Here is a 66379-nt window from a genome sequence, read left to right on the forward strand (position 1 = left end):
TTTTGGTGTATGAATTTTGGAGGTTATGTAGTCAGAGCATGTGTAACACTGGACACATTAGTGCCGAGCTTCTTATGACCTCTCACATGGATTCCTTACCTTTGAGCCACTTTTCTGTCCAGTCTAACCTCCATGTTCACCCCTTGCCTCCCTTCTGGTCTATGCCCCATCCTCAAGAGGAATGGAAGGACTGGCTCTGGGTACAGCTGCTCACCTGACCTCCCTAGTGTTTGGTGACCTGCCTTGGTATCCAGCTGAGGCAGTCAGGTGTATTCCCTGACACTGGCTCTTCCTTTCCCCTCAGATACAGTGGGTGACATGGCTGTGCAGAGCAGGGCCGCCTTCCTGAGTTTCCTTACAATAGAGGTACCGTGCGGCTTAGTGCTGGCCAGTAGTGTGTGTGCAGACATGGTGGACTGACTGCCCTCCTCTCCCTTTCCCCTTCCTGTTAAATGGGATAGAGCTGGTGGAACCACCTGGCAGGGTGAGCTAGAATGGGAAGTGGGGGCCATGACAACAAGGAGCAGATTGAAGGAAGCCTGGGTCCTTGACCCCAGTGCTGCTCTTAAAACACTGCCAGGGTTTGAAGATGGTTAGTCCTGCAAAGTTCATGCTGGCCAGGGTTTAACTCCCATTGTGTTCTAGGTAGAGCCTTTGAGAGATAGTTGGAATTTGAGTTACCAGGGTAGGGCCACCATGATCAACCCTTGATGGCTTTATAGGAAGAAACATGTATGCTTTGTTTCTGGTCACGATGTTTCGGGAGTCTGCCAGAATGACAGCCACCACAAAGTGGCTGTGGGACCTTGATCTTCCAAAACCATGAGCTAAAATAAATGTTAGCTGTATGGCCACAGAAGTGGATGATTACATCTTCTTACTCTCTACTTTCTTATTTATTTGGTTTTTCAAAATAAGGTTCCTGTCCAGATCTATCTACCATCCACCATGAAAATAAACCCTTTTGGAACCAAGGCCTTTTTCATGTCATTGGGGCCTGCCGTCAAAGCCTCCAGCCTTTGGAACTCCAAACCTTTCTCCTGTTTGTGGGACCTGCCGCATGGAATGCCTCTGGGACTCCTCCGCCACAGCTTTTTCCCACACACCACTATGCCTGGCCTTTCTATTTTACAATTAGACTTGAATTATTCATTTCCTGTGTGTCTGTACAGGTGAAATGAGAACTTATATGCCACAGTATGCACGTGGCAACTGGAGGACAACTTGGGGGAGCTGTTACTCCAACCACCACATGGTTCCTGGGAATCAAACTCAGTCACCAGGCTTAACACCAGGTGCTTTACCCACAGAACAACCTCACCAGCTGGTGTTTAATTGCTTTAGAGCTCACATAGGAAAAAGGACAAGCCATTTGTTAGCTACAACTCTCCAATATTCTGCTTGGATTTGGGGCACAGAGATCAGAGAAGGGGTCCTAAGACACCAGAGAAAGCACACAAGTCTCTTTCACCACATGCAGGCTGCTGCCCCAACAGTTGTGTGCAGCAGGGTATAAGCCTCTCCAATTCATACTGATACCCTGGCTCCCTGCTGCTCTGGAGGAGATCCCCTCTCCTAAGTCCTCTTCTGAGCTGGCGGCCTGGGCGAGTCCTGGATTTGGATAGGTTTTCAGGCAGGCTCCCCACACACCTGTGCAGGAGAGAGATGACCCACGAGGATGCATGTGCGTGTGTTTGGTGAGGTAAGGAGCACCAGCCTGGACTTAGATGATGTCACATCTGCTCCAGGATTGTCCCTGCTTTGCACCTGCACACCGCAGAGGCCAGAGCTCTTCTAGTGGTGAGGATCTGTAAGAAGCAAAGGGAGACGGGTGGACTCATGTTTGTGCTTTCTGAGTCCCTGATCCTGTTGTATCATGACAAAAGATCCTGTCAGATGTGGTTCCAGGGACTTAGGATCCCAAGCCTAGGCAGAAGAAGCAGCAGAAGCAGCTCATGGCCAGCCTGGGCTATAGACCCTTTCTCAGAACAAAACAAACAGAATATCTGAGCCTGATAACAAGGACAGGCAGGCCTGGGGTCCACCATCTTGGTATTAGATTTAGGGTCACAGTTCTGGACGCTTTTTTTCTGGGTTGTCTATGTAGCTGCTGTGTCCTGCCCCACACCTTACAAGCCCTTCCCCTCTGTCTCAGGGTCATCCTAATTTCCTGGATTTTCCTCCTGGGAATGCACTGCTCAATCTCTGTTATGCTTGCTTCTGGCCCCAGCCTCTCCAGTAGGACTGGCTCAAGCGAAGGGCTTCAGCCCATCATTTGAGTCTTGTGGGCTTGCCTTCCTGAAACTGCTTGCTGTCCCTCTGGGCCCCTCTCACCTGTGCTCATGTCTTTGGGGAGCTGCCCAGTCTCCAGGAAGAGCCAGAGATTGCTGCATTTCTCACACTCCATTCTTGTTACTCTGTAGCTGGCCACAGAACCTACAACTGGAGTACAGGAAGCAGGAAGGGGTGGGGTGGGGAGGGGACCTCAGCCTCTGAACTTTTCAGAAGGGGACCTGGCACAAGCTACTTCTGGGCAGATAGAGTGGGTAGGCTCCAGCCAAAACAGGCTAGATCACAGTCTGGTATTTAATGGAAACACACCAACACTGTAGAGTCACTGGCAACGGATGCACTATAGGGCCTAGGCACCCACCGTGGAGCACTCACCGGCAGACACCAGGAAGCTCCACTGCACAGGGTGTGGAAACTTCCTCCTAATGAACATCTGCAGGCCAAAAGTCACACCAGTGCCTGCCAAGAGCCAAACAAAGTGCTAGTCAGGGTACCTGCTGCACCTGCAGGCAAGATGATTTGGCGCCGCCTGCTGGATTGACAGGGTGAGACAAGAGGTTACATTTTTACCCTTTAAGATGTTCTTTTGTTACCCAAGACCCCTGGAACTAACTTACCTGTGACAAAAGTGAAAACGCCCTTCATGAAGGCGTTCGACTGGCAGGAAGCATATTCTTCGAGTCCCTGGGATTGGGGGGCGGGGGAGGTGTTCATGGGTCAGTTTTCTTTCCTCCTTCCCTCCTGCTTCTCCTTTCAGTATGACCTGGCCTTGGCAAGGGAGACTGGGGACTGGATATATTCTACCCTCCCCTAAACCCGTTTAGCGTGCCCTATTCCTAAGGCAAGAGGGTTTCCCCACTCAGCCATTCCCTGACGGGGCTTCCCCTGCCTCTACTCTGCCTCAGATCAGCTTCTAGGGCCAGCACCCCAGACCAGCCTTCTCACCGGGTGCTTGGCGGCCACGGCGTCATCCACATGGGACAGGCCCAGATTCACCATGGTTGGTCAGGTTCCACCAAGGAGGCAGGGCGGGGCCTAAGACTCGGGCCTGCGCAGAAGGTAGCAAAGAAGGTCAGGCGCTGATTGCCCGGCCTAGGGGGCGGGACCTATAACCGAGAGCTTCTGGTGGGCGGGGTGAAGTGGGGTTGTATCTTAGTTTTTGTGACATTGAATCAGGCCTGGCTTTCTCTACCCCTCATTTTCTTATTCAGAGAACGCAGTCATTGTTCTTACTACATGACATGGGACTTTCTTGTTTTAAGACTCCAGTGACTACAGTTAAGGGTTCTCTCTCTGAAAGCTACAACAGAGTAGAGACTGGAATTCCAGAAGTTCAGTTGAGCCCGTTTTTTTGGTGTCAGGGCATGGGATCCTATGGAAGAGTTGATAGAGTTAGACGTTGGTTGCCCACAGTAGGTCCGAAGGTATTGGCTGGACAGGGAGAAGTCAGGACATGGGACATCCAAAAGGCTCTCAGAGGGGAACAGGTGGGCTGAGCATTCTGTAAAGTTATGAGCCAGGGTGAAAGAGGATTGGATGGTGTGTGAAAGAGAACCCTGTGGCTTGTTTCAGAGCTGGGGACGGGCAAGGACTTTGCTATGAGAAGCAGAACACAAGGATTCAGGTGAGTGGAGTACCTGATACCAACTTTACCAACCAAGCTAGGAGAGGAGTTAGAGACAGAGAGGGCAGCAAATATGTCCCAGGGAATGCAATGGGTTGTGTGACTCACCACAAAGTGTCTCTGCAGTCCTGTTGGTAGCATAGTCTGATTGTCTGTGTCAGGATTCAGCTGTATAGCTTGGGCTCAGACTGTGGATAGCAGGTTTGGATACAGGGAGGGGTTGCCAGGTGACTATACTTGGATGAAAAGTGTGTTGGGGATCTGGCTGGAATGGCACCCTAGTTATCCTAGTACCGGGGAGGTGATGGCAGGGTGATGTTGAGTCAGACAGGGCTAAAGTTGAGGCTCTGTTTCCGATGGGGGTAGGAGAGTAGGGAGGAGTGGAGATTGAACTCTGGTCTTCATGGTTGTGTGGAAAGAACTTTAAAGGCAGAGCCATCTCCCCTATGTTTTCTTTTTTAGTCATGTGTGTCTGTGTGTGGTTAGGAGCACATGTAGGTGCCTGTAGAGGCCAGAAGAGGGTAATGGATCCCCTGGATTTGAGTTACAGAAATCTATGACAGAGGCCTGATATGGGTGCTGGGAGCTGAACTCCAGCCTTCTATAAGACTAGTAAGTACTCTTATCTGCTGATCCATCTCTCCAGAATGCCTCACTCACTCACTCACTCACTCACTCACTCTTTCTTTCTCTTCTTCCCCCCTCCCCTCTCTTTCTTCAAGACAAGGGTTCTCTGTGTAGCCTGGCTGTCCAGAACTTGCTCTGTAGGTTAGGCTGGCTTCAGACTCATTGATCTGCCTTCCTTTGCCTCCCAAGTGCTGGGCCTAAAGGCATGTGACACTGCACCAACTACACCTTTTCTTTCCTCTTTGTTTCTTTCTTTGTTCCTTTCGTGTTTGTTTGTTTGTTTGTTTCAAGATTGATAATTGGGTGCTTTGAAAGATGGCTTGGCAGTTAGGAGCACTGGTTGCTCTTGGCAGTTAGGAATACTGGCTGCGAGCCCTGGGGTATCTAGGAAGAAGGCCCCTGAGTGGGGACCTGTCTGTCTTCAGATCCCCACTCCAGACTCTGCTGTCTCCCTTCTCCCATCCAGCTTCTGAGCCTTTCCCTTGTTCTTCCTGCCTCTCTATGGAGGACAACAAATTGGGTTTGTGTTCTTGGTCCAGGCTCTAAGATACCGGATTCCCTAACATAGGAACAGTGGCTGTCCCTGGTATCCCCAGATTTGCCCCAGAGAGTTACTTCAGTTGCCCATAGCCTATGTGTCCACATGGATGGAAGTACCATTTGTGTCCTGCTAACATTGGCACGGTCCCACCCCTCCCTGTCAGCTTGGATATTTGGTGCTTCTCTCTCTCAGGGCCCTGGCCAGCAGGTCTCATCCAAGTTGCTGCCTCTACCTCCTGTACTTGCTGCCCACTTTTCTCTGCCAGATGGCCTTCAAGATCCTGAACGGTTGGCAAGGCTGGCTGTGTGGTCATGGAGCTCCTGGCCTGCCTACTCACATGCAGCATCTTTCCCATGGTGGGTCCTGGCTCTGTACTCCTGGGCCTCAGCCTGGACACAGCACTGCTCTGTTATTATGGGTCTGCACTGTAGGCCTCCTCCTCTGAATCTTCCAGGAGAGAGAAACTTGTTTCTGGAGAATGAGCCAAGGATGACTCTCAGCAACACTCAGTCCTTTAGGCCTCAGTTTGCTCTTAGGGTGTTACCATCTGCCCAGTGTGACCACCTTCCCAGGGGCCTCTGGGCTCCTGGTTGAGCCTCAGGCTCCTTAAGGCTTCCCTGTGTCTGTCAGAAGGACCCCTGTTCAGCCCACTGTCCTCCCAGAGTTCCTGAGGTCACCATCCTCCATCTATCTGTCTTTTGTTTTCTGGGGCTAGACTATACTCAGCACTGGACACTTCAATCTATGTCCCCTGTGTCCAGAGAGGCCATGGAGTTGCTGTGGTAGAAGAGACTGTGGGAAGGAACTCCAGGCCCCATGAAACCCTTGCTGCACTTCTCAGTTCAGGGCCACAGCAGGGACCAAGTTGGTGTCAAGTTGGCCTTTCCACTCACTAATGGGTTTGTTCCTGGAAGCGGGTCTTGGAAGGCTGTGCTGACTCCTCCCTGGTGCTGCTATATTGGTGAGGGTGAGATGCTGTCTGTGTCTCAGCCTCAAGGCCACCATGGATGTGTGGGGGCCTCCCTTGCCTGCTGCCCTTCGATACTGGCAACCCTCTCAGTGACCAGGCTTCTACCTCTGCTTCTCTGACCTTTATTGGTGCATACTGGTCAGTGCTGGACAGTGTCCAGAGGGAGTGTAGAGAGCACACAACAGACAGCACACAGACTTCTCTTTTCCTGATCCTTTCCTTCAGTCTCCACATGGCCTGTGGGTGGAGGCTGGGTACCTTATGATGCCCGGAGTTTCATCTCAGCAACCTTGTAGGAGTAGCGGTGGCCTTGGCCAGTTAGCCAGTTGATGCCATCTGCATAACTCTCATGGGAGCCAGACAAGTAGCGTCCATTGAGGTTGGACTGGTGACAGTCATGGTACCACCAGGCTCCATGGAACAATACTGCACAGTTCTTCATTCTGTTTGTGTCATTATCGTGGTCACGGGTTGTGAATGACATGTTGTTGTGCTTTGTCAGGGAGTCTCCTGCAAAGACTCATACGTGTCAGCCCTCAGGGCCAAGGCAGAGCCCATCCCAGATGGGCAGGGGATGCTGGCAGGCCCCTTTCCACATCCTCACCAACAGCCTTAAGCTTTCTGTGATTTACCTGCAGTGCCCTCCAGAAACTGCCCCAAGGTCAGCTTGTATTTCTCCTGTTCTTCAGACACCCGGAATGAGCTGTACTTGGCATAGGAGGTTTTACCTTGGAAATCTCTTAAGTCGACCCGGAGCTCTTGGTTCCCTGGCAGAATGGGTGGAAGAAGGGAAAAAGGTCAGGCCGAGTAGTGGAAGGCAGGGGATGGCCGAGAGGCTGCCTCCTCACCAGTGGCTGTGAGCAGGTTCAGGTAGTCATTACCCAGCCAGAACTCCGTGCCCAGGTTGCCAAAGCCTCTTTTATAGGAGTCCCAGTCTCGGAAGAAATCGATGGACCCATCCACTCGTCGTTGAAAAACCTGTGGGGTGGGTAGGGCAGAGTGTGGGTGTCAGGCTCCTAAGAGCAGAAACCTGAGGGATATGTCCAGGTCTTGGGCTTTGTTTGTTTGTTTGTTTTGTTGTTTTGTTTTTCCCAGTCCTATAAAGAACTGAATGAGGGCCAGGCAGTGGTGGCGCATGCCTTTAATCCCAGCACTTGGGAGGCAGAGGCAGGCGGATTTCTGAGTTTGAGGCCAGCCTGGTCTACAAAGTGAGTTCCAGGACAGCCAGGGCTACACAGAGAAACCCTGTCTCGAAAAACCAAACCAACCAAACAAACAAACAAACAAGCAAAAAAAGAACTGAATGAGGACGAGGTTTCGGGGGCAGGGCGTACAGGGGGTTGAAAAGGTGACTGGTAGATGCTAGTGGCCCAGGGCTGACAGATGTTTTGATGCATCTGCTCTGACTGGGGTCCTGTCGCCAACTTAACTCACTTCACAGAGTTCTAGATCTGGTCCCTCAGTGCTTAGGGTCTCCTTGGAGGGGAAGGCACCACATTTTTATTTTTTATTTTTCTGGTTACTCTGCCGTCTCCCTGTCTTTGGCTCTCCAGAGTATGGCTGCTGTGTGTAAACTTCTTATGCCCCACACAGAGCCTCCTTACTCACGGTCCAGCCCCCACCATCCACATCCATGTCACAGAGCACAGTCAGTGGCCGGCCGTCAGGAAGATGGATGGTGTACCAGCCAGTTAGGAAGATGCCCCGTGTCAGCAAGTCTTTGCAGCTCCCGGGCCCTGTACCATGGAGAAGTGGGCAGGATTGGCCTGTACCTGGGGTATGCTCCGAGGTTAGATATCCAAGCAAGAGGATCCAGTAACGTGGGTGGGGACTTTCTGTATTGATAGCAGGAAGTAGGAGGGGCCAGCAGGGAGGTCACTTACCTCTCTGGCATAGGGTGTCTCCCAGCTCCTTCTCACCTGGGCAGGGACTTGAGCGTTGTTTTCTTCCTTAGCCCCTTTCCAGCACATATAACTCCCTAGACCCCATACTCTACTTGGCATAGATGGTGCTGCACCCTCCCACTAATGCGCCCAGCACACCCATCCTGGCTGGCCCCTGCTGGCTCAGGCTCCTTTGTGTGTTTGGCTGCCATGTATGTGTTGTCCTGTCTGTGACTGTATCCAGAGTTGGGATAGGTCCGAGTGCTGGCTGGGAAGCTGGCTGGGCCCACAGATGTTTCATGCTACTTCAGACTCTGAAGCTCACTCCTCTGTACTCACAAACAGACAGTAAAGATGCTGGAAACCTTGAAGAGACTTTGGGATGTACTTACCCAGCGATGGTGCAGCTCCTGTATCGCCTTTCTCCCCTGGAGGAATACGGCATACCAACCTTGTCCCAGAGCTGGAATCCTCCCACATCCTCTCCTGTACCTCTCCCAGCTTCCAGCCTCTCCTCTGGTCTGTGAGCCCCCAACATTCTGATATGCATAATGAGCCAGGGAGACTTTGGGGATTGCTGAAGTAGTGCTTCTGGGAACATCCACCTTTCTTTGTATTCAAGGCTCCCCTTAAAGCTAACAAGACCCCAATCCCATATTGCTCCACGTGAAGCTGGCCTTCCTGGTCCCTTCCTGAGAAGCCTTGGTTACTGAGCTCACCTTTGACTCCTGGGGGCCCCATGGTTCCTGGCTCTCCTGTAGATAGAAGGGGCATTCTTACCGTGCTGACCTCAACCAGGGAGGAGGTTCTTCTTCGTGTGTGTGTGTGTGTGTGTGTGTATGTGTGTGCATGTGTGTGTAAACGCCTATGTGTCCATGTAAGCAGAACTTGTAGGAGGGAGACCTGAATACCCAGCCTGTTGGAAGTGGGCAGGCATGCATCTGGACATAGGGGAGGATGGTGTGGGCTCAGGTTCTACTGTCACCGGTCCTAAGACCTGTCTGGATCTTAGGCAGATAAACCCATGGGAGAGTTCCCTCTTACCTTTGCTGCCGGTGGGCCCCATCTTCCCTGGGCTGCCTTGAAAGCCCCGTTCTCCTGTAAATACAAGGACTAAACTGGATCCCATCTTCTAGGTAGGACTGGAGGAGGACTGGCCAAGGGGAGATGAAGGGGAATCCCTGTCCCATCCAGATTGCTACCTCTCACACCAGGGCTTCCAGGCTCCCCTTTGGGCCCAGGTGGGCCAGGAAAGCCAGGGCAACTTTGGATGACAGCCACCTTGTCCTGGGCCCCCAGACCTATGATCTTAACATCTGCATAAAAAAAAAAAGAGTGGTGGCTTTGGAGTAGCATCAAAAATCACAGCTTTCTGTACCCACTAATACTCAAGCAACCTGTTATTAGATGTGTTCTCAGGTTGCTCTTCTAAAATGTCCCATTTTCTGCTGCAACATGTGCAGGCATATACAAGTATGTATGTGGCCACATCCCTGAGCAGATTCCTCTCACCTGGACAGGCACCTCTCTCCTGACCCAGGGCCTGGGAAGGACAGAGACCGAGCAGGACTGAAAAGGCCCACAGTGTAGGCCACTGCATTGCTCTGGTACAGCAGCCACTCCTTGACTCCCTGGCTGAGGCTGGGGCACTGGTGAACAATGTATGAAGTGAAGACTCACTGCCTGGATTCCTCACAGCTCAGCTTTTCTCCTAAGAGAGAGCCCAGAGTAAAGCCAGGCACACTTCCTGTGTGTCACCAGACGGCCAGCACCACACCCATTAGTTCCCTATAGCCCATGAGTACAGTACTCGCAAAGTCAGCACACTTTCCCAGGCAGCACTGGGGACTTGGGGACATGAGGACACCACTTCCTTCTCTTCCCTCTTTACCTTCCTTTTCTGCTTCTCACCAAAGAAGACTCCCAAAGAACTAGCTCATCAGGGCAAGGCTGAACAGAAGCTCCTTGTAGGCTCATCTACTGAGCCCCCCAGAGCCCAATGCTGAACTCCTCAGCCTTCCATCTGTGTGCACAACAGACAGGAGTAGCCTTGCTGACAGAGTGTGAGGCGTTCGTTGGCCACTGGCCCATGAACGAGCTGGCCCTCCAGGCCAGCAGAACGCTCGTTTTGACTGCCTTGCCTACCTTACTTTTTTTTTAGATTTACTTATTTTATGTATATGAGTGCTCTATCTGCATTACACCTGGACACCAGCAGAGGGCATCGGATCCCATTACAGATGGTTGTGAGCCACCATGTGGTTGCTGGAGATTGAACTCAGGACCTCTGGAAGAGCAGACAGTGCTCCTAACCTCTGAGCCATCTCTCCAGCCCTGCCCTGTATATCTTAATACCCACCTACTGCAAAGTCTGGCACTGGCATGGCTAGGGTTCAGTAGTGAGCAGTGTATCCGTGGAGACCTGAGTGGCATGGTCAAGGAACTGGTGACAGGAGAAGAAGGATGTAGACAGGTGATGGATACAGCTGGGGTGTAGAGTACAGGCTGAGGCTGCTTTGGATGTGGTACTGTGCTCCGACTGGCAAAGCCCTCTCCGCCAGGATCGGCCTGGCTCCAGGGCCTGGCTTCACGGGCCAGGTACCCCAGCCCATTGACCCTTTGGTAACTGTTGCATCTGAAGCTCCCTAGGAGGCCCTGTATTTACATCAGGTGAGTCTCAGAATGTCTCTTCCTGTCTCTGGCTTTGTGTCCCAGCCACCAGAGGAGTTTGTTTGCCATTATCAACCCAGGAAGGAGCCAGAAGATTACACTACCAATCCCCTCAGTCATTGGATCCAGCCAGGCCTGGTCTTCTCCTCTGGTGGCCCCTTACTTGCTATGTGATGTCCAGGAAGTGTCTTTGGCTCTCTGTGTCTTAGTTCTCCATCTACTAAAGAAAGCAATAGGAATTACTTGTTAGTATTCTGTTAAACTCCACCTCCACAGTCACCTGGCAATAGCCAGGTACGCTCCTCCCCACAGTTACCTGGCAACAGCAGGTAACCCTGCCCACTCTATAAAAGAGTGCCCTCTATATGAAAGGGGCTGCTTGCCACCTCCTCTCTCTCTTGTTCCCCTTGACCCAGCACCTGCAGGTTGCTGTCTCCCTTCCCCGCTTCCCTTCCCCTTCTCTCCATGTGGTCATGGCTGGCCTCCACTCCTCTACCCCCCTCTCTTAATAAACCTCTCTTCCTCTTCTCTTAGCTTCCTCCACCATCTCCCCGCTCCTCTCTTCCCCCTCTCCCTAAATAAACCCCTTCCCGTGGAACCGGGTCAGCCTTGTGTTGTCTGTTTAAACCGTGCCCAGATTCTTACATTACTAACCCCAATCTCATGGCTCAGCCGTCAAAGGCTAGGCTCACCAAAAATATAAGCAGTTATTGCCCTGTCCTCAGCACTTGTCTGTCTATTACACCTGTGCCCATCTGTGGAGCGACCCAGAGTCCTGGGCAAAGTTCCCATAACCAACGCTGTCCCTTTATAAAAGAACTTATTTTCTTCAGGAGCAAGGCATACTGGTGTGGATGACTTAGAAGATGCATCAACACGCAGAGGCTGCTCTTGACTACAGAGAAAGATGTGGGGCTCTGAGTCTCTTTTTTGCCTAGGGGCCCTTTCTTTTCCTTTCCTTGAAAGCGAGCATCTTGCAGCTTCCCTGGGTCTTCCTGCCTGTGGAGCAGACTAGGCAAGCTGTGCTCTGCGCCATTCCTTCCCTGGCGTGCCTCAAGGCCATCAGGTCTTCTCTGTCCTCACTGGCACCAATTCATGCAGAGTGTGCTCTTTCCTGCCCCAGGCCTGACCCCTGAGGTTCATCAGAAAAGCCAGCTCTCTAACAGAGCAGTAGCTTCCCCCATCTCCAACTGCAGCAAGCGAGGCTCGGGCTGAGCACAGCCCAGTCCATGGATCTTTTAAAAATAAAAAGTCTAGGGATGTAAATAAGTAAAGTTAATTTAAAAAATGTTAAACCTAAAAAAGTCTAATGTGGGAAACATTTTTTAGCATCACCTCCTTTCAGCCAATTTTACGCCTGGATTATTTTTTAGATTTTATTTTTATTTCTGTTTAAGGATTATTATTTTCTGCATATGGATGTTTTGCCTGCATGTATATCTGTGTACCACATGCATGCCTAGTGTCCAGGGAGGCCAGAAGAGGGCGTTGCGTCCCCTAGAACTGGAGTTACAGACGCTTGTGAGCCTTCATGTGGGGCTGGCAATTGAACCCTGGTCCTCTGGAGGAGCAGCCAGTGTTCAACTGCTAAGCCATCGTTCCTGCCTCTTGATTTTATTTTTGTTTTTAATTGTGTGTATGTGTGTGTGCATGTGCATGAGTAAGAAGGTGCCCAAGGAGGCTAGAATAGAGTGGCTCCCTGGAGCTGGGATTTCAGGGAGTCCTGAGCCACCTGACTTGAGCACTGGGACCTCTGCAAAGCAGTATTCAGGAGCTGTCTTTTCAACCCTGCCAATCACTTTCCTGTTTTCTTTCTCTCTTCTTTCTTTCTTTCTTTCTTTCTTTCTTTCTTTCTTTCTTTCTTCCTTCCTTCCTTCCTTCCTTCCTTCCTTTCTTTCTTCTTTTCTTTTCTTTTCTTTTTTTTGTTTTGTTTTTGGAGACAGGGTTTTTCTGTGTAGCCTTGGCTGTCCTGGAACTCAGAGAGCACTCCTGAGTGCTGAGGTTAAAGGTGTGCACTCCCACCACCCAGCTGCTAATCACTTCCTACACTATGCAGTTGAAGTTTAGTGTTTTTCTTCCTTAATTTTAAAAATTGGACAGGAATGGTGCCATATGCCTCTAATCCTGAAACTGGGGAAGCAGAGGTAGGAAGATCTATATAGTTTTAAAGCTAGCCTGGTAGACATGGTGAGCTTCAAGTCAGTCAGGGCTAAATAGTAAGACTCCATCTTAATTTTTTTTTTTTAAATTGGGCATGGGATGTAGCTCAGTGGTAGAATATTCACTCAGGTATGTGAGGTACTGGCTTTGTTCCCCACTATTTCTAAAATAAGACAAAAACAAAATAAAAACTTCACTGGAAACTTGTGAGAAGAAATTTCTTCCCACTTGAGTTCTATCTATTCCATTTAATGTTGGATGCTTATAAGATCACTGTGGCATATTTTTCTGTAGTTGATAATTCTGTGTGTGCACATGTGTGTCAAGGACAGAGGTCAACCTTGGGCATTGTTCTTTCCACATTATCACTTGCCACAGTGACCTTATAACCATCCAACATTAAATGGACTAAAGAGAACTCAAGTGGGAAGGATCATGTCTGCTGAAGTGACTGGGTTTTGGTTTTTTTGTTTTTGTTTTTTTATTTTTTTGCTTTTTGTTTTTGTTTTGGAGAGAGGTGAGTGGTGGGGTAGAGGGCTCTAGAGCCTGCCAAGTAGGCTAGACTGGTTGGCCATTGAGTCCAGGGATCTACCTGTCTCTGCTCCTCTAGTGCCGGGGTTACAAGCATGCATTACTTTTCTGTTTGTGAGTGTGTAGCCCTGAGCCTGACACCCATGTCTTCAGTTGTCTACTATCTTATTTGGGGGGGGGTTCTTATATGTTTTCCTCAACATGTATATTAATATCTTAGGATATAAACCTATTGGTATGCAAGAATACTTATCTTACCTTATATTTTGAGACAGGTTCTCTCAGCAAATCTGAAGATTTGGCTACAGACCCAGGCCTGCCTGCCATGTCAAGGCCCAGGGCAGTGGGTGCCACTACAAAGAACAAATATGTGATGGAGAGGTGGGTGTTGAGGCACCCCTCCCCAGCATAGCTGTAGCCATTTTGTTCCATGCCCCCAGCTATTTCGTGTTGCTGTAATTTGTCTGCCAGTCATCGACACAGGAAAAACAACTTGAGTCAGAGCAGGTCATGCTGACTGATATGTTTATAAAAAGATAAAGAGGCCGGGCGGTGGTGGCGCACACCTTTAATCCCAGCACTTGGGAGGCAGAGGCTGGCGGATTTCTGAGTTTGAGGCCAGCCTGGTCTACAGAGTGAGTTCCAGGACAGCCAGGGCTACACAGAGAAACCCTGTCTTGAAAAACAAACAAAAGCCAATCAAACAAAAAAAAAACCCCAAAAAACAAAACAACAAACAAACAAAAAGATAAAGAGATAAAGAGAGTATGCTGTGGGTGTGGAGAGGTGTGGGGGAAGGGGATGTCTCAGCCGGCCCATGCAGAGGCATCTCTTCCCCGTGAGAGACCAGCCACACACTGGTACAGCATAGAATAGAGGTTATTCAGGGAATGGGGAGGGGAGCTAGAAGGGTAGTAGAGGCAGAGAGAGAGAGAGAGAGAGAGAGAGAGAGAGAGAGAGAGAGAGAGAGAGAGAGAGAGAGAAAGCAGAGAAACAGAGGAGTAGAGGCCAGCCATGACCACATGGAGAGTGGGGGAAGGGAAGGGGACAGGGGTGAGGGGACAGAGAGAAGCCAGAGTCAAGAGCTCAAGAAATTAAGAGAGAGAGGAGGTGGCAAGCAGCCCCCCCTACAGTGGGCTAGGCCCACCCGGCTGTTGCCAGGTAACTGTGGAGGTGGAGTTTAGACAGAATAGTAATAGACTGACCACATACCCTGATATGTTCTGTATGCTCTGAGGTTTGTTAATCTTAAGAAATTCCAGAACCACAAGCTTCACTTAGGACCCATCAAATTAAAAGTCATTATGAGTTTTATGTCTAAAATGACCTGAGCCAGGGCCGACTACTGGGCAGCACTTCCAGTACCTGTGTATGAGTTCATTGTGGTTTTGCAGTCTTAGCCTTTATAAGCTGGCCCTGAGAAGTGTCCAGTGCACAGCTTTCAGCTCCAGCCTGAGCTGTTGCCCTGCTCATCAGTCTTGGGGTGTGCATTCAATAAACCAACCCTGTTTAACTGAGAGTGGTGTTCCTGTGGGTTGTGGGGAGACCCCTGGACCTCAACAGTGAGAAGAGAAAAACAGAGCAGAGCCTGCACTACAGAGAAAGGAGGGACTGGAGACATGATGGTGGTGATGGGGTGAGATGGGGGATGGTAACAGAGAGATGGTGACAGAGAGAGAGATGGTGACAGAGAGAGAGATGGAGAGAGAGAGAGAGAGAGAGAGAGAGAGAGAGAGAGAGAGAGAGAGAGAGAGAGAGAGGCAGCTGGCATGCACTCATTGCCCAGCAGGGACAGTGGGATGTACTGCAATAGCTTATGAAGATGCCTTCAGGAGAACAGGCCACGTCGCCATGGGAGTACCCTGGCAATGGTCCACCACTGTGGTCCAGAAGGCCATGTTGGCATCTTGGTCCCTCTCCTCCATGGGGACATATTTAGCTTCTGCCACTGACTGATGCCTTCCTGATGTCCTTGGGCTTGGCTCCAGTGAGACTATGGATAACATAAAATGGACTTTTTTCCTTTTCCTCCTTTTTTTTCTTATCAGAGAAGGAAGGGCAAACTTGGGAGAACTGAGAGGTGAGTGGGATAGGGTACATGATGTGAGATTCCCAAATAACAACACAAAACAAAGCAAAACACCCCAAACCAATAAACCTCAAAGCTTTGCCAACAGCACTCACCTCTGAAAGCATTCCACAAGCAAAGTGGAGCACAAAAAGCACATAAGATTAGTACAACAAAGAGGAAAAAGTAAATATTTGGCTGCAATGGCTGTGGGGCAAGTGCCTAGGACCCTCCCCCTGGCCTTTTAGGTGGGTACTGGGGATGTGAACTCGGGTCCACAGACTTGCCAGCAAGCCCATGGAGCCACCTCCCTAATTCCATGCTTGGCTTTTGTTATGTGGGCTCTGGGGATTGGTTCTCATGCTTGCAAGCCCTTTACTGACTGAGCTGTATCCCAGCCCTGTAGCTGGTAGTCTTAGCAAGTTAGGTCTTCTTTCATCTGTTAATTTTTTTAAATTTATATTTGCTTATTTTTTTTTTCTGAGACAGGGTTTCTCTGAGTAGCCCTGGCTGTCTTAGAACTTGATCAGTAAAGAGGCTGGCCTAGAACTCAGATATCTGTCTGCCTCTGCCTCCCCAGTGATGGGATTAAAGATATGAACCTCCTGGTTTTCATTTTCTTTTTAAAATCTGTTTTTGTAGTAATGTGGGGTTGAACCCAGGGCCTTGTGCAGGCCACACAAACTTTGCACCATGAGGCTACAACCTCAACTCTCTTTTTACCTTTTATTGTGAGACATGGTCTCACCAAGTTGCTCAGGCTGTCCTTGAACATCCTGTGCATCCTAGGCTGGCTTTGGAGGATCCTTGCAGTCTTCCTTGGGAGACCACAGTGAAATCTGGCTGTTAGGCACCTTCGGCAGCAGTTCTTTGTGGTTCTAGAGGAGGCAGGAAAAAGCTCACTGGTTGCCTGGGTTGGTTTCTCGAGCTGACCACCTCCCGGTGTGTCCTCACGTGGCCTTTCTTGGTGGAGCTTACCCTGTGCCTGTCTGTCGTGGACTCCAGGTCTGCTGGCCATTCTCCAGCTCATCTTGTGATGCTCAGCCCTCTGCAGACCATCCCCACGTGCAGGCAGGGCGCCAAGGCCTTGTCCAAGGACCCAGGAGAGCACAGTTTGTAATAGTATCTTTCAGCCAGCCTGGCTCTGGCCCTGGGCAGAGAGGCCTTGGTGGTAGATGGTACTGTCCAGCAGTGCTGTGAGTGGCAAGAGCTGCCTGTGAGTCAAGCTGGCCAAGGCCTGGACAGGGAGAAGGATGGTAGTACTTTGTTTTCGTGATACCTGGCTACCAATAAAGTGGTGGCCAGACACTTTTTGACCTGGTCTTGGGGGATCTTCCCCCATTGAGAGGTGATCACAGGACACTCCAGGAGAAGTATATAGACCTACCTCTAGGGCAGGCCTTCCTCACAGATTTTCCACTATGGCTCAAATACCCACAGTTATGGCATGTCCCAAAGGCCCAAGGCACACAGTTCATATTGAATTTTTCCTTCCCAGGAGCAGTGGGTAATGGGAGGCAGGGAGAGTTTGGAGGTGGGAGGAATAGTGATCCCAGAAAGAGGAAGGCCAGAGAGCTAGAGGCCTGTAGCAGGCGCTGCCTTTCCCCTCCATGCCAGAAGAGGGCGCTGGTGGCTAGAGGAGCAAAGTGTCCTTTAGGTTGAGTAGTTTTCCCTGGCTCCTGTGCAAGAGTCTTTGGTCTGGCCCTGGCTGGCTGCAGGTAGTGTTCTGGCGCTTGTTGTACCTCACGACGTGTCTGCCATACTGCATGGCTCACAGAGGCCCGTGGCGCGTGGTACTCCATCCAGTCTGTTCCCTGTACTCAGCTTCCCTGTCAGCGGGACTCCACAGGAATGCCCGTGCCAACAAAATCTGGGGAGGTCTTTCTGCGTCCCCCGGATAGGGAGGTTGGGTAGTTGGCAGATGTCCTCCTCTTTCACTACAACCACAGTGTCAATATTGTTTCAGTTCAACATTTTCCTTGCTGAGAAGGAAGTTCTTATAGCTCAGGTTACTGCCCACTGCCGCGTGGACCCCTTCCCAGCTTCCCATCTGGGGGGCAGGACTTTGTGCACCCCTAAAATCACCATCAATCTGTTGTTTACACCTATGTACACACCTATATACACAAAGGTTGGCCCTTTGCTGCCAACCCAGGGGCTATTTTACAGAAGTGTCTCCACCCTTTGGTGCTGAGCCCTGCCCGCCGACCTTCTGAGGAGAATACTGGCTTGTACTACTCTTTACTGTGGCCATAGGATATATTGGAGGTCCTGTCTATACCTTGTGACCTGTGCTGGACACCAAGGAGAGGGTGTAGGGGGTCTGACTGGCAGGGCTAGTGGCTGGGGTCTGGAACATCATCTGCTTTGAAGGACAAGGAAGATGCTACTGCCACATATGTCCTGTCTGCAAGTGCTACTGTCCTACAGAGACCCTAGCCTTCAGCAACAGCAGGCAACATATCTATCTATCATCTATCTACCTGTCTGTCTGTCTGTCTGTCTATCTATCATCTATCATCTATCTATCTATCTATCTATCTATCTATCTATCATCTATGTATTTATCTATCTATCATCTATGTATCTATGTATGTATCTATCTATCTATCTATCTATCGTTCATGTTCTTCACATGTCAGATCATCTGTTAGGGACTGGTGTCATGAAAATTCATTTCCAGGTCTGTGGTGTTTGTGTCTGGAGAGAGAGAGAGGGAGAGAGAGAGAAACAGAGAGAGAGAGAAAAAGAGAGAGAGAGAGAGAGAGAGAGAGAGAGAGAGAGAATGAATACAGAGTGCATCTAGAGTGAATTTATCGCTCAACTTCCAGATGCTTTAAGCTCCTGAAGCCCTGACTCACGTGACTTCCCCACCATGATAGATCTGACCCTCACACTGTGAGTCAAATAAGCTCCTTCTTCTTCCTTATGTAGCTTTTGTCAGGTTGTAGCTGCGGGGAAACCTCCAGGGTGAAATGGCACATAAGGAAATGATTTCACTTGCTTTACAAACACTGAGACAATTTACAGACAGTAGGATTTGCCTACCTGGGTCCATAGTCCAGAGATACAGACATGGAAGTACTGCTCTTAGGCTCCCAACAGCGCCCCCACCTGGCTCTCAGGCTCCCAACAGCCACCCTCCTCCCCACCTCCCAAGAGCTTCCTCACACTTCTCTCCAACCCTCATGATCAGCAAGCCATGTCCTGTCCCTGGGGCTTGGCCCATTATAGAATGCCATATAAAAGGAGAAAGGCAATTGCAGACTTCTCAAAGTGGCTTCTTTCCCTCAGCAGAATCGTTTGAGATGGAGTACTGGCCGGGTTCTGTGTGTTAACTTGACACAAACTGGAGGTATCACAGAGACAGAAGGAAAGGCCTCCACGAGATCCAGCTGTAAGGCATTTTCTCAATTAGTGATCAAAGGTGGGAGGGCCCATTGTGGGTGGTGCCAAACCTGGGCTGGTAGTCCTGGGTTCTATAAGAAAGCAAGCTGAGCATGCCGGGGAAACAAGCCAGTAAGTAATATCCCTCCATGGCCTCTGTATCAGCTCCTGCTTCCTGACCTGGTTGAGTTCCAGTCCTGACTTCCTTTGATGATGAACAGCAATGTGGAAGTGTAAGCTGAATAAACCCTTTCCTTCCCAACTTGCTTCTTGGTCATGATGTTTGTGCAGGAATAGAAACCCTGACCAAGACAGATGGCTATGCTGCCATGTTGCAGAGGCTCACAACATTTGTTCTCGAGCAGCTTCTGCCACAGTGTGGTCACTGTGGAGGGCATCCAGCTGTTCTAGTTTTAGTGATAGTTAATAGTCAGTGTGTGCTGATTTGTTGTAAACACAAATTGTTTCTTTTGGTAAATTGCTGGGATTGCTGTGTCTGGGCCTAGGGGTTCTCACGGCTTGTTTTCTCAATGTGACCATCTTGCTTTCCTTGGCAGCATGGGAGGGGTCCCCTTGTTCCTCATCTTCACCAGCACTGGGCATGTCTCCGAAAACTCTAACCATTCTGACTGATGTGTGCATCTGGATCTACACCGTGTCCACTTCCATGTCTCTGATGATTGACAATGGACATCTTGTCATTTGATCATGTTCTGTCTGGATGTCTTCCTCAGTGGAAGGTCTTTTCAAATCTTTGGCACATATGCATGTGAATGTATTGTGTATACATTATATATGTGTACATATTTATGTACATATGCATTTGTATGTGTGTGCATGCAGAGACTAAAAGTCTCCCCACCTTGTTTTTTGAGGTAGGGTCTCTCGTTGAATCTGGAACTTACTAATATGCCTTGGTTGGCTAACCAGGGAGTCCCAGGACCCGCCTGCTTCTGCCTCTCTGGTGCTAGGACTGTAGACCCTCATTGCTGCTTTCAGTTCTCCATGTAGACCCTGGGGATCCACATCAGGTCCTCGTGCTTGTGTGGCAAGTACTTTACTGTCTGAGCCATCTCCCCAGCCCGCAAACCTTTTACCTTTTTTGGTGATGTGCTTTGGCTAGCTTTTTATTATAGAATCTCCAGAAGTGGTCATAGTGTCTGACTTCAGTCCCTTGGTTATCCTTTCCCGGAAGGCTTTATCTGCTCTATCCTGTGACATTGATGACTGTAGCAGAATGGTTTCCTGCTGCTGCTACATCGTATGGGAGGAGCTGATGTGGGAGGAGCGAAGAAAGGAAGGAGAAGGAAGAGGAGGAGCTAGGAGGGAGAGGACCAGAGGAGAGAGGGGAAGATGGCAACAGATGTGCGTGTGTCTCTAGCAGTCTAAGGTAGTTGTAATATCTAGGTTAGGTATTGGGTAATACCTCTAATTGTGTGGGCTTCTTGTTAATTGAGCGTTTCTAAATATATAAAGACTTTGGTTAATCTTTAAACATTAGAGTCTCATTTCTACTGGGTACCGTGTGGATGACGGGATGGTCTGGGCTCAACCAAATATTGTGGAGACAGCGTGGTAGATTGGCAGAGCCATCTTCTACACTGGCATCTGGTGGGTGCAGGGTCAGTGTTTCTGGCTGGCCTTTTCTAGCTGTGGCTCATGCATGGCCTCTGGCCACAGAACATGGTGGCAGAGCTAAACAGAGCCACCGCTACTTAGTCAGCCCATGAAAATGCCATTCTAAATTTTAACTTTAACAGATGACTTCATGAAATGTCTCAGAAGTGTCAAGCCCTTGGCCCTGTCCCTCCATCTCTTAGGGTCACTGAGGGTCTTTCTCTGACCCAATGCTTTGTCTGCAGTGCCCTGGATGACTTATGGCTCTGGTCTCTCTAATGGACCCTGAATCCTAATTAGAGGGTTCTGGGTAGTTTGCTTGGAGGCCAGGTTCCATAGGTAGTCTGTGGTGACAAAGGTCACTTAGAGAGACCTTTCCTGGGTCTGACCTTCACCAGCCTGGTGCCTCCCTGATGTCCGTTTCCATACACACTTCTGAGACTAGTGATAAGGTAGCCATTGATACCATAGTCCACTTTAAGTGCTGCCCAGCCCCTCCTGCTTGTAGAAGGCCCAGCTGGAGGTATCTGGAAGGAGGACGCCCAGGGCTGTCTCATGGCTGTGCTGGTACAAGCTGTGCCCCAGGATGAAGCTCAGAAACAAACTCAGAAGTGACCCCAGCCCAGAGTTGGATATGAGAGAGAGGCAGGGAGGATCAGATGGTACTTAACATCCTAGTAGCAAGCATGGGAGTACTGCCAGGGTAAATCCAAGTCTGCCTGTTTCCCAGCGGTATCCTGTATCTAAACAGGCTAGAGGATACACAGAGGCGTGTGGAATATAAGTCCTGACAATGTGAGAGAGCCTTTGCCTTCTCTGTGACTTGGGTTTCCAAGGTGCCTTTTGCTCATTCCCCAAACCTAAACCCAGGGTTTTGCTGATCTATTAAGTCGGTGCTACTGGGGTTGGGTGACTTGGGTGTCAGGGCTAGAGAGCAGGTGTAGGGATGGGGCTAGTCCTGCTGAGCTGGATACCTTTGCTTTTTTGAGGCTCAAGCTGTGGCTTCCTGCAACCTAAAAGGTAATAGGCCTCCAGCTGTGCCCAGGTTGGGAGGGACCCAGCTTCAGCTGAAACTAGTCAAGGAAAGCTTTAGACCTGGACAAAGGCCTCTGTGGGCCATTCAACAGTGAGAAATAGAGGCTCAAGGTGATCAGTGGTACCATCCTGGCAGAGACTCTCACTGTGCAACCTCACGCAGGCCCCTGCTTCTCTGGTCTTTGGTTTGTCCCTCGGGTTTGGGCAAAGAGGTTGACATGCCCGTAGTCACAGAACCGTCCTGAAATCCTCAGGTCTCTGGCATGTCATTGCCATGGTACCCTACTGCACTGTCTTACTAGACACCAAGGACTATGTGCTGATGTTCACCAGAGCTGTCAGTGCCTCTGTGGAGGATGACCTCAATATTCTCATGGGGTTTCTAGCCTGTGGGCTGGCAGGCTGGGAAGGGGCCAGGTACTCAAGCAGGAAGTGATGGCTCTGTCCCTCCAGGGTAATGACTGTAACTAGGTTGATGGTTAATTCCTGAGGATAGGGACCCAGGGGTACTTCTGAGTTCCAGATAAATCTTGTTAGGGATCAGGAAGCCTTCTGGGAGTGTAGTAGGTTGGCCTAACACTGTTTGTATTCTGATGCTAAGTGCTGGCCACCAAGATTTGGAGTCAGCATGTAGCTTCAGGGAACCTGCCCCCAGTTCTGATTGGTAAATAAAGATGCCAGCAGCCACTAGCTGGAGAGGTGGGACATAGGTGGGGTTTAGGGTTCCCGGGCTTGGGACCAGGAGGAGGAGGAAGGAGGGAGACTCAGAGGTTGCCATGGAAGGGTAATAAGGTGTAGGAGGGAGAAGCAGGGCCATCATGTAAAAGGCCAAAAGAACGTGACTCAGAGGGCTGCTCAACCGGGCCAAGAGCGGCCCAGATGGAACATAAAGTTAGTAAGTAGTAACTTGGATTTATCAGTGAGAGGTAAATTCTAACAACATGGAGGTTAGGCAGCTGTCTAGCTCATGTGCTGCTTAAGGTGTATTAAAATATAAGGGCTGTGTGTGTCTTTCATTTGGGAACATAAACCATTGAGGTGCGTAGTAACCCGGTACTGGGCTTTATTGAAATTATTAATACCACATGGGAACATCTGACGGTCTTATATCAGGGACCTCTGAGGAGCACCCTACTTCCATACGTTCATCCCCTCCCCAGGGTCTCACTTGTGTGGTACAGCAGGGGTGGAGCCAACGCCTGTCCATGTTTTAGCCACCTCTGCCACTTCCTGTGCAGCCCTGGACTACCTGGATGTCTGCGTCTCTGATGCTGACTAAAGCTCCACCGCAGTGGTCTGTGTCAACAAGGAGCTGGAAGGCTCACTTAGCACCATGGTCCAGCTCTACAGTGAGAGGATGCCTGGATGCCTGGTTCCACTTCACCTCTCTGTGTCCCCAGATTCCCCTTCCCCGCTGGCTCTATCCTGCTTCTCACTCCTTCCTTGCCCCCGTTTAGGTCATGCTTGGGATTGTCCCACATCTCACCCCTTAGGACTTTCCCCCATCTCATCCATCTGGGACAGGCTGGCTAGGACAGGCATGGTGGATGGTAGGTGGAGGTGGGTGGTAGAGAGTGGCAAGGGACCAGGAAGAGCTTGCTGGCAGGGGTCCCTAAGGACCAGCTACACAGATAGCTCTTTAGGGTGGGAATCCTTCCTTCCTTCCTTCCCCAAGTCTGAGGTTGATTCTGCTTTAACTTTCCTCACCTTCCAAAATGGAGAGATGAGAGCCAGAGGCTGGGGGTATAGGGAAGCTTCAGGGAAAGATATTTGAGGAGACAGGGCTTAGTGTAAAGTGAGCACCCTGGCCTCCATGAGGACCTGTGCAAAATAAGAGGCTGTGTAACGTGTGTGTGTGTCTGTGTGTGTGTGTATGTGTGTGTGTGTGTATGTATGCATGCATGTGCTTGTTGACATAAAGCCTAGCCCTGGATAGGTTTTGTAGAGGGACAGTACACAGCCAACAGCCTTGCTATCAGGGCCCTAGGAAGTGGTATGAGCCTTGAAGACTTTTTTCCCCTTCATTTCTTTATTCACTTTACATCCTGATCATCCCCCCATCCCTCCTTTCAGCCCAGCCTCACCCTTACAAGTCCTTCCCACGTTATCTCCTCCCCGTCTCCTCAGAGAAGGATATGTCTCCTTAGGTTCTACCCCCATCCCCACTCCCCACCCCGGGACATCCAGTTGCAGCACGGCTAAATGCATCTTCTCCCACTGAGGTCCAGCCAGACAGTCCAGCTAGAGTAAGGGGATCCAGTGGCAGGCAACAGAGCCAGAGACTGCCTCTGCTCCAATTGTTAGGGGACCCACATGAAGACCAAGCTGCACATCTGCTACAAATGTGTAGGGGGCCTAGGTCCAGCCCCTGCGTGCTCCCGGGCTGGTGGCTCAGTCTCTGTGAGCCCCCATGGGCTCAGGTCAGTTGACTGTAGGTATGCCTGTGGTGTTCTTGACCCCCCTGGCTCGCTCAATTCTACCCCCAAGTCTTCCACAGACTCCCCTAGTTCTGACTGATATTTGGCTGTGGGTCTCTGCATCTATTTCTGTCCACTGCTGGATGAAGCCTCTCAGGAGACTCTTATGCTAGGTTCCTGTCTGCAAGCATAGCAGAGTATCATGAATTGTGTCAGGGGTTGGCTCTCTCACATGGGATGGGTCTTAAGTTGGGGCAGTCATTGGCTGGCCAGTCCCTCACTCTCTGTTCCGTCTTTATCATTGCACATCTGGTAGGCAGGACAAATTTTGGTTTGAAGGTGGGTTGATGTCCTCCTCCCTCCACTGGAAGTCCCTCCTTGCTACAGGAGGTGGCCACTTCAGTCTCTATATGCCCTGCTGGTAGGAGTCTCAGCTAGGGTCCCCCCCCTATAGACTCCCTGGAGCCTCCCCCTTGGCACCAGTTCCAGGTCTCCTGCTTATTCTAGAAATGCACCTCTCATTGATTTCCATTCTTAGTCCCAGCCCTCTCCCGCCCGCCTCTCCCCACACCTGCTACCCATCCCCATCCCCCTCCTCTCCTCTTCTCCCGCCCAGTTCCCTCTTTCCATCCACCTCCAATGAATATTTTGTTTTTCCTTCTGAGTGAGATTCACACATCTTCCCTTGGCCCTCCTTGTTACCCAGTTTCTTTGGGTCTGTGGATTGCAGCATGGTTATCCTTCATTTTATGGCTGTCCACTTATAAGTGAGTACATGTTATACATGTCTTTCTGGCTCTAGGTTTCCTCACTCAGGGTGATATTATCAAGTTCTATCCATTTGCCTCCAAAATTCATGATTTCCTTGCTTTTAATGGTCTTGTAGTGTCCTATTGTATAGATGTACCACATTTAAAAAAATCCATTCTTCAGTTGAGGGACATCTAGCATGTTTCCAGTTTCTGGCTATTACAAATAAACATAGTTTATATTATATTACAAATAATATATTATGAATGAACATAGTTGAGCCAGCGTCCTTGTGGGATGGTGGAGCATCTTTTGGGTATATGCCCAGAAGTGGTGTAGCTGGGTCTTGGGGTAGAACTATTTCCAATTTTTTGAGAAACTGCCACATTGATTTTCAAAGTGGCTGTACCAGTTTTGACTCCCACCAGCAGTGGAGGAGAGCTGCTTTGCTCCACATCCTGCCACTTGAGGTGGTTTTGTTTATTTGGTATATATATTTTTTTAAGATTTTATTTATGTAAATACATGGTCACTGTCCTCAGACACACCAGAAGAGGGCATCAGATCTCATTGCAGATGGTTGTGAGCCATCATATGGTTGCTGGGAATTGAACTCGGGACCTCTGGAAGAGCAGTCAGTGCTCTTAACCTCTGAGCCATCTCTGCAGCCCATCACTTGAGTTTTTGATCTTAGCCATTCTGACTGGTGTAAGGTGGAATCTCAGAGTCCTTTTGATTTGCATTTTCCTGATGACTAAGGATGTTGAACATTCTTTAAGGGCTTCTCAGCCATTCCAGATTCCTCTGTTTAGCTCTGAACCCATGGCTAGGAGACTCTTTAGTCACCCCTCTCTTGCCTCTCTTGCCTCTGGCACAGCCACTGTGAGGGGTGCACATATAATCACTTCTCTGCAGCAGGCAGGTCCTAAGACCCCAGTCCCCAGGCCCTGAAGTCCTTTTGAGACTTCTACCCAACAATGGGGCTCCTGGGTAACATGATGGTAATGCCACCCAAATCAGGTACTAGTTGAGCTAGCCCACCAGACCATGTGCCTGGGTCATCCCTTCAGTTCTGGAGAGTGTAGGTCTACATTGCCTAGGCCCCTTCTATCTCCAGCACAGCTAAGGAGCTCCTGAGAGTGATGATCCTTAAACCAGCTCTGGGAGGACTGTAGGGGTGAGCAGGGCCCAAGCACCCAGGGATGTAGCTGACGGGAAGAAGGAAAATCAATGATCTTCCCATGTGTGCTCCCCTGGGCTAGGAGGTGCTCAGGCATTGCGAGTGACCAGTGCCAACATTTTCAGGTGAATTTCAGGGTGAGTTTTCTTCTGAGCTTGGGATGGCACGATCCTTGGTGCCTTTATCCTATTCCTGAAATCTGCTGTCCCTCCTACCTGTCAAGCCTCATGCTTATGGCTTTAGCTTAGACATGTCTGGTAGAAGAAGCCACACTGGTTTCTTGGGGCCATCATAATACGCCAGGGCAAAGAGACAGAAAGAATTCTCTTCTAGTCCAGGAGGCTGGAAGAGGGCTCTTGCCAACCCTACTGCCATCCTCCAGCTTCTGCTGTGTCTTCTGTTCTGGGCAGCCTTAGTCTTGACAGCATCACTAATATCTGTCTCTTTCTTCTGCCCATCTTTGTCTGAATTCTTCCATCCATAAGGATGGGAATAGGGTGGGTTTGGGTTAGGGCCACCTGAACCTAACGATCATCTGAGATTCTTTTTTTTTTTTTTTCTTCAAGACAGGGTTTCTCTGTGTAGCCCTGGCTGCCCTGGAACTCACTCTGTAGACCAGGCTGGCCTCGAACTCAGAAATCCGCCTGCCTCTGCCTCCTAAGTGCTGGGATTAAAGGCGTTGTGCCACCACCACCCAGCTCATCTGAGATTCTTAACCAAGGTTAAGAAACTTCCAGTAAGATATTGTTTGAAGATTCTGGGTAGGAGATATTGTTCAATCCAGTGTACCCCATGTTTTCCTAGCCTTTGGGCCCCCCTCCCAGGGCTTGTACCATATCTTTAATTGTATCATCCTGTTCCCAAGGACCCCAAGAGGGCAGAACTGCTTTTCAACTGCAGGGTTGGGGTGGAAGTCTTTGGGATCTTGATAGAGGCAGGTTTGTGGGGAGACCCATCGAACCAAACCATGGCGGGAAGCTGCCCAGTTCCTACCCAAGCTCATTGCTGACAACTTTGGCACTCACAAAGCCATAGTAGTAGATGATATGTGAATGTATGAAAGTCACCTGGATAGAGGGGGTAGGGGTGACACCCTATGGCTTATCCTGGGATAGGGAGAGTTTGTGGTGTTTCTTCAAATCTGTAGCCCTCTTGTTCTTTTTCCAGCATCCTAGTTCTCTGTATGTTGGTACTTTGCTGGTCATGATAGGCCTCTTGTTATTCTCTCCTCCTGCCTGCTTACCCTGAATGCCTGCTGTTTTGACTGTGCATGGATCTAAACACCTGTGCTAAGCTCATGTATTCTCTATCGTCAGGTAGTTTTGAAAACATAAGACGATAGACTCAATGCCAAGTCACCCTGTCATTTTTCCTGTTACTACAGTCTCAGTCTCTCTGCCCAGTCTCCTGTAAGAATTAGGGATTCAGAAGTGCAGCAGGTCTCTATGGTGTCCGGGAAGGTGCCTTGCAGAGGCATCTCTAGTCTGGGGTCAGGGGCAGTGTGGGAGGTTTTTACTGGTTTCTAGAAGCTTTGGTGACAGAATTATCTTCCCTTGTCTTTGTGGGTTGGCAGCCTTGGGAGAGGTGCCTAGCTTGTGGGGTGTATGGAGGATGTTTGACAGTGGAGTGGTGATGGAGTGATGTGCTCTTTTAGGGTAGGATGAACTCGGAGATGCCAACCTCAAGAGTGTCGATCTCACTGTGACCTTTAGGGACTGAGAGACCCTCTTGGGCACCACAACCTTCCTTCCTGTGTCCCTACTGTTGTACTTCTCCTTCTACCCAATAAACAGATTCAGCATCTGCATGGCTCCTTGGCTCTTTGGAGATGTACTTGGGCAGGGCATAGTGGACCCTTTCTTCATCCCAGCCCCCTGGCCACTTAGGGTTCTCTTGGGAGAGTAGGCAGAGTGTTTCATTCAAATTTGATGAAGGGAAGTTGCTGCACCCATGGGGAAAATTAAGTACAGCATATGTGGCATCCATGGGTCACAGTGTCTTTGGAGAAACCGAGGTGCCTTGTGAGGATAGGCTGTAGGCTCCCTTGGGTCTCACTGGTTGGATATAGGAGCTGGAACAACAGGAAGGCCATAATGCTGACCTTGTCTGGGTTTCTAATCCCATCCCTCCCATATTATCAGGCAAATGTTTTGGACCTCTGGGAGCCTGAGAAATAGATCAGGGCAGTGGTCACTGTGCTCAGAGACCTTTCTAGGCTGGCTGCCATGTGATTTCCATGACAGACCTCCTGGATACATAACTCACTCCGTCCATTCTATTTTTTTTTTTTCAGATTGAGACACTGAGGCACAGAGGCTGGGCAGGTTACTCAAGGTCACATGATGGGCAAATTCAGGAGTGGCATGGTGTAGTCTCTGCACTTCTCTTGAACAAGGTGTGTGTGGAATACAGGGGTCCCTCCCCAGGATTATCACTGCTCTTGTCTTCATGTCACAGAACTCTTTTAATGGGTCTACTTCAAAGGCCAGGCGTGGGGATCAGGAAGGGGCTGGTTCTGCTCCATTACTTACCTGTCTGTGGTCTTTAGACAACAAGAACTGGAAGCAGTTAGCCCTCACAGCTGCTGCCCTCGTCCTGACCCAGTCACCCAGAGAACCAAGTGCCTCCCACACCACTTCCCTTCCCTACTCCAGCCAAACCCATCTCTGTATCCCCAAGGGCCCTGGCTTGTCAGCCTGTTGTTGGGTCCAGTGGGTTCTTGGCTTCTCTCCTGATGCCCTAAGGTCTTTGGATGGTTCCTTCTGGCGCCCAGTGTGCTTCCTCTCCTAACTCATTCCTCACACCTTTCTCACAGCCCACCATCATTCTTCTGTAGCCTGGCTCCCTCTGGAGGGTGGCCTTCAGTGGTTACAACTTTCCTGTGAGCTATCCAAGGCTTGAGCAGCTCCAGTGGGTCCAAAAGATTGGAGACCATTCCTGCAGGATGAGGGCTGCTGACCTGGGTAGAGCTGTTTTGGGGTACCCTGGGGCCCTCTTCCAGGCACACAGAACCTGCATCTCTGCTGCACAAGCTGGGAGTTAGAGATTTGAACTGCAAGTGACTAAGTCCTTTTGGGAGGGCTTTGCATCCAGGGTGCTTTGTGGTTCCAGTTTATCCTGTTTCTTTCCTTTTTATTGGAAGGAAATAGACAATCATGAGAAAAATTAGTATTTTTAGGTTCTTTTCATAGAGAGTGAGAGACTTTGTTTTAGTATCAATCACAAATAAAGTTGATTTTAAAGATAAAAGTTATCTACCTTAGGCAGATTTCTGAGTTCGAGGCCAGCCTGGTCTACAGAGTGAGTTCCAGGACAGCCCGGGCTATACAGAGAAACCCTATCTCGAAAAACAAAAAAACAGAAAACAAAAAACAAAACAAAAACAAAAAAAAAGTTATCTGCCTTAAAAAAATTCTCTGTGGCCGGGCGGTGGTGGCGCACGCCTTTAATCCCAGCACTTGGGAGGCAGAGGCAGGCAGATTTCTGAGTTCGAGTGTTCGAGGCTAGCCTGGTCTTCAGAGTGAGTTCCAGGACAGCCAGGACTATACAGAGAAACCCTGTCTTGAAAAACAAACAAACAAAAAATTCTCTGTGGTCTGAGAGGTATTTATTTCATATACTGAAAAACCATGTCACTGGGGCTGGGAAGATGGCTCAGTTGGTAAAGTGGTTTCTTCAGAACCCATGTAAAAAGCCAGGCATGGTGGTGTGTATTTGAAATCACATGGTGCAGTGCTCGTCAGACAGAGATGGGGATCTCTGGGGCTCACTGGCTAGGCAGCCTATTCAGCACGCTCCAGGTTAGTAAGAGACTCTGTCTTAAAAAAAATAAGTAACCAGTCAACCAACCAACCAATCAATGAACTAACTAACTAACTAGCCAGCTAGCTAGCTAGCTAACTAACTAACTAACTAACTAACTAACTAACTAATGAAGCAAAACAAATGAAAACACAAAGTGACTTGTACTGGAGGAGCACCTGAGGTAGAGCTCTGGCTTCCACATCCATGTAAATATATGTACACCTTCCCCCAACGCGCGCGCGCGCGCGCACACGCACACACACACACACACACACACACACACACACACACACACACACAGAGTGGAGAGTGGTCCTGGAAGTACAGGATGCTGTAAGATGAGAGGTCCCTGGTAGGTGACCCAGGCCTCCTTGTCCACCTCACTATTTTGTTATTGTTTTAAATTTATTGTTACAAATGGAGAAAGTGAGATGAGTAGTACCTTGCGGGGGGGGGGTCACAGCTCAGAGGGTGGGGCTGGACTTGGTCGGTGTAGTCTTACTGTATGGTTCATCACTGTCCACATGCTAGGATGAGGCACCTTAATTGCCATCTTAGCTTGATCCAACCCCTCTCTGGATGTGGGTTGATACATTTGAGCAGAATCTCTGCCTTGTCCAGTGACATTCTCTGAGTGGTTGCACATGCTTGCACACTCCCCAAATATAAGCTCCCGCCTTCCATACACAGAAGTCACAAGCCAGGCCCTGAGATGGAAGCCAGGCTGCTGAGCAATGTCTTCGGACTCTTCCTGGTGTTCCTGCTACAGGCAGAGTCTACCGGGGTGGAGCTAGTACCAGAGAAGGTGCCTCTTTCCTCTTGGCTTGGAGGCACTACTGGGGCTTAATGGGAAGTTGGACAGGGAGGGAACAGAGTATACAGCCGTTGGAAGTCTCTCTCCCTTCCATCTAACTCCCAGTTGGTTGCAACCTAGCTGGCAGGGGCTGGACCCACTCTTGGGACCTCCATCCCTAAAACAGCAGGCAGTGTGAATCCCTCGTGAAGCTCTGAGCTCTGTGGACTCCTCCCCTCCCGAGTCCTCTCATGTGGTACCTGTCTTGAGGCAGAGTTGCTGTCCTCAGGCTGGTCCTTGGTGATTTACAGATTTGGGGTTCCTTTCTGCTTCCTGGTTCATAGGGTTCCTAAAACCCTATCTCTGTGCACTGTGGGGCCAGAAGAGGACTTCTCCAGAGCAGACAGCTTGTTGTTTGAATTCTTCCTTCTATACCCCAACTCCCCATCCTTCCTGAAATTTCCAGACTCACACTGTAAATTCAGAGGGGCCAGGCTTTGGGGAACACAGATTCTTTTCTCTTGTAACAGTACTGAGTTTCTAAAAGTTTCAGGTGATGTCCTGTGCTCTGAGAACATTGCCACTCTAGGGGGTCATGATCCCAGGAGACTGAGATGGGTAGAACCGTGCTTCATCAGTGTGAGAGCTGTAGGCCTGGATGCTTGCTCCCCAGACACCAGGAGTAAACCTTGTCAGTATCTTCTAGAAGGGACATTTCTGTCTGGTGTCCTGAAAGGTCCCCTGGGAAGGAAAACTTGGCTGAGGACAAGTAGCTTCCAGTCTCATGACTATGCGTTGCTCCTCAAACCTACTGTTGCCTGAGTGTCCCTGAAACACCCTCTACAGCACATGTGCTGGAGACCCATTTTGGCTTGGCTGTGCAGAGCCAGGAATACCTCTACTTCTGTTCTCTAGATTGCAGGATTCTGGAAGGAAGTGGCTGTGGCTTCTGACCAAAACCTGGTGCTGAAGGCTCAAAGGAGGGTAGAGGGCTTGTTCCTCACCTTCAGTGGGAGGAACATCACTGTGAAAGCCGTATACAACAGGTAAGAGGCTTGGGTCATTTGGGGATGTGGCCTGCTGGGAAGGAAGAGCCATATATGTAGTTGAATACAGACAAAGCTATACCTCTTCTAGTGGTGAGCTCATCAGTATCTGGGCTCGTCTTTCCCATGCCTATCTGCTTGGGTCCTCTAACCCCAGAGAAAGCTAGATTTCAGACTCCTAGATCTGCCTTTCTGTCAAAATATAAGCAAGGACTTTAGATAAAGCCCTATTGCTTTATTAAGAGAATGTGGGTAGTAATAGCTGCCTGGATCTCTTAGAGGCTGGGGCAGCATTGCCCCGTGCATGGCCCATTCCGCATGGACCCTACATTACAGCATGGTCATGAGCTTGACAGCATCCTTTCTGAAGGAATGCCCCACTTAAGAATGTGCCCCACTTAAGCAGGTGGAATGCAGGCTGGGAGGTTCTTAACGAACACTATGTTGCTTTTCAGCTCAGGAAGTTGTGTTACAGAAAGATCAGCTGGTTCAGAAACAGACACTGTAGGGGAATTTACTTTTCCTGGTAAGTACTGTTGCTTTGTTGCCAAAGTTGCAGCTGTCTGAGCCTGGGCATCTCCCCTTGGCCTTGCTCTCTGTGTCCTTCCTTGGATTCTCAGGCCCTAGATCCCAAGCCCCTCATCTATACTAGAGTACTGGGCTGACCTTCAGAAGTTGTTGTCTCAGATGTCACAGGCAGAGCCCAGCACTAGGCAGAAACAGAAAGGAGTTAGATTCTGCAGACCCAGCCTTCAAAGTCAGCTCCCTGGAGTGTTCAGGTCTGAGCAAGCCTCCTTAACCCTGTCACTGACATTCCTGAAGGCAACAGAGAGATTCGTGTACTGGACACAGACTATGAACGCTACACCATCCTGAAGCTGACCCTGCTCTGGCAGGGTAGAAAATTTCATGTGCTCAAGTACTTCAGTAAGTTCAGCCTGGGCTGGGGCTCTGCCCTGCAACTTCCTTCCTTCAGACTGCCAGCCCAATTCTACTGTGCCCCACAGCTCGGAGCCTTGAGAATGAGGATGAGCCAGGCTTCTGGAGGTTCCGGGAAATGACAACAGATCAAGGCCTTTACATGCTGGCCCGACATGGTGAGTACAGCATCTTGGGGAGGATGCTGTATCAGGGCCCTGTGATGGGATCTGATGCCCTCCTGACTGAACCAATGCTGTCCCATCTGGCAGGGAGGTGTGCTGAGCTCTTGAAAGAGGTGAGTTCACTACCGGCTCCCATGAAGCCCCTGCTGGTACTACTAGATCCTGATCCTGGAGAGGAGAGGTCGTCCATCCCTCCTCTGATCAAGACAACCAACAGCTCCAACTAGCAGCTTCAGATGCATCTGTTTTTTAGTCTTTGGAAAGAGCAGTCTGCAATGTGACCCAAGCTGTCATGCTAGACTCTTGGGTGTGGACAGAACTAGGTTGGGGAAGAGAGGTCCCTTGTTTGTATTATTCTGCGCAGCAAGGCTGTGCAGGGTTCTGGGCCAACTAACTCTGTCCCTTCATGTCCTGACAGTGGGATGGGGTATTCAGCTCTGTTAGATATCTTGGGGTTTCCTGTGTCAAGTGTCGTGCTAACCCATGACCTATACAACCTCATAGCCTGTGCCCTAGAGGTTGACACTGTAACCCATTTTGCAGATAGAGATTCCAAGGCCCAGAGAACCAGTGCTTTGCCAAGTCAGGCAGCTGGGGTAGCAGGTACCTGGCTTGTGACCCTTGACCAGTGCCTCAGTGTCCCTGAAGGCCATGCATGGCCCTGAGCTCTGCTGTTCTGCCTGCAGGGACTGGTCTGAGTAGCTCCTACCCAGGTCTGTGGCTGGAGCCCCACCTACCCGGCCCCTCCTGCTCCTGCCTGAAGAACCTCTGCACCTGCTCCAAATAAATCCTGCTGCCAAATGCTGCCCAGAATTTTTCCTGGGGGTGGGGAAAGGGGCAACAGAATGGTTCTCTGGCCCAGGTGGAGGGAACAAGCCTGCATATTTTGGGAATGCTTGTGAATGTGCCTCACATACAGGGCAGCCAGTCCTGGACACCCAGGTGGAAAGGTTCTGCTCCACCCTGCCCTGCCCTGCCCTATCCATGCTGCCATGGGCAGTGGGTCCCAGTATCGCCTTCTCATTTTGTGATAGTGTCCCTCCTACTCATAAATGCCAGTGGCACCCCAGGATGTTACAAACAAAAGTGAGAGCAGTCTGGAGCTTTGTGTGCAGCTGTGCAGAGGAGTAGCAGAGAGATGCTTTTTTTTTTTTTTTTTTTTTGGTTTTTCGAGACAGGGTTTCTCTGTGTAGCTCTGGCTGTCCTGGAACTCACAGGGTAGTCCAGGCTGGCCTCAAACTCAGAACAGAGAGATGCTTTTAAAGAAGGTTGCCTCGTGGTCAAGACCTAGAAGCGTGGCCTTCAGGAAATACATGTGGAACTGTGTGGCTCTGGCTGCCATGGAGCCTCTGACCTTCCCATTGCCCACCTTGCTGGCTGCACCTCTGCACCTATCTTTACTTGACACATCCTTCTGACGTGTCTTGTCCCCACTGGACAGCTGGGAAGCTGCCATTCAAAGGACAGAATAGACTCCATGCCAGGGCCCCTTTCCTGAAATCAGTACCCAGTATCTGGCATTGCATTCTGGAGACAGGAAAGGTGTTGCCGGGTTTGTTTATTTGATCAAAAAACAGGAGGCTTCTTTTGTTTGTTTGTTTGCACAGAGACTTTCTAAGAATACAGATCCTTACTGCTGGTTATACGGCCCCCTGCAAAACTCCTGGTGTCAAAGGTTCCAGAGCTACTTCATTGGCCTTCAGGGATCACTTCCAAATCACAAATTCTAGCATGAGATTGCCAGCATCTGGACAGCTCAGCTCTGAATAAACCCGACACTCTTGAGGTTTTCAGGGAGGATTGGAGGCTTGGCTGCTAACCTGGGGCTGGCTGAGACGAGGAACCTAGGCATAGCCCCGGTGGTTGCCTGACTTGATCTGGGCTTCCTCTGAATAGCTGGGTGACTGGTTTCAAGAGCTGGGGATACTGACTTCTGTCAGGAAGAAAGAGTGTGCATCAGTCCACTAGCTGGACTACCAGAAGATCCAACGGGCCATCCCTCTGTCTGCATTAGCGTCCCTTTCTACATTCTCATAGTCCTTAACTGCTCTCCATGCCTCTCCCTGGCTCATACTCCTCTCTCCTTGTCTGTGCCCTGAAGGATCAGGGCCCGAGCTATCCCTAGGGGATGGTATCACAAGAGGCTGTCTCTTTGCTGTGGAGCCTGCACCAGTGGCCTGGCCCTAGCTGCTCAGCTCTTCACCTGGAGGCTGGAGATTGTGGTCTCTGCCCATAAAGACAAATTTGTGGGTAAAGGTAATGGCAGGCCAGCAGCTGGCATGTTGGCTGCTCAGTTGGCCCTTGGCGGACTGCCATGGCTTCTTCAAAGTCCTCAGAAAGACAGGCATAGAGTTAAAGGATTATGATGTTCTAGCCCACTCCTTAAGTGTCTCAGTCTGCTGGACATAAAGCTGCACAGATTCAACCACGCATGGCTCCAGTGCCCCCAGTCCTGCCCCCGCCAACTCCATGCCTCTGATGCCTGGGTCACCTGCTACAGTTGGCAGAGTTGTGCCCCTAGCAGGTCTTTAGCTGCTCTGTGCCTATGACCAAAGCCTGCCAAGGGGCTTTGGTGGAACCTGCTCTGTCACCCACACATATCTGTAAAGAATCAGCTCAATTACTGAGTGGATGGATAGATGCATACATGAGTGGACACCCAGAGGCAAGATCTGTGTCCCCTGGAGGTGGTCCCCCAAGGCCCCACTATCTAGCAGATGGATGATCCACTTGGCTGGTTTGCAGTGTGCTTCCAACCCACCTAATGAGAACCTTCTATGCCTATTCAAAGCACCCACAGGGAAGGATATAAAGTCCAGAGACTCTGAGCCAAAGGCTGTGGCTTCTGGTTGGGGAGCTGAACCCATGTGCTCAGTTGCTAGGCATATGGAGAGCATCATGCTCTTTACCTTGCTGGGACTGTGTGTGGGGCTGGCAGTTGGCACAGAGGGTGCAGTGGTGAAGGACTTCGACATAAGCAAGGTAGTCACAGTTACAGTGGACCAGGTTTAGTGCTTTCTATGGGGGTTGGCCCTGCCTAGAGTCAATCTTCAATACTCTACCATGGAACCCTTTACTCCTAAACCTTTCTAGACTGTTGCATTCCTTAGAAAGGAAGGGAAGAGAATTGCCCCCAGGGTCCCAGGTCCTGGATGATGGTACACCTGGGTAGTTCCTTTTTCTACTCCCTATCTCCCAGTTTTTAGGCTTCTGGTATGAGATTGCCCTTGCCTCCAAGATGGATGCTCAAGGCTCAGCACACAAGGAAGAGAAGATGGGAGCCATGATAGTTGAGCTGAAAGAGAACCTTCTGTCTCTGACCACCACCTATTACAAGTGAGTTAAGGCTTTGTCTATGACCATAGAGGGAAGTTGGGGCAGTCTGTACAGTGCTCTAGGCTTTCCCCAGAGATACCACTGCCCACGCCTGTGCTGCAGCTTCGGCTCTAGAGGGGGATGAAGAGGCAACTATTTCAGATGAGACCAGACATCTTTGGCATCGTGAGTATACCATTGTCTACAAGTCAGTTTAGGGGCTGACTTTCAACTGTGTGATCATGTTAAGAGTTTGACCTCCAGACTGTCACCCTGGACTCTGAGCGAAGCAAGTAACTGACCAGACAGCCTTAAGGTCCAGTTTCCTAGCTCTAGGGTCATGAGACATGCCAGCTTCTGATGGACAGATGTCAAGGCCTGAGAAGTGAGGCAAGGTTGACCTGTGTCATTTCCTCATCTTGGTACTCAATCTAGCAGTATCAAAGTTCGCATGTATCGATTGGCCGGGAGACACTTTTGAGTTCCACAAGTTGAAGCCAGATCCTTCTACAAAGACATGTGTACATCCCTGTTCTCAGATTGTCCCTTTAAACTTTCTACTTTCATCCCAGAGTGGCCCTTGGATGTATGAACTTGTCTCCCTCAGTCACGCATATCCCTGATCCCCAGGGAATGTGTCCTCAGATGTATGTAACCATGGTTCTCAGAGCGTGTGCCTTCAGATGTGTATCCTGTCACCTTAATGTGTGTCCCACAAGATGACTGCCTGTATCAGAGTATGTCCCTGGCTCTCGGAATATGTGTCCTTCAGACCCAAGCATGTCTCTATGCCTCAATATTGTGTTCTTCAGCTGTGTGTGACTCTGTTACTCAGAGACTATGGACCTCACATATGTGTCTTTGCTTCTCATTATGCTCCTAATATGTATGTCGCTCTACCACCAAGTGTGTTCCTCAGTAACTCTCCCCCGAATGTGTGTCTCTTCACTTCAGGAAGTTTGTCCCTTGAGTGTATGTTTCCAAGCTCCTGGATGGCTTATTCATATCAGCATGTCCCTCAGTGGCACTGAGTGGCTCTCTTAGGTGTGTTTGTTCTTGTACCTCAGACTGTGTTCTTCAGACACAAGTGTGACACTGTTTCTCACACTGTGTCCCTCAGATGGGTGCACATCCTAATTCTCAGCACTAGCAAGTGGAGCCTCAGATGGAATCACAGGGGACATTTCTTCAGCCACTTCTTGTTACTCCAGCTCCATCTCCGTCTCCCTGTGTAGTCACTGGGTAGAGGCCCTGTTCTCTAGGGTCATAGGCTCAGAAGACATTAGGCCAGCTGTATGTGGATGGTCTCTGGACCCCTGTGTCACCCACCCTGCTCCCTCAGGACATGCGTTATAAGGCCTGGTAGGCAGATGGCTGGTGGTCTCTTATCTTCCTTCTCCTTCCTTTCATTCTTTCCTACACCTCTGTCTGTCTGTCTAGCCCAGGCTGCCCAGGGATGTACACACATCCAAGGGTTACAATCTCTGAGGAAAAGTGTAACACTTATGTCTGAAGAACACAGTCCGAGGTACAGGAACAGACATACCACTGCCACTGAGGGATACACTTTTTACCCTCTTTGTCTGTCTAGCCCAGGCTGCTTTGAGTTAGGTATATAGCCCAATTTGGCTTCAGACTGCAATCCTTTTGACTTAGTACCCTCACCTTCCAGTGTTGGGATTACAGGCCTTTGTCTTTGTAGTGAGGACCACTGTGTGCTGGAGAAGGTTACAGCCACTCAGATGGACGGTCCAGCGAAGTTCAAGGTTACCAGAATATCAGGCAAGAATGCTATCCCAGGATTGGTGGGTGCTGTGGCCTATCTGGGGCACTTTGGCTTACTCTTAGTATATACCTACCACTGTTTTGGGTGGGGATGGGTAAAGGACCCTGCCTCACTGTAGGTGTTGTCTGGTGTATCCTGACTGAACCTCTGAGTGCAAGGGTGTGTGCTCAGTGCCATGCTCAGATGTCAGGAGCCTGGGCAGGTGTCCCTGCAGCCACTGGCCTCAGTCTCTCCTGTCTTTGCCAGGGCTTTGTCAGCCTCCTCTCTGAAATCCTAGGTGTGATTCAGTATTCATTTATCTGGGTCCTTGGGGATCCCTGACCTCCTCTCTGACTCAGAAAGTCACTCAGACTGTCAAGGTCCATTCCAGGCTGTCCCAGTGTGTTGTAGGCACATGCTTGTGTGCAGAAGCACAGCCAGGAACAGAGAGCCCTGACCAAGCAAGTGAGACGGTGTCTAGAATTTTCCTCTGTTCCCAGGAAAGAAAGAAGTCGCTGTTGTAGCCACAGACTACATGACGTACGCCGTGATTGATGTCACCTCTCTGGTGTCTGGGACAGTCCACCGGGTCATAAAACTGTACAGTAAGCCCAGCCCAGACTCATCTGGGGTTGGGGTGAGGGTAGCCCCTCCTATGCCTCATCTCATTGTCTGGGGTGGGGATAGGAGAGAATCCCAGGGCTACATCAGAAAGGGAGAATGTCTGTGAGATAGAAGCCTTGTCCCATCTCACCTGCAGGCCGGAGCTTGGAGGACAATGAGGAAGCCCTGAATAATTTCCAGAAGATAGCCTTGAAGCATGGGTTTTTAGAAACAGACATATACATTCTCAAGCATGACTGTGAGTAGGCCTCACTGGGGTCGGGGCCTTCCAGGGATGGGCCAGACCTGAGCCCGTGCTGCCCCTTCACTTGGCTTTTGTCCACAGTAACCTGTGCGAATGCATTGCAGTCGGTGAGTCTCTGAACGAAGCTGGGCCTGTGCCGGACACCTAGGGTGGGCGGGGGCTCCATCACACGTCCTTTCTGTCAAATAGGGAAAGGTATTCACTTACACTGGTCTGGTATCTGTGGGTGTCTGGGTAGTGTGTCTGATCACATTTACTGGGATAAGCAGATCCAATTTCCAGAACCTAGGCTGCCAGAGGATCAGGAGGACTCAGTTGTCCCCTCTGGGCATAGCAACTAGGTGATGTCTCCATGGTGGGGTCTGGCACTCTCCTGCCTCTGTTTCATGTTGCCTTGCCCTGCAGGCTGGTGAATCAAGGCCCTGAAGCAGGTGAGCACACATCCTTCATTCAACACTGCAGCCTGTGTGTTCTGACACTAGATTCTGGCCCCGCTGGTGTGTATACCCCTCCTCTGGTCAGGACACCCAACAGCATTGCTTGACAGTTCCAGAGAGGCATCTGTTCTGTGGTTTGGAAAGAGATGCAACGTGTGACTAAGCTGTCAGGCTAAGTCCTAGGAGGGAAGTGGGTGGGTGGATAGGTGTGCTTGTGGATGTCGGGACAGAGAGCTGGGTGGCATGCCCCTTGTCCTCAGTTCTGCTCAGCATGAATAGCTGTTCAGGACTACTGCTTGACTCTGTCCCTTCAAGACTTCTGTGCCAAGGGCGGGGAGGGCATCAGAGGGAGAAATGGACCCTGTTGGATATCTTAGGGTTCTCTACATCCAGCACTGTGCTGAACAACCACCAACATGATCTCATTACTACCCCCTAGATATGACTCATTTTTCAGATAGAGAAATCAAGACTTTGCCAAAGCCAGGCAGCTGGACAACAGGACCCTAGTCTGTGACTCTGGCCAGTGAGCGCCTCAGGGTCCCTGGAGCCCACACATGGCTCTGAGCTCAGTTCTTCTGCCCGCAGGAACGGATCTGAGGAGGAAGCAATAGCTCTGCCTACCTGGCCTCTCCTGCCCCAACTCAAAGGGTCCCTGCACCTGTGCCAAATAAAGCTTGCTGCTACACCCTGCCCAGTGTCCTTCCTGAAGGCAGAGTAAATGAGGACAGATGGGTTGCAGGGGCAGAAGTGGGCTAAAGCATCACCATCCCTTCAACCCTATGCCTGTCTTTCTGAGCACTTTGACAAAGCCATGGCAGTCCGCCAAGGGCCACCAGATGAGCAGCCAACATGTCCAGGCTGAAGCCAGCACTGCTGGCCTGCCATTATCTTTACCCACAAATTTGTCTTTATGGGCAGAGACCACAATCTCCAGCCTCCAGGTGAAGAGCTGAGCAGCTAGGGCCAGGCCACCTGTGCAGGCTTCTCACATGTCCGCAGCGACCCTGCTGAATGTGAATGCATTACATTTTTCTGTGAATACTGTAATGGACACACCTCACATAGCTGGATCAGGGTCTGCCCACTGATGGACTGACTCTGGCCCTCAGCCTTGCCTTCATTCTGAAGCAGTCTCCTGTCTGTTGTGATCTGGAAGCAGCCCTCACAGGTCCCAAGCAGAGATGAGAGCAAGCCTCCTCTGGAGTCTCAGTAGCTCTCTCAAATGGAAGGGGGATGCTGCCTATATATTCCTAAGGCTCCCTACTGTGTAGCATTCAAATCCCGACCCATTGCTTCCTGGCCTTCCTGGATATGGCTGCCCTCTAGTCCCCTGTTCCACCTGTCCCATCCAGCTCTGTGACTTCTGCTGGTGTGTATACCCCTGAGTGCTCATCTGTTTCCCTCATGCCATGGCCTAAAGCCACTGTTGTCCACTTATCCTGGACTTCCACCATTGCTGCCGCAGCCAGAAGCCAGAAAGGAGAAGAATATGGGGTGATCTGAGCACCAGCTCCTCAGGGCACATGGGTTTTATTTGGAGAATAAGGCAACTAGAAGCTTCCTTAATGAGAGTAGTAGCCCCAAGATGGAAGCAGGCGAGTGATACCTGCCATGGAACAGTGTTGTGGGGTGATGGAGAGTCAGCCCAGCTAGAGTGGAGAGATGTTACTAACACCCAGGCATCTGAGTGGGACATCACAGTGGCCCACAAAAGGAAAACTCCACACCCATCACCCTCCTCTAACCCTGAACCAAGTGCTAGAGAAACCTCAGAGGAGGCATCCAGAGGTGAAGTTCTGACATGCCCAGGGTACTGGGGAGCACTGTGTGAGGGTACTGGGGAGCACTGTGATTTCCCTCAGAGCTTCTGGTCCACACCCTCACCAAGTCCCAGAGCTTAGCCTGTGACCGGACTTCCTGCTAGATTTATCCTGCTGACTCATAACAGGTGCCCTACTGTGGAGTTCAGCCACAGTGCAACATTGCACAGGCTAGCCCTACTGTGGACTCCAGCCACGGTGCATCATTGCACAGGGTTGGAGCTGGATCTCAAGTTCACAGTCAGGGGCCAGCAAGTTCATTTTCAGGGCTGGGGACGTGGCTCTGTCAGTAAAGTGCTAACTGTGCAAATATTCAGATCTGGATCTAATCCTCTTTAACACATGCTGGGAGGTAGACACAGAAGAATCCCTGGGCCTTGTTGGCCAACTGATGTAGTCAAGTTATTGGGCTTTCAGTTCAGTTAGAATCTTTGTATCAACAAATAAGGTGGAGACTGAGTGTGGAAGACACCTGCTGTTGACCTTTGGCCTCCATATGAATGAACGCACGCACATGTACACAATAACTCACACATACTTACACATGATCAGGAGAATGTCCATTGTAGGACGGTGAAAAGCTAGCTTGGATTCTGGTCGAGCATTGGCTAGAGATGGCCGGAGACCCAACAGGTACCCCTGCAAGGGACAGCATGCATTTCGCTATGCTCCCAGACTCCAGGCTCCGGATATGAGGCCGAAGACCTCCATTGATCTGTGCCTTTCAGTCATGTAGGGCAACACCCCTACCAGCCCCTCCACAGATAGAGGGCATGACTATAGGCCACAGAGCCTCAAGAGATCTCCATATTAATGAGATACCTAAAGGCCAGAGGGCATAGCCAATTAAGCATTCCTTACCAGACCCTCCTCCTACTCACAAAAGGTATTTAACCTCAGGCCTGTCCTGAAAACACAGGGTACAGCTTCATCCACTTTCCACCATGACAATAAACCTTTTAAAACCATGACTTCCTCTTGTCTTTTGGGCCCACCATGGAGAACTGTAGAGGGGGCCTTCAACCAATGAGCCAGGACCTAATCTCCCACTGGAGGACTTCTCTACCATCCAGCCATGGAGGCCTGTCAACTCAAGCAAACTAGCCAAGCCAGCCATGACCCAGCCAAGCAAGTTCCTCCACCAAGAGTCTCATCCACCCCACGGGGCACCGCCAGAGCTTTTCTCCCTTGCCCCTTTCGGCTGTGGGCCAGTCCGGCCTCTATGCCCCCCCCGACCCCCATCTCAGTCCTTCCGAGGTCTCCTAGTGGTGCCTGGGAGCCCAAGGGCTGAGACCAGCTGGTCTCCTGCCAGCCGCCTCAGCCCAGAGACCTTCAACCCAAGAGCTCTGCCCCCAGGGGATCTCAGACTGGGATCTCCCCATGGCCAGAGTGGAACTCAGTGGCTTCCCCTAGCCTGGCATCTGCTTGGCTCCGTGTGGAGTGAGCACAGTCAAATTCCTGCCCCTTGAGCCTTGGTTCCAGACGCCTGGTGCAGCAGACACATGGGACCCATGCTTATGTGCAGGCACCACAGCCCCACAGTCCACTTTTAGGTTAGGGCTCTCCTCCTGGCTGGTGGACATGGGAGTTGAGGAGAGAGTGCTCCCTACCATCAGTCTCCCTGTTCCCATGTTAGCTCCCGTGCCTAGAGTCCCAATGATTGGCTCCACAGGAGCCTCACTTCTCTAACACAATGACAGGAGGGTCAGAACTGGACGCCACCGTTGAACCCAGTTGGTAACAAAGTATGTCTTGCAGAGTGTCAGAATGCAGGGCTTTTTGTTATCTATTTGTTTCTAATAGGGCTTTTATTTATTTTTAAAGTATTTTTATGTGTACGGGTGTTTTGCCTGCATGTGTGTCTGTGCACCACGTGCATGCAGTGCCCCAGGAGGCCAGAAGAGGGCGTTGGATCCCCTTGAGCTGGAGTTACAGTTGGTTATAGGTTATGTGGGTATTGCAATTGAACCTGGGTTCTCAGGAAGAGCAGCTAATGCTGTTAACCACTGAGCCATCTCTCCAGTTGTTGAAATGCATTAGGTAGAGACATTGTAATGCATTATTAACTGTGCTTCATAGAACAGTTACAAATGGAAAAGTAGGACCCACGGGAGAAAAAAGGGGAATCACGGCTAAGTGGAAAGAAAGGATTCCTGAATAAATGAATAAATAACCAGTAAGCAGAGAAGAGGAACTGAGCACAACACAGGACTTGAACAAAGAGCTACAAGGAAATCTCAGAGTTGAATGGTCGCCAGATGGACTTGACAACAGATGGGATAGATGTTCCGGTCTGAGGGAGAGAGGAGAGAGGACTGAGGTTATTTCAGAGGTCCCCTGGGCAAGAGCTGGCCAAGTTCTTTAGACATATTGATGAGCTTCAGGTTCAATGAGCAACTGTGTCTCAAAAAACCAACCAACCAACCAAACAACCAACCAAACAACTAAACAACCAACCAACCAACCAACCAACTAACCAAACAACCAATCAACCAACAAACCAACCAAACAACCAAACAACCAAACAACTAAACAACTAAACAACCAACCAAATAACCAACCAACCAACCAACCAACCAACCAACCAAACAAACAAACAAAGTAGATGGTGATAGTGTCACCTGATGTCAACCTGTGACCTCTGCATGCATGCATGTTCAAAGCAGTAAAACAGAAGAGCAAGAAACATGTAGAAACATATTTGAATCAACAGTGTCTGAGTTAATTCTCTCTTACTGTGACCAAATACCTGGCCAAAACAAACAAACAAACAAACAAACAAAACAAAAAACCAACCAAACAAAAAACGATTTATGTTGACTCCTGACCTGAGAGGGCCCTGTCTGACATACAAGGGAAGGCATGGCAGGGTTCACTGCAGTGAGAGCATGTAGCTGGGACTCTGGGACTCTGAGAATCTTGAGGCAGAGACTGTGGATGCCAGCAATGGCTTCTTCCTTTCCTTCTGTGTATTCAGTCCATGAAACCCCAGCATGTGCAATGATGACCTACAGTTAAAGTAAGACTTTCCTCTTCAATTAAAGCTCTGTGGAACACCCCCCAGAGGTGTGCTTCACCAAGGTCCATGGCATTCATTAATCTAACTATGTTGACAAAGTTAGTCACCACAGTGTCCTAAAGTTTAAAATAATACCAAATTATAAAATTTATATAGATAAAAATATAAAAATATTTTATAAAGTTATAAAATATCGTTACACGTAAACTTGATGAAAACATCAATTTAATTCCCAACATTTAGAGAAAATGAGCAGAATAAAGAAACAAACACAAAAATCACATGCAGGTATCACATTCCGCACAGCAAAGCCAAGGCTTTGGAGGCAATAGCAAAACTCAAGAACATGTATCAAATGTGGATGCAGATGTCTTACCTCCTATGCAGGTAGGACAATCCAGGAGAGGACGGAGGACATAGTTGGAAAAAGAGGAAAAGGAAGAGGAGGAGGAGGAGGAGAAGGAAGAAGAATCTCAGATTCCATTTATCTCAAATTTCAATCTCTAGGGAAAGCACTCTTCCAAATAAAAGCAAAATATACATTTAGAGAGTAAAATCTGAATTTATCTTGAGTATATCATTAGCTCAATTAATAAATACTAGAATGTTCTTTGTGAACTGAGAATCTCTAATAAGTCATATTTGAATTCAAGAACTCGCAGACTTGCCCAGTAAGTTGGATCAGTGGGTAAAAGTGCTTGTTACAAAAGCTTAGTGACCTGAATTTGGTCTCTAGCAGTCCCAGTGGAAGATTTAGGGTACAACATTAGCTCAGGACATCCCAAGATCAAGTTCTTAGTACAAAGAAAATTTATTTGCCCTGAGGGACAAAGGGCTTGAATAAGAGACAAAGACGGGATGCAGAGGACTAGGATAAGGGAGAAGGGAAGGGAAGGCAGGGGCTGGGGAGATGGGGTTGGGGGGCAGGGTATTTGTTGGGGGAGGGGCAGCAACAAAGGACTGCCTCTGGATAGAGAGGAGACGAACACGGCCCATAGGCAAATGAGGGTTTATAAAGGTAAAATTGGTTTCCTGTCTTGCTTTGGGGATTACAGTTACACGATTGGATGAATCTCAGAAGAGACCTTGAACTTTGGACTTTTAACATTGTTGAGACTACAATAGACTATGGGGTCTTTGGAAGTTGAACTAAATGTATTTTTTTATTATGCTATGTTTAGGTCTGTTCCCCCATAGACTCAAATGTTTGAATAAACCTATGGGGGCCAGGGAGTGGAATGTGATGGTTTGTATATGCTTGGGCCAGGGAGTGGCACTATTAGAAGGTGTGGCCTTGTTGGAGTAGGTGTGTCACTGTGGGTGTGGGTTTTAAGACCCTCATTTTAGCTGCCTGGAAGACACTAGCAGCCTTCAGATGAAGATGTAGAATTCTCAGCTCCTCCTGTGCCATGCCTGCCTAGATGCTGCCAAGCTCCTGCCTTGATGATAATGGACTGAACCTCTGAACCTGTAAGCCAGCCCCAGTTAAATGTCCTTATACGAGTTGCCTTGGTCATGGTGTCTGTTCACAACAGTAAAACCCTAACTAAGACAGACATTGGTACCAGGGACTGGGGTATTGCTGTGATAGGCTGGACCATGTTTTTGTCTGGAAGAATGTGGATTTGAAAAGCCATGGAATGTTTTAAGTGAGACTTAATTGAGCCATACTAGTAGGAATATGGAAGAATTTGTTACGGTGAGTGACTTGAACTGTGCAGACCTGGCCCAAGAGGTTTCAGTGTAGAAGAACTTCAGGATGTGGCCTAGAGACTGTTTCTGTGGTATTTTGGTGAAGAATGAGGCTGCTTTTTGCTCTCCTCTAGAATCTGTCTGCCTGAGGCTGAGGTGAAGAGACTTGGATTAACTGCATTGACACAGGAAGGTTTAGAAACGCCCATCACAGACTTTGTTCTCTGGTTAAGTCTCCCGAATAGCATTTTGAATAAGCATAGCAAACTTAGAAAGGAAAATATAAAATATATGGTTTGAGTATTAAAGGGGTATCAGGAAGTGAAATGGAGCTGAATCCTATGTTCAAAGATATTACATTGAATTAAGGGAGTAGTGATCCTGGGGCCAGATCCCACCCAGGTAAGTTTAGGCCCAGGCATGATAGTACAAGCCTTTAATCCCAGGAGACAAAGCCAAGCAGATCTCTAAGTTCAAGTCCAGCTTGGGATGGAGCAAATTCTAGGAAAAGGAAAATTTAAATCCATGCTTGGTGGTACACACCTTTAATCCCAGTGCTCAAGAGAAATACATGCAGATTTCTGAGTTCAAGGTCAATCTACAGATCAAGATCCAGGACAACCTAGTTTAGGCAGTGAGGGAGTTGGAAAACAGAAAGCTGGTAATAGAATAAGGTTGGGGGAGGGGGGCTGGGAGGGAAGGTCATGTTCCGGCCCAGCAAGCAGCAGAGCACGGCTGCTTCAGCTGTGTGGTTCTGGCTTTAGAGTCCAGAAGAAGGAACTACTGGGACAACTGGTTAGCTGGAGCTAAGAAATTAGTGGTGATTAAGAAGAGACCAGCGTCACTAAAGGAAATCTTCTGGGAAGTATTTTCTGAGAGCACAAGGAAGCTATGTTCCAGAGATAGCCAAGGTTGTATCTCATGTTGCAGTTGTACTTGGTAATGTGTAAGAGTCACCCAGGTGATACTGGTTTTGAAGGCTTGAAGGGGTCATGCTGAGGAGCCGGGCGGTGGTGGCGCACACCTTTAATCCCAGTACTTGGGAGGCAGAGGCAGGCGGATTTCATAGGCCAGCCAGGTCTACAGAGTGAGTTCCAGGACAGCCAGGGCTATACAGAGAAACCCTATCTCGAAAAACCAAAAAAAAAAAGAAAAAAAGAAAAAGAAAAAGAAAAGCAGCTGAGGCTTTGTTAGTATTCTGTCTAAACTCATCTCCACAGTTATCTGGCAACAGCCAGGTAGGCCTGCCCGCTATAAAAGGGGCTGCTTGCCTCCTCCTCTCTCTCTTACTCTCTTGCCTCTAGCTTCTCCTTGCCCTTCCTCCCTTCCCTTCCCCCTCTCTCCACGTGGTCATGGCTGGCCTCCTCTTCTCTCCTCTCTCTCTCTCCTCTTTCTCCACCATCTTCTCCCATTTCTCTCCCTACCTTTGCCCTCTGCCCTGAATAAACCCCCTCCCCTTTGGAACCGTTTGGTCTGGTGTTGTCTTTTCCAAGCTGCGCCCCGAAGTCTAACAGGCTTGGCACTCTGAGAGGCCAGGGAAGGCCACTGATAAAGGTGCAGCCTCCATTGCAGTTGATGGCCCAGGACTGAAGGGGTCATACATACAAAGGAGTTGAGGCTTGGCACCGTGAAGAGAGCCTGTGAGAGGCTATTGGTGAAGCCCAGTTACAGCAGAAGATTCCAGTGTATTGGAGACGCCAGTACCATGAGATGACCACCAAGAACAGCAGCAGCAGTGGAGTGGATCATCTTGAGCTTAGAGTGCTACAGAGGGAGAGCTGGAGAAGTGATGCCAGCCCTTTGGAGGAGCCAGAAGATCACATGTGGATCCCAGACATTGGAACAAGAAACTGTAACATTAAAGTTGCCTTGGAGACCCCAAGATGTTGAGATACCAGAGCTATGGGATATCTCCTGAGGAAAGCTGCTAACAGGGAGTGGAAATAGCCCAGGAGAAAGAAGTTTGTTACAGTCAACAAAGATGAAAAAAGATTTGGAGATCTGAAGACAACTTTGCCATCAGCCATGGAGATGCAGAGTTTGGAGATTGCCCGACTGCTTCTGAGAGTCCTAAGGGTCTGGCCCTTAGGTAGTTTTGGCTCAGCCAGAGATGCATGGAGAATGGACAGATCCAGACATGGAAACAGAGTGAACAGGACAGTGGCTGCAGGGCTGCTGCTGGAGCCAGTGGAAGGACACAGGCCAGCAGATCACGAGGTTGTGTGGACTGGTGTGGGAGATGATAGAGGCTTCAAAAGTTAGAGGCAGCTTTTTATGTTTTTAATGATTGGGATTAAAGATGTCTGAGACAGCAGTTTCTGGACAGACCACGTGAGCTTGACCAACCAGGACTTGGACTTGACCTGCTTGGTCAAGGACAGAACTCTGGCCTGCTTGGCCTGCAGGTGAAGAACAGACTCAGCTGGGGAGAAGGCAGGGTGGCCAGCTTACTCCTGAACTTTCTTGGGAAGAAGGTGTGGACAGACATAAAATTGGCACTGTACTATTGATTAGAACAAGCTCCTTGAGCCTCTCGTCTCGGCCAACTGTCTGAGCTGGGCACCAAGGCCACCACAGCAGTACCCTCCTCCACCCTGAGTAATTTTGCTTTGAGAAAGATCGGGATGATATCCAGGCAGCTAGTGGCCACCCACACCAAGGCACTCAGAGATATAAATTGTTTCCTGGTTGGAGATGGTACATCCTGGCTGGTCGTGTAGTGTGCCTGCACCTCTGGGAGAATGAAGGTGATCCTTCTGACTGCTGCTCTTCTTGCTTTGGTGTCTGTGACCTGGTTGAAGGCAGTGTGGCTGGGAAGGCTGGACCCTAAGCAGGTAACGACTTTTCTGGGCAGCAGGTCCTAGGGGTCCGGCTCCACCTTTGAGACCACACAGCTTTCGGGTTCCCAAGAGTCAGTGTATAACAGTGTGGGTGGAGGGATTTGGAGTTGTGTGACAGAGGGAACTTTGAGGGAGGACAGCCAGATGTCTCAGCTGATGCCTTCTCTAGCTCCTCGGGCCCTGGTACATCCTGGCCATGGCCTCCCATGCAAAGGACTTCATGTTGGAGAAGGGCATGAAGAATGTGGAAGGTGTCGTGGTGACTCTTACTCCAGATAACAAATTGAGAGTTCAGTCTTCTCGGCATGGGTGAGTTGGCAGGGCCTCTTCCACCTATGGGCCTAGGAAGACATGGAGGAGCAGGGGCAGAGAGGCCTCAGTTAAGGTGCATCTTCCATGTAGCTTTTATGAACACCAGACCACATATCTGGCTAAGTTGCTCAACAGGGAATGAGTGAGTGGGTTCCTGTGAGGCCAGCAGAACAAAACACTCACAGGCATCTCGGCAGTCTTGGGCCCATGGAGGGCAGGATGGGTCTCAGGAGAGTCAAGGGATATCCTCTATTCTATTAATTCTCTCTTTGTTGTTCTTTGAAATGTATTGGGAAGTTAAAAACTGGAGTCTGTAAAGGCAGGCAGCTGAGTCTGTTTCTTCTACCTTGTTTTGGTCAGGCAGTTTTGGCCAGCCAGGGCTTTTGTTTTGTGATTCTTACTTTGTAAAGTACTTTGTCACCCTGTGTCATAGTGATCACTCTTGCCTCCTGCACCATCATCTTCCCAAATGGAAAGTTTGTCCCCAGGAGACAGCCTTCCATCACCATGGCAGAATATCCAAGATAAACAATTTATAAGGATAGAAGGTTTACGTAGGCCCATGAGTTCAAAGGTTCCAGTCCTTGCTTACCCACTGACCCTATTGCCTTGAGACTATGGTAACTTAGTATTACATCATGGTAGAAGATGCACTGAGGAGGCAGCTCACTTCATGGTGCTAGGAAGGAGAAGGAGGAAAAGGAAGAAGAGGAGGAAAAGGAGGAAGAAGAAGAGGAGGAGGAGGAGGAGGGGAAGGAAGAGAGTCATCTCAATTTCCCCTTGAAGGAAATGACCTCCAATGACCAAACTTCCTCCCACCAGGCTCTATCTGTTCCCTCCAGTACTGGCAGAGGTCAAGCTTACACATGGCCTATGGGGCATTCCATATTTATACTGTACCATCCAGTAACATTGGATCCCCATCTCCTCCCCAGCCAATGATACCTCCTCTGTGCTTCCTGTCTCCCACCCAAGGACTGGAGACCCCTGAGAAATCTCCCTACAGAGCCCGCCCTATTGTAGTTGGTGTGCCCATGCCTCCACCTCCCCATGCTAGGAGTGTAGGTGTTGATGGCTCACCACCCAACACATGTGCCTGTCCGTCATACTGAGACCCTCAAACATGTCTTCTATGCTTCCTTCCTGGTGAGCTCTCTTTAAATAGTCTGCTTATTTGTTTCTCTATAGTGTTTTTCACTTGTTTGTGAGAAAGGGGAATTTAAGCAATTTATTAGTCTGTGATAAAAACTAGTTATAAATATATTTCCCAGTTTGATTTTCTGATGTCGGGGGCTTTTTCAAAATATTTTATGTGTGTGAACGTTTTGCCTACATGCATGTCTGTGTACCATATGCGTGCCTAGTGCCCACAAGGGTCAGAAAAGGTCATAAGATCCCACGATACTGAAGTTACAAATGGTTGTGAGCCACCATGTGAGTATTAGGAACCGAAACTGTGTCCTCTGCAAAGACCAACGAGTGATTGCTCTTAACTGCTGAGCTATTTCTCCAGGCCTGAGGGGAACTTTTTTTTCTATTAAATGTTATTATTTTTGCCCTGGGTGTATGCCAGCCTCTGCTTCTGTGAGTTCTCTGTGCCATGAAGTAGCGAGGGGCTCCTCTTTCTTTCTGGTATTTCTAGAACTTGGCCTGGACTCTCGTTCTATATGAGGCAGGTTGCCGAGCAGCCCCAAACTGCTGAATTATGACCTTTGTCATGCATGTCTGGGTAAATTTTCTTTGTTTTTAGTTTTCTCTGTCCTTTGAATCTGTTTGCTTACCCGGATGGTGCTGGGGTTCTGGGTATGCCTCCGTGTCTGCTGGAGCAGCATGCACAGCTCTTCTCTCAGAACTTCCCCAGCATCTCCCACTGCAGGTGTCTTGTTCCCAGCAACCTTTGAAGCCACTTGTTTTGCCCAACAGGCCTTCTTGTATGTCTCTTGTGGTTTCTCACCTCAGAGGCTGACACCATGGAGGACTCTGGATAGTGGCTACTCAGTTGAACTGCAGGCTGACGTCTGTTGAGTCCTTAGCACCCAACAGTGTGGGTCCCTTGGGAAATAAAGGGAATGGCTAGTGCTTCTCAGGCCTCAGGGTGGGGTTTTTGGGTAACCCAGGCACCATGAAAGAGATGAGGCCTTTCCCATTGGTGGGCCAGGTGTGACTCTGAGAGGCCCTTCTCCCATTCTTCCTAGGCTAGATGGGTGTCATCAGAGCACGGTGGAGCTGCTGAAGCAAGATTCCCGATGGGTGTTTGAGAATCCCTGTGAGTATGACGGCCCTGGGTCCTGCTCATCAGATCGCCAGGGAGGCCAGCTCCTCTGTATTCTTGTGCTGCAGTTGGTGGGGCCAGGCCTGGCGGGAAGGAGGCCACTCTGCTCCAGAGCCCTTGGCACAGCTCTGTGGGCAGCTAAAGGATCCATCAGTCAGGACCCTGGGGTCAATCCTCAGTGGGAAAAAGGTCCCTGAACAGAGGTCTTAGTTCTCCATCCCTGTGTGCCCAGATGCCCGTGGGGGTCCTAGTCTCGAGCTCCTTTGTGGGTTCAGAAGGAAGGTTCAGTAGTGTTCTTCCTCTGATAGCATAGGACTGGGGGAGGGTGACCCCCTTGGTCTTTAGTCACCCCAGGCTGAGCTGGGACAAGCTTAGCTGTCCATATGTCGACTAGTAACCAACAGCTGCTTCTTGCTGGCACAATGTAGGGGCCTGGGGCCAGAACTTGAGACCTCTGGTGAGGCTGGATCAGGTCTTACCCTGATCTGTTCCCACCTTAGTGTCCAATCCCGGTTTCACGTCTGGTCGGCACGACAGCCCTGCTCCCCTTGCCACCCCTAGGTCTTTCGTTTGCTTTCTAGCTCTGGGTGTATTGGATTATCGGGTACTGGGCACTAACTTCAAAGACTACGCTGTCATCTTCACACAGCTGGAATTTGGGGATGAGGTCTTCAACACAGTGGAGTTGTACAGTAAGTGGGGTCTGGCAAGGTTGATCAGGGTCCCTGGCACTGCAGACCCAGGTGAGTGCTCTGTGTCCTCAGCCCCTAGTGAGGAACATACAGGGTCAATCCCCTACCCACCCTTAGGTTGCCTAGGGATTGGGGTAAAGAAAGGGGCAGGGGTCACAGCCACACTCTGGTTGCCTCTCAGAGACTGGTTCTTCATGCCCAGGTCGAACTGAGGTGGCCAGCCACGAAGCCGTTCAGCTGTTCACGAAATGGAGCCATGGTCTGGGCTTCTTGTCTCAACAGCAGGCCCAGCTGCAGAGGGACTGTGAGTGTTACCAGTGTGGGCCTAAGGGGAGCACAGGAAGCTCTGGTGCACATAAGGAGTGACCAAGGGGGCAGTGCCACATCTCCCGCTTTCCCTGACTTGTGGCTCTCAAGGGATCACCTATGCCTTGTCATAGGCAGGCTTGTATGGACAGCTTCTTCAAAAGAGGCTGTGGGTAGGGTCCTGGGAGCGGCTGCAGCCCCATTCTCACAACTGACGTGGTTCCTCTACAGTCACTTGTGCACACAAGATCCTCCGGGAAGGCCACCTTTCTGTGCATCACTCTCGGCTCCCTGGGGAGCAGGAGGAGCCTGGGGCTCTGGGTGGACCATCTCCAAAGCCTGTGTAGCCCATGTGGGGACGATGGCTAACATGAGCTCGACCACAACACCTGCCCTGGTTTTTAGTGAGCGTCACACCCGAGAGATGGCACCGCAGCATCCTGGCATCCTGGTGGAGATGTGCAGGCACTGTCTTTGCACAGTGGCTGGTGGTACTGGTGTTGGTCAGTTGCTCCCCTAGGCTCTCGCTTGGGTTAAAATAAAGTGATTTTACAAGTAAACCTGCCACATGTGTCTTCTCTGGGGCTCGGGGCAGTCCCTGTGCTGTGGAAGACAACATCACCAGAGATCAGACCATGGGACCACAGAGCCAGCTTGGAGACAAAAGAATTTGCAAGAATTCCCTTGCTAGAGTTCTTGAGCCTAAAGATAGGGCCGGGAGTTTTTCACTGAGGGCAAGATATAGCCCCTGGGGCGGCAGAGGCTGGGGCGCCTGGCTAGGCTATGTTGAGTAGGTCAGGACATTATTAAGGCAGCCACTGGACTATCAGAATCTAACCATCTAGGCCTTCTGAGCAGGAAGGCAACTGCGTGTCGCACAGTAGGAGAGCACAGATAGCATCCACCAACAGCCTAGTAGGGGGTTAGCATCCAAAGGCTGACTAGCAGGAGGACACAGAATCCACAGCCGGTTTGGCAGGGGAGGTCAGTATCCCTCAGCTTCCTAGCAGGGAGACACAGCCAGGGCTCGAGATCTTTTTTTTCTGCCCAGGGCTTTAGCTGCTGGCTGGAGTGGGCATGGGGGTGATGGTGGTGGTATGGAACTCTTAAAGGCTTGAGCCTGTGGGCCCTCATTAGAAATGGGATATCAAGTCTGGAAATGGTGGAATGATGTCATACATTAGAAAGTAATACACATGTATGGGGTGGGGTAAGAGGAGGTCAAAGCTTGTGCACACATGAGTGTACCTCCCCATCTCTTCCCTACCCTGGAAGAGCATCAGTATCCTCTCAGAATCCACTGGGAAAGGAGTCCCAAAGTTTATGCCTAGCGGCTACTGCTTATTCTGTGTACATAAAAGTCCAAGAGGCTAGTCTCAGACACTCTAGGCTTCTGCCTCTCACCTAAACTAGGTTTGTGAGAGTCCCAAGGCACCAGGGCTAGGTGAGGCCTTCCAGGAGTGAGGGATGTGAGGATCAGCCTCCATATGGCTTCTAAGAATATTGAGGTGTCCATCTTCAGGGCCTTCCAGGCAGCCAATGTCTGCTGCAGCCAACAGTGGCCAGGCCCTCAGAAGGAGAGGCACAGCCTGAAGCCACACCTGCCCACCTCTTCCCCACCCATTAAAGCAGCCTGAGGCTCCAGGGTGGGTGGGTCCCACCCTATAACAGGGCAGATACAGTGAGATACAGGTTTAAACTGAGCTGTCTGAGCTAAGGATGAAACTGGAGATGGCCCTAGCCATAGCTCTAGTCCTGGCTGTGGTGTCCTGGACACAGGAGTTTTTCCCTAAGGAGGCCCAGACCCTCAACTGGAGCAAGGTTAGCCGCATGCCCCTTGCTACCTTCATCAGGTGCTAGGGTTAGAGTGCAAGGAACCAACTCCAGCTGTGAGACCATCTGAGGTAATGTCCCCAGCAGGAGGGCAGAACACAGCAGCTGTTGAGACCAGCTGTGTTAGTTCCCTGTTCTCTCCCACCACAGTCACCTCTAAAGGAGCTGAGGCTGTAAGAGGAGCAGGGGGTGGAGAGCCAAGCACTTGATGTGTGAAGCAGAACTGCAGGCACAGTGGCTAGCCTCACAATGTGAATAGCACACACAATCTCAGAGTTATTAGGAGCAAGGGATTTGCTGCGGGGAAGAGCTGGTGGCTAGTGGCTCAGGGGCAAGGGAAAGGACTAAGCATTCATGTCACAGGAAAGCCAAGAGGGAAGGGGCCTCTGAGTTGGGTAGGATGGACCCAGCCCAGGCTTCAGCCTCTGGGGCACCTGACCAGCCAAGCACTGGCTCCTCTTCAGCCTAGCCTGATGGGGTAGTACTACCCTGTAGATACAGATGCAGTCTGGGTCTGCCCTCTGTCTGGGATCTTGGACAGGCATGGTGTGACAGCTCATGCTGTCCTTCCTCCATGCCTCTGCAGTTTTCAGGCTTCTGGTACATTATTGCCATCGCCACAGACACCCAGGGCTTCCTACCGGCTAGAGACAAGAGGAAGCTGGGGGCGTCTGTGATCAAGGTGCACAAAACAGGCCAGCTCAGGGTGGTCATCGCCTTCAGCCGGTAAGGGGGTGTGATGTGGAGCTGTCCTGGTACACTGTTGCAGGCTAGCCAGGGTCAGTTCTGGAGGCAGTGTGGAGTCCTGAGAAGAGACAGCCTTGTCAGGTGTTCCCACTCCCTCTTTGTCCCCTAAAACCCAAGGAGTGATTTGGGGAGAAATAGTGAGAGGCAGGGATGGGGTGTTGGGAGTAGATCTCTCAGCTCTGGGCAGGCCTTTGCCCAAATTAGAAGATTCTCCTCCAGACTGGCCACCTTGCCTCCCCAGCCCCAGCCCCGGGCTCTAGGGACAGAGGGTGAGTAGACCGGGAGAAGCTGGCAGTAGAAGGTGGCAGCCAGTGGATGAGAAGGCCCTCTGGCCCAGTTCACAGTATCTGTCCTCCAGGCCTCGGGGTTGCCAGTCCATGGAGGTGACTCTGAAGAAAGACAGGAAGAGACCTGTGTTCAGGAATACCCGTGAGTAGGATGTGTGGGCCATGGAAAACCGAGCACGTGGCAGGCAGGCCGAACACCCAGGATGGGTGAGCAGGCTGGCCTTAGTTCCAGAGCTGACTGAATTCCTTTGAATGGTCTGGCCTGGGAAGTGAGGTCAGTGAGGGCTCTGTACTGTGGGTGGGCATGGATGTGCAGGCACCAGTGACCATTGGCACCTCTCTTGCAGTCAAGGGGGTAAAGGGCTTACATGTGCTGTCCACTGACTACACATATGGCCTGGTATATCTCCGCCTGGGGCGTGGAGTCAGCAACTACAAGAGCCTGCTGCTTTTCAGTGAGTACTATGTGCAAAATCACCTTTGGGTGTCAAAGCCACGGTGTTGGAGTGCTCAGGGACCAGAGACATAAAGGTGGGGAGGGTGAAGGGAAGATAAGGCTAGCCAACCGAGAGGGGGAATGGTTGGTAAAGGGTAGTCTGAGGGGGGCTGTAGAAGTGGCACTTGCTGTAGGTAGGGTTGGAGGTGGTGGCAATAGGGTAAGCAGACTGGAGAGCCTCACCAGGAGAGGTCTAGATACAGGAGCTGCAGCATGAGACAGCCTTATGTGTAAGTGTTAGGGTGCTGCCCGAGAGGAGGCAGGGCTGTGGGGTATGAGTTCTCTGGGAAACGGACTAGGTGGCTGGACCTGGTGGGGACAAGGAGTGTTAGGAAAAGTATTGGGGAGGAGGTGACATGGTGGGAGGAGGGATCTGTGGGAAGAGCAGAGCAGAGGAGTGTTTCGGAAGTGGCAGGCCTGGATGTGCTACCATGGACTGAGTGTAGGGTCAGAGTGACAGTGAGAGGGAGCACGGAAGATCAGGAGGCAGCCCTCCAAATGTCATACGGGGATCCCTGCTGCTCCGATTCTGTCTCCAACTACAGACAGACAGAACATCTCCAGCTTCCTGAGTTTGCGAGAATTCCTGGACACATGCCATATTCTGCAGCTCACCAAGCAGGCCACCATCCTTCCGAAAGACGGTACCACATGGCCTCAGACTTTCGTTTTCCTGTTCTCACTCTGTCCCATGAGACAGATGATCCATATAGGAAGGGTGTGTGCGTGTGTGTGCATGTAGCCGTGTGTCTGCAAAATCAGCTGTGAAGGTGCCCAAATGTCTTCATTGCCCGCTGAACCCGTAGGCTTCCCGCCCACATTGGGTGTGCAGGGTCCCATGCAAATAGTCAGTGATGGTTCCTAGATTGTATAGACTCTATCTGACACTCAGAATGGCAGCTACACACCTCTACTCTCTTTAGAATCCAGGGCGGCAGGGACAAGGACCCTCATGTGGATTCATGACAGAGTGGCAGCCAGGCCTCTCATCACCTCCTATCCTTGCCCACAGATTCCTGTGCACGCACGATCCTGCCTTGACAGTCAGCTGCCTCCTGCTTAGCCCTTTGACTTGAGAGTCCTCCAGACACTGTTCCCGGTGGTGCTGTGACATTCAGTGACTGGCTGGCTGCAGAGAGCCTGAGCTGTGGTTGCTACCTTTGTGCCTTCCAATCCCAGCACACTTCCTCTGGGCCGCGCTCATGGCTTTCTCTTTGGTCCACCTGCCCTGCAGGTTCCTGGACTTCACCAGAGGCTGAGTCTGGAACTCACCATCACTTCTCCCTGGGGAGGCCAAAGCTAGCCTCAGGCTTACCTGCTCCCATTTCCTTCTTTTCTTTTAAAAAGACTTTCTTTGTTTGGGGGGCTAGAGGTGGCTCAGTGGTTAAGAGAACTCAAGTTCAGTCTCCAGCATCCATATAGCTTGGCTCCCAACTGCTCCAGGGGATCCAACAGCCTCTTCTGGTCTTTGTGGGCACTGCACACACATGTACAGCCTGTCTACATATACATATAATTAAAAATAAAAATCTTTTAAAAGTTTTCATTTTCATATGTACTTTTTTGTTTATTTTTTTGTTTTGAGTGAGGCCATACTATGTAGTTGTAGCTGGCTTGGAACTCATTATCTAGCCGGGTGGTGGTAGCTCAGGCTTTAATCCCAGCACTTGGGAGGCAGAAGCAGGCAGATGTCTGTGAGTTCGAGGCCAGCCTGATCTACAGAGTGAATTTGAAGATAGCCAGGGCTACACAGAGAAACAATGTAGACAAAGCTGGTCTCAAATGAGGCCCACCTGTCTCTGCCTCCCTAGTGCTGGGATTAAAGATGTGCTTTACAAGCCAAGTGTTCATATCATTATGGTCTGCTCTTTTTTTTGTTTTGTTTTTTGTTTTTTGTTTTTGAGACAGAGTTTCTCTGTGTAGTCCTGGCTGTCCTGTAGACCAGGCTGGCCTCGAACTCAGAAATCCGCCTGCCTCTGCCTCCCAAGTGCTGGGATTAAAGGCGTGCGCCACCACAGCCTGGCTTATGGTCTGCTCACCCCTCCCCCTCTCGTTTTCCAGCCCTCCCCTTTACTGGTCCCATTTTATTTTATTTTATTTTATTTTATTTTATTTTATTTTATTTTATCTTTGCTTTCAAGCCATGAGTATTCTACAACCCTCTCCTTGCTTCAACCTGGAATTCTCTTTCTTTCTTTTAAGAATTTATTGATTTTTAAAAATTTTTATGTACATTGATGTTTTGACTGCCTGTTTGTGTGAGAGTGTCAGATCCCCTGGGACAGGAGTTATAGACAGACAGTTCTGAACTGCCATATGAGTATTGGGAATTGGACCTGGGTCCTATGGAAGAACAGAACAGGCAGCCCTCTTAACTGCTGAGCCATCTCTCCAGCCCCTGGTGATCTCTTCTTACATTTTCATGGTTTCCTATTTTCATATTAAACACACACACACACACACACACACACACACACACACACACACTTTAAATCTAGACCTTGGGGCTGGGGAGAACTCAGTTCAGCTTCCAGAAGCCAAGTCTGGTGTCTCAGAACTGCCAGTAACTTCAGCTCCAGAGGATCTGAGGCCATCTTCTGGCCACAAGGAGAGCTGCACATACATATGCATACACACACAAACCTACATACAAATCATAAAACAATCTAGACGCTGCTTATGAGGGTCAAGATGCTGTATTCTCTTTCTGATTTGCTTTATTCAACCTAATACAATAATCTCAACTTCCATCTATTTTGCTGCAAATGCCACTATTTCACTTTTGTTTATGGCTGAATAGAATTCTATTGTGTGTGTGTCCCAGATTTATGTACGTGCACCATATTTCCTCTGTTGGTTCATCTCGATAGCATCTAGATTGGGCCTGTGTCATGGCTACTGCAAATGGTGCAACAATAAACAGAGCTACGCATGTTGCTGTGGTGTGCTGACTTAGAGGCCTTCGGGTGTGGTCCTCAGAGAACTCAGATGGTAGTTCCATTTTCTGTGTTTAGGAATCTCCATGCTGACTTCCACAGTGGCCATGGCCACTCCTCTTTATCCCCGGACCACTCAGCCATGTTCAGCTACAAGGAGCAGGGACAGCAGGAGCCCCTCATCTGGAGACCTCCAGGGTCAGCTCGCCTGGTTGCTAGGTTAGCTCTCAGTTTTTCATGTAACAATCATAACCAATGTCACTTGCTTTTCCCCAACATGGGTCTCTCCTCCAGTCCCTCCCCACCAAAACAGGCTTCTGCACCAGAGAAACTCCACTGCAGGTGCTGAGCAGTCCTGTGTATCGATGTAGCCATATTCCACTTTGAGCCTACCATGTGGGTCAAAGATCCCGACAGTGCTGGCCTACAGACTTCTCTCCTCTCGAGATGTGTGTCTTAGGATGGAGCTCAGGTCATGAGGCTTAGCAGAAAGCCCTTTCATTTACTGAGCAGCCTCTCTGTCCTTCTAATATTGGCACATAGAATGAACAAAATTGCAGCAAGAACCAGTTCCACTGTCCAGGAAGTTCTCAGATGTGTCTCTAGGCCTTACTGCCTACACCCAAAGACCATGGTGATATTCTGAGACCCCCATCCTGATGAGCACATGACCAGTTCTTTTTTCCTAACAGTTGAGTGTTTGGTGGCCAGACTTTGTGAATAGACTTTACACACAGTTAAGTCACATGTAGCTAGCTTGGTCTTTTCAAATCTTCCACTGAGGTGTTGCAGAACGGAGCTGCATTTGGGGTTAGTTTGACCCCATTGCTTAACTTGATGGTTGTCATTGGCCACCTGTCACCTGGGGCATGAGGAGGTTTCCACACACTGCAGTGTAAATCCCTCCAATGGCCCCAAGGATTGTTCTGCTGCTGGCTGCCTCTTTGCTAGTGGTTGGGTTTGCTTAAACATGTTTGGCAGGATTTGTGTCCCTTGTGATGTGACTGATCACGCTGACTGACACAGTCTTCTGTTTGTCCTCTCTGCAGTGTGTTTACTAGGTGGCTCTCATGTAAGGCACTTGCCTGCTGTGCTCTTCAGTTCATTACTGTATGTATGCTGTTCACCAGCCTTTTGGTCCAGGGCAGTTACATATAATTTTTGGGTTATGAATGAAAACAGAAGCCCAGGAGCCCATACTCAGAGGAAGGCTGTTGATATAAGGTGTGGCTTCAAGATCTCCTTGTAAGGATCTAAAACCTAATTATAGTGAGGGGATGACAGGCAACATCAGGCATGGACCTAACCCTCCTGGGGGAAGGACCCAGGGTTTAAGTATGGTGGGGACTTGAGCACCCCTTAATGTCTTGAGGAGCTGAGCCCGGGGTTCCTGTCTCTTCCTCTGATATCTTTGGACCTTAATATTTGACAAATCATAGCCACTTCAGAGCAAAGGACAGCCATGCCTGCTATCTAGCCTTGACAATCTCTAGACTGTTTCATCAGGGTGGGTAAGATCACTGTATTCTAAGGGCCTTAGACCCCTTGTCTTTCTGCCTGCTGGGCCCTACCAGAGATGGGCGAGGAGGAAAAGAGGTAGAGAGAAGGAGGAGAATGAAGAAGGAAGAAGAAGAAAAAGAAGAAGGATGATGATGATGATGATGAGGATGAGGATGAGGAGGGAGATGTTGGAAGGAGGGGAGCATGGAAGATTCCAGAGCCTGGACCATGTCAGTAGGTCTGGATCCTTACATGTACCCCACAGGGCGGACTCACAGAATCTGTCCCTTTACCCTCGAAAGTGACTTCCCTTGAATCCCTTGAATTTAGCCAGCTGAGTTGGGGGGCAGAGTTGTCTAAGTCACACAGAGCCAGCCTTGCAGATCCTAATGCTGTTTGCAACAGTACGCCTCACATACACCTGGTAAGGTTAGATCTACTTCAGAGCCCTGGGAGGAGACTCACAGTCACTATTACCTCAGGAGCATTTTAAATGCCATTTCCCCAACTCATTTCATAGAGGCAGCAGCAAAGCCAGGGTTCACCCTGCCGTGGTGTGTGTGTGTGTGCGTGTGTGTGTGGAGAGAGAGCTACATATTGTCAAGCCACAGGTGAGTCGATGGATGAGCATGTAGTATCATAATGTCATATGCATTATAGAATAATGTTACTCTAGAAACTAGTGAGCAGGGACAGGAATAGAAAGGGAAAAGCACAATGTCATAAATCTCAGAGACAAGACTGACCACCCTGCCAGATTCCAGAGGTTCTGGGTTCAAATCCCACTTTGCCCAAGTTGTCTAAAAAATATACCAAAAAGCGGGGGGGGGGCGGGGAGGGGTCCCCCCCCCCCCCCCCTGCTTCCCTGCTTGCTGCTCTCTGAACAGCTCGTTCCCTGCCTCTGCTCACTGAGCTTTCAGTGGTGGACAATGGCAGTTATTGAACTTGAGCAACACATATAGATGAGCCTACGCTTGATGTAGTAACATGACAAGTGAGGAGGGAACAGGGGGTCACAGGTGACCCCTCATGTGATGCTCCGGTCTACAGTGGGGTGGCATGGGGAGAGGGACCCTTGGGGAGATTTGTGTTGGGTGAGATTGAGATGAATCCTTATGGGAATCAGTCCCTTCGCACATGAGGACACAGTGAGAAGTCACCCTGTCATCTGGGAGGAGGCTTTCTTTAGAGTTTCATCATATGGGAATTCTCTTGGACTATCGCCTCCAGAACTTTGAGACATAAATGCTGTTTAAGCCTCTGTCTAGGGTCCTTGGTTATAGTATCCCCAGCTGACCCATACACATGGGGGACCATAGGCAGCCCACAAGCTCTCAACTTTGCCTGGGGACTCAATCTCTGAGGCGGGGAGACTCTTGGACAGCCTCTTCCCACTTAGCCATTCTGAGTGTGTGTGGGACAATGAAAGCCCTTTCTGTTGAAAGGTGGAGGAACTTGGGAAGACAGAGGGAGTCTCACTCACAGGACTGGGTGCTATGTTCTGATGGAGGATGCACTAATGACCCTGCTCTGTGAAAGAGACAGGCTCTATTCTGAGTTCAGCCCACAGGTCCAGAGCCTCTGGGATCTCTTTCCACTTCCTAGACCAATGTGTCCCCCTGAATCCCATTCCTACCACCTGGCTCAGTTTCCTGAAAGTCCTGGGTACATTTCCCAGGGCTGGGGTTTCTGCATTTCCCAGGGTAGGAGCAGATCTCAATGATTTCTTTCTGCAGAGACTATAAAAGTGAATGGGCACAGACAACAGCTGACACACACATACACAGCAGTGCACACCCATGTTATGGATGCATTGCACCCTGACAAACAGCTCCATTAGCACATCCAACGTATAGGCATAGAATGCAGAGCCTCATGCGTGCTGACACATGCTCTAGCATATATAATGCACACACCCCATCTTGTGTAAAGCACACTCACTTACATATACACTCAGTCATATGTATATATGCAGAATGTACATATATGCACTTCAACACCTACACAGGTACATGCATGTTCACAATAACTGCACATGCACTCAAACTCTACAGATTCCAAGGCAGTGTCTGAGGCCCCAGGACAGTGCTCCCTTCGAGGGTTCTGCGGATGATCCTTTGGGTTTCTCCCAACCCCTAGTGATGTCACAGGGTCCTCAAGCCAGGGTCTGTGAAGTGGACTCCTGAGTGACTTGGATGATCTGGGGCCAGTAAAGCTGACAAAGAAGTCTTTGATAGCCCTTCCTCACTTCTGAAGCTTGCAGGGTTGGCTCATTTGCCTCCTGGGAATCAGCTTCCTGGAAGGCAACCAACCACACCCAGCTGAGGGTTTTGATTCTTGGTGTAGAAGCCTCAGATGCAGTTCTGGAAATGACCACTGGGGGCATTACCGAACAAGAGGAATCAGGGAAGAAGACCCTTTAGGGGCATACTGTGTGCCTGCCTCACCCAGAGACCTTTATCTCCAGCATTCCAGGGCAGGGTGAGCCTCTCAGAGGTGGGGAATGACTCCAGGCTTGTACAAACAGGTAATGTGACATTGTTCCAGGCTAGAGCTGAAATACCAGCAACTCCCTCCTCCTTAAAAGAGGTTCATGTTGCTTAGACCTCTGTTTCGGGGTTTTGTTCATTCCCTCGTCCCTGCAACAATGATCCATCCATCTTTTCATCTGCCTATCCATCCACATGTCAGTCAATGCCTGCTGGTTTCTGCCCTCTGTCCGGTCCTGTAGCTTGCTCTGCTGTCCTGATTCAGAATGAGCTACTTCCTTGGAGTGCCTGTACACAGGAAGGACTGTGGCTGTGGCCCCGGCGTTATCAGGGACAATGGCTACTGGGAATCACTCGTACTTAAATGTCAAAGATTGAATTGCTGTATAAACCCATTGGGTCACTATGGTGAGATTAATTCTGGTTTGGTTTTGTAAACATTTGCAGGTGGATCTTCAAGTTCACGTCAGTTAACAACACAGGGGCAACCACAAGTGTTTCCCCTGTGGGAACGGGGTCTCTTGGGCTTCACACATGAGACTGAGAGATGGTGCAGTCACTGTCCCAAGCAACCTTCCAGCTCTCCAGTTGTTGGGATGGAGAGGGATCCTGACTGGGCAGCTCTGTACCTAGGATCATGGATACTGAGAATGTTCAGTCCACATGATATGTGCATTCAAAGGTCCACAGTAGCATGGTAGAATCCATGCAGATGCCTGTGAACTGAAGAGCAGATGAACACATGAAAACCTGTATGTGAAGGTCCACAGTAGCATGTTTCCTAATAATTCCATGGTGGGATCTGTGCTTGTCAACTGAAGAGTAGATGAATACACATGGTCTGGGGTTTGTTTTCTACTTTTTTTTGGCAGGGGTTGGGGAGGGCTTCAGTGAATAACTGAATGGAAGGGATGGAGTTCTGACACACACACTAAATACTTATAGGTCTGGAAAATGCTCAGGGCAGGAAACCAGACCCGAGTAGCCACAGCCTCTGGCTTTCACCTCTGTGACAGGGCACACCACAGGGATCACCTGGCAACTAGAGCTAGGGGCTGTGAACCAGCCCCAGGCTTCTCTTCCTTCTAAGAAGGCTGAGCCAGCTGAAGACAGAGTGAATAGCTCTTCATGCACAGTAGAAAATGGAATACATTGTCTGATACCCACTTCCCCGTCAAAGAGCCAAGCTTTGCGAAGCCAGCATGGCACAGATACGAGGTTGACTCTCCATAGGTAGAGATAACTGTGTAATGGAGACTCACTTCCCTGTAGAAGGGCCAAGCCACCTGAAGCCAGTGTGTCACAGATCTGAGCCTGGCTTCCATGGAAAGTACCATCCAGTTGTTTGAGGCAACGGCTTCAACGGGTATGGTGTGTCTTTTGATGAGTTTTGAAAAGCCAGTTGCTATAGCTTTAAAGATGTATCCTGTTGCCTGTCATGGCTCCTTCTTCCTCAGGCTGAGTCAGCAGTGGTCCTGCCATGGTCCAGCAGATGGTGCATGGCTATTCTGAGCTCCACATGTCCCCATACTCCTCATTATCCTGCACCTTCTTCTCCCTGACATCCACATCACTCTACCTGTTCTGAGGTCTGACTGGGTGGATGTTGATTCTCCCAGAGACACACTGAAGCCAGTCCTTTCCCCTTGAATTGTCTTTACTCCTTCAGGAGTTCATTGTCTTGTGTTCTCCTGATAGTTCTTAGAATTGTTTCTTACTTGAGGTCATTCTTCCCTCCCCCATGTGAGGAGCTGCTCCCCATCCCATGTGGTCTGGCACTTCTGTGATCAGACATGTTTCTGGAGTTCTTCCTGCATGTGGGGGTTTTCTCCCTGAGTCTCACATATTGTAACCATTGCTCTTGACCTCACATCCCACTTCCGTCTCCTCCACTCAGCCAGACCTGCTGTGAACATTCTTTTTTGGTGTTCAAATTCCCCACAGGTTTCAAGATGCTGTGACAAGAGTGACCACATACTGTAAGTCACCCCAAGGATGCAAAGTCTTCATTGTTTGTGTTCTATTACTTAAAAATGATTTTGCAGATCCTTTCTCGTCTTCTCTGTATTGGTGGTGGGTATGTAAGTCCATTCTTTGTTCCTCCCTTCTGTCCAGGTAGGTAACATCACATCATCATTCTGTCCTGGATCATTTATTGCAGCCTTTCCCGCTTATAATACCTGGAAGGACTCTAAAAGTGTACCACATTGTGCTGGGTCAAAGCCCTTCATTTCTCCCTGTTTCTCTCACAGAAAAAGCTAATGTCTTTATCCAATGGCCCATAGCCACCTTTGCTGACCTGCCCTCTCAGTGACCTGGGCTTTGGCCAGTCTTCACAGGCATCGCCTGCTGTAGACATCCTGCCCTTCAGTCTGTTCCTGGAACAAACCCAGCTCTCTCCCTCAGGTCTGTACCCTGTGTTCCTCCCACGTTGAATGTTCCTCCACCGTAGTCAATTTTTGTGTTCAAATGTCACCTTGGTGAGGTTGGCTCAGACAATTCAGTTTAACATTCAAACACCCACTGTATCAACACTGTCTGTACAACTTGTTCCATTTGATGTTCCCCATAACATTTATGACCTTTTAAGTAATTCATAATTACATGAATCAGAGTTCAACCAGGAAGCCGAGATGCACAGTAGATACAGAAGGAATGCCTTATGTAATGGACACTGAGCAATACAAATGCACAGACATGGCTAAGGCACAGCCCAAGGTTTCAGGAGGTGGATCGGGGTGGGGTATCCTCACAAGTCTTCCGTTAGGCCTGGAAGGCTCGCTGGAAACCATGTGACTGCAGCCCAGGGCGTCTGCCCGAGTCAGGGATGGGTATGGTCAGGGCAGAGGATAGCAAACAGAGAAAGGCATACATGCTGCCTGCCGAGCAGAAGCCTGTCTCCCTTTGCAGGTGCAGGAGGGCTAGCTGGGGAACCTCCAAAATTCACTGGGAATCTGTAGTGGGCTGCATCTTGTTTGAAAGCCATTTGGGATCCACTGAGGACAGTGTGACTCACATCCTGCGTGGCCTTATGTGTTTAGAGTTCAGTCAGATAGACAAGAGTCAGAACTCTGAAGTAGGCCTGACAAAACAGATGTGTCCAAGGGGGATGAATATGTATTCTCCACAAGAGAAAACGTGATTGTCTTCCAGCACCTATTACTTCCTTCCTTCAGACTTCACCTACCCACACACAGTCACCCTTGGACATTCATGTCATACATTCTGCAAATGAAAGAATTTGTCTTTCGGAGTCTGGCAAGACTAGGCCAGAGCAGGGTTTAGCTGAAGGACATGCTCTCTGTGACCCATTTCTACCAGGCCTGTGCCTTCAGTCTGCAGAACACTCCAAAACAGGGCCACTAGCTGTGACTTAGTCTTCCACACATGGACCTCTGGAGGATGCTTCAGATCCCAACATGACTACGTGTTAAATTTACGTCACCTTTGCTCATTGAGGCCGTGTGTTAGGAAAACACAGAAGGGGATACAGGCCCTGGACTGGAATGCCGTGAGGCTGTCAGTGTGACAGAAAGTGTCTACCATAGGTTCAGGGGGCTGTGAGGTTGGCCTTCCACATTCAGACACAGCCCAAGTCAGCAGCAAACTGACATGCCCCTGGCTCTGCTAATCATGTGTGCGCGTTGTTCTCCTCCTGTTCAAGGATTGAGACACATGTGCCTATGAGGGGACATGCTTACAGGAATGAGTCATGCATGGTATAAAGGACAATCTGACAGGACAGAGCCCTCTGCCTTAATACAGAACTGCTAACCTGCTTCCTGATCCGTCCTAAAGAGCACCAGCTTCACCCTCTCACGCCCAGCACATCACGCTTCCTGCTCAGAGTCTTCTATACTAGTATCAAGACCCAGGCCATGCCAGCTCCTCAGCACAGTTCAAGGCTTGGCAGACAATGCTCACTAATATTGTGTATGGATACTTGAGCCTGTCCACCCTTGGTCCAGAGAGGGACAAAGGTGCCATTGTGGGACCAGCACCTGTCTCCAGGGCCATGGACTATGGACAGCCCACAGGAACTGAAACCCTTCTCCAGAGATGACCTCTGTGTCTCAGGGCAGGTGGCTAAATCCAGGAACTGCAGAATGGGAGTGGAAGGCAGAGTTCCCATTGGGAGGGAAGTTGGGCTAAGGCCAGGGCAGCCAAGGCAGCCTTCACTGACCTCAGGTCCCAGGCCAGCACGTGGACTCATGGTGCCTCGTGCATCCATTAGTCTGTAGGGAGTGAGACC

At 49.9% G+C, this 66379-nt stretch overlaps 8 protein-coding genes across 13 annotated transcripts in view; 5 read left to right on the plus strand and 3 right to left on the minus strand.

Moving 5' to 3' along the window:
* The window catches only part of Ccdc183 (coiled-coil domain containing 183), a 10930-nt gene extending 9165 nt beyond the window's left edge, over nt 1-1765 (minus strand). Inside the window, exon 1 of the mRNA XM_028772903.1 lies at nt 1651-1765. Coding sequence (XP_028628736.1) covers nt 1651-1684 — 34 coding nt within the window. The 5' untranslated portion in view covers nt 1685-1765. The remainder of the gene's footprint in view (nt 1-1650) is intronic.
* Nucleotides 1297-3569, minus strand: Tmem141 (transmembrane protein 141). 2 transcript variants are annotated; one of them, XM_028772907.1, is made up of 6 exons: nt 3238-3569; nt 2910-2976; nt 2668-2751; nt 2335-2442; nt 1768-1808; nt 1297-1650 (listed from the first exon to the last, which is right to left on the minus strand). In XM_028772907.1, the coding sequence occupies exons 1-5, from the start codon at nt 3289-3291 to the stop codon at nt 1795-1797; spliced, it is 327 nt and encodes a 108-aa protein (XP_028628740.1). In that variant the 5' UTR covers nt 3292-3569; the 3' UTR covers nt 1297-1650; nt 1768-1794. The 2 variants fall into 2 exon arrangements, with proteins under 2 accessions (XP_028628740.1, XP_028628738.1); XM_028772905.1 differs by having other exon boundaries at nt 1297-1808; nt 3238-3568.
* Nucleotides 3570-6160: 2591 nt separating this feature from the next.
* LOC114625559 (ficolin-1) lies at nt 6161-9619 on the minus strand. 2 transcript variants are annotated; one of them, XM_028772866.1, is made up of 9 exons: nt 9450-9619; nt 9140-9253; nt 8982-9035; nt 8657-8692; nt 8330-8365; nt 7663-7790; nt 6936-7032; nt 6687-6821; nt 6161-6564 (listed from the first exon to the last, which is right to left on the minus strand). In XM_028772866.1, exons 1-9 carry the CDS (start codon nt 9535-9537, stop codon nt 6314-6316), a joined length of 939 nt encoding a protein of 312 aa, XP_028628699.1. In that variant the 5' UTR covers nt 9538-9619; the 3' UTR covers nt 6161-6313. The 2 variants fall into 2 exon arrangements, with proteins under 2 accessions (XP_028628699.1, XP_028628698.1); XM_028772865.1 differs by having other exon boundaries at nt 6903-7032; nt 9450-9618.
* Nucleotides 9620-14939: 5320 nt separating this feature from the next.
* Lcn15 (lipocalin 15) lies at nt 14940-25603 on the plus strand. The gene is given in 5 exon segments (XM_028772834.1): nt 14940-14949; nt 21660-21790; nt 21859-21937; nt 22644-22754; nt 25491-25603. Coding segments are annotated over 5 exon segments (444 nt in total).
* Nucleotides 25604-30252: 4649 nt separating this feature from the next.
* On the plus strand, nt 30253-33299 carry LOC114625605 (epididymal-specific lipocalin-8). 2 transcript variants are annotated; one of them, XM_028772949.1, is made up of 7 exons: nt 30253-30361; nt 31265-31395; nt 31851-31921; nt 32218-32322; nt 32403-32492; nt 32586-32611; nt 33185-33299. In XM_028772949.1, the coding sequence occupies exons 1-7, from the start codon at nt 30269-30271 to the stop codon at nt 33194-33196; spliced, it is 528 nt and encodes a 175-aa protein (XP_028628782.1). In that variant the 5' UTR covers nt 30253-30268; the 3' UTR covers nt 33197-33299. The 2 variants fall into 2 exon arrangements, with proteins under 2 accessions (XP_028628782.1, XP_028628781.1); XM_028772948.1 differs by lacking the exon at nt 33185-33299 and having other exon boundaries at nt 30269-30361; nt 32586-32755.
* Nucleotides 33300-34724: 1425 nt separating this feature from the next.
* LOC114625574 (epididymal-specific lipocalin-5-like) lies at nt 34725-40138 on the plus strand. Of its 3 annotated transcripts, XM_028772895.1 has the most exons (7): nt 35285-35834; nt 37516-37595; nt 38079-38183; nt 38339-38440; nt 38528-38553; nt 38852-38877; nt 39472-39571. In XM_028772895.1, exons 1-6 carry the CDS (start codon nt 35737-35739, stop codon nt 38870-38872), a joined length of 432 nt encoding a protein of 143 aa, XP_028628728.1. In that variant the 5' UTR covers nt 35285-35736; the 3' UTR covers nt 38873-38877; nt 39472-39571. The 3 variants fall into 3 exon arrangements, with proteins under 3 accessions (XP_028628727.1, XP_028628729.1, XP_028628728.1); XM_028772894.1 differs by lacking the exons at nt 38528-38553; nt 38852-38877; nt 39472-39571 and adding an exon at nt 39805-40138 and having other exon boundaries at nt 34725-35480; nt 35698-35834; XM_028772896.1 differs by lacking the exons at nt 38852-38877; nt 39472-39571 and having other exon boundaries at nt 34725-35480; nt 35698-35834; nt 38528-38565.
* An 8020-nt stretch (nt 40139-48158) lies between these two features.
* On the plus strand, nt 48159-52399 carry Lcn6 (lipocalin 6). Its single transcript, XM_028772959.1, has 6 exons — nt 48159-48251; nt 48427-48566; nt 50765-50835; nt 51423-51533; nt 51736-51837; nt 52071-52399. The coding sequence occupies exons 1-6, from the start codon at nt 48159-48161 to the stop codon at nt 52184-52186; spliced, it is 633 nt and encodes a 210-aa protein (XP_028628792.1). The 3' UTR covers nt 52187-52399.
* A 1635-nt stretch (nt 52400-54034) lies between these two features.
* Lcn10 (lipocalin 10) lies at nt 54035-56740 on the plus strand. The gene is made up of 5 exons (XM_028772936.1): nt 54035-54398; nt 54778-54848; nt 55054-55161; nt 55748-55846; nt 56215-56740. Exons 1-5 carry the CDS (start codon nt 54247-54249, stop codon nt 56241-56243), a joined length of 459 nt encoding a protein of 152 aa, XP_028628769.1. The 5' UTR covers nt 54035-54246; the 3' UTR covers nt 56244-56740.
* The last annotated feature ends 9639 nt before the right edge of the window (nt 56741-66379 follow it).

Source organism: Grammomys surdaster, unplaced genomic scaffold, assembly GCF_004785775.1.
Source record: "Grammomys surdaster isolate TR1022 unplaced genomic scaffold, NIH_TR_1.0 219, whole genome shotgun sequence".
NCBI lineage: Eukaryota > Metazoa > Chordata > Mammalia > Rodentia > Muridae > Grammomys > Grammomys surdaster.

Coding starts and splice junctions, on each gene's coding strand:
- Tmem141 (XM_028772907.1), bottom strand. CDS start 3,291: ATGGTGAATCTGGGCCTGTCCCATGTGGATGACGCCGTGGCCGCCAAG. Junction 2,977..3,237: donor CCGTGGCCGCCAAGCACCCG/GTGAGAAGGCTG, acceptor CCCCAATCCCAG/GGACTCGAAGAATATGCTTC. Junction 2,752..2,909: donor CGTTTTCACTTTTGTCACAG/GTAAGTTAGTTC, acceptor GGCTCTTGGCAG/GCACTGGTGTGACTTTTGGC.
- LOC114625559 (XM_028772865.1), bottom strand. CDS start 9,537: ATGCAGTGGCCTACACTGTGGGCCTTTTCAGTCCTGCTCGGTCTCTGT. Junction 8,693..8,981: donor GGGGCCCACCGGCAGCAAAG/GTAAGAGGGAAC, acceptor TTCTATCTACAG/GAGAGCCAGGAACCATGGGG. Junction 8,366..8,656: donor GGGGCCCCCAGGAGTCAAAG/GTGAGCTCAGTA, acceptor GTATTCCTCCAG/GGGAGAAAGGCGATACAGGA.
- LOC114625605 (XM_028772948.1), top strand. CDS start 30,269: ATGGAAGCCAGGCTGCTGAGCAATGTCTTCGGACTCTTCCTGGTGTTC. Junction 30,362..31,264: donor TGGAGCTAGTACCAGAGAAG/GTGCCTCTTTCC, acceptor TCTGTTCTCTAG/ATTGCAGGATTCTGGAAGGA. Junction 31,922..32,217: donor AGGGGAATTTACTTTTCCTG/GTAAGTACTGTT, acceptor ACATTCCTGAAG/GCAACAGAGAGATTCGTGTA.
- LOC114625574 (XM_028772896.1), top strand. CDS start 35,130: ATGGATAGATGCATACATGAGTGGACACCCAGAGGCAAGATCTGTGTC. Junction 35,835..37,515: donor CTGACCACCACCTATTACAA/GTGAGTTAAGGC, acceptor TTGTCTTTGTAG/TGAGGACCACTGTGTGCTGG. Junction 38,184..38,338: donor CCGGGTCATAAAACTGTACA/GTAAGCCCAGCC, acceptor TCTCACCTGCAG/GCCGGAGCTTGGAGGACAAT.
- Lcn6 (XM_028772959.1), top strand. CDS start 48,159: ATGAAGGTGATCCTTCTGACTGCTGCTCTTCTTGCTTTGGTGTCTGTG. Junction 48,252..48,426: donor GAAGGCTGGACCCTAAGCAG/GTAACGACTTTT, acceptor TGCCTTCTCTAG/CTCCTCGGGCCCTGGTACAT. Junction 50,836..51,422: donor ATGGGTGTTTGAGAATCCCT/GTGAGTATGACG, acceptor TTTGCTTTCTAG/CTCTGGGTGTATTGGATTAT.
- Lcn10 (XM_028772936.1), top strand. CDS start 54,247: ATGCCTCTGCAGTTTTCAGGCTTCTGGTACATTATTGCCATCGCCACA. Junction 54,849..55,053: donor ACCTGTGTTCAGGAATACCC/GTGAGTAGGATG, acceptor CCTCTCTTGCAG/TCAAGGGGGTAAAGGGCTTA. Junction 55,847..56,214: donor CACCATCCTTCCGAAAGACG/GTACCACATGGC, acceptor CCTTGCCCACAG/ATTCCTGTGCACGCACGATC.